We start from the raw sequence: 72,089 nt of genomic DNA on the forward strand, positions 1-72,089 counted from the left end.
ATCATCTAGAAGAGGGAAGTAGTTAAGAGTAACAACATGAATAAGAACAAGCTCCGATTGAGGCCGTTTGGAAAGCATTGAAAATCTCTTTGGGATCTAAGATGAAATTACTTCACTTTCTCACGATCTATATAAATTTTAGTGTACGCACACATCCCCTCACAAGTGTTGAAACTATCGACCCCAAACGACTAACCCAAAGTAACAAACAAGTATGCAAAAAAGACAAGTTTTTTTTTTGTTTTTCTTGTTCGGTTTTGCATGGGCTATTTCATCCCGATGCTATCCAGGTCCTAGACGCCCGATACGGATGTCTACGATAGGGTGTTGGTGTCACATTAGAGAAGATACGGTGACGAAATTGATTATAGGCATCATCTAGAAGAGGGAAGTAGTTAAGAGTAACAACATGAATAAGAACAAGCTCCGATTGAGGCCGTTTAAAAAGTATTGAAAATCTCTTTGGGATCTAAGATGAAATTACTTCACTTTCTCACGATCTATATAAATTTTAGTGTACGCACACATCCCCTCACATGTGTTGAAACTCTCGACCCCCAAAACGACTAACCCAAAGTAACAAACAAGTATGCAAAAAACACAAGTTTTTTTTTTGTTTTTACTGTTCGGTTTTGCATGGGCTATTTCATCCCGATGCTATCCAGGTCCTAGACGCCCCTGATACGGATGTCTACGATAGGGTGTTGGTGTCACATTAGAGAAGATACGGTGACGAAATTGATTATAGGCATCATCTAGAAGAGGGAAGTAGTTAAGAGTAACAACATGAATAAGAACAAGCTCCGATTGAGGCCGTTTAGAAAGCATTGAAAGTCTCTTTGGGATCTAAGATGAAATTACTTCACTTTCTCACGATCTATATAAATTTTAATGTACGCACACATCCCCTCACACGTGTTGAAACTCTCGACCCCCAAAACGACTAACCCAAAGTAACAAACAAGTATGCAAAAAACACAAGTTTTTTTTTTGTTTTTACTGTTCGGTTTTGCATGGGTTATTTCATCCCGATGCTATCCAGGTCCTAGACGCCCCAGATACGGATGTCTATGATAGGGTGTTGGTGTCACATTAGAGAAGATACGGTGACGAAATTGATTATAGGCATCATCTAGAAGAGGGAAGTAGTTAAGAGTAACAACATGAATAAGAACAAGCTCCGATTGAGGCCGTTTAGAAAGCATTGAAAATCTCTTTGGGATCTAAGATGAAATTACTTCACTTTCTCACGATCTATATAAATTTTAGTGTACGCACACATCCCCTCACACGTGTTGAAACTCTCGACCCCCAAAATGACTAACCCAAAGTAACAAACAAGTATGCAAAAAAAACAAGTTTTTTTTTTTACTGTTCGGTTTTGCATGGGCTATTTCATCCCGATGCTATCCAGGTCCTAGACGCCCCAGATACGGATGTCTACAATAGGGTGTTGGTGTCACATTAGAGAAGATACGGTGACGAAATTGATTATAGGCATCATCTAGAAGAGGGAAGTAGTTAAGAGTAACAACATGAATAAGAACAAGCTCCGATTGAGGCCGTTTGGAAAGCATTGAAAATCTCTTTGGGATCTAAGATGAAATTACTTCACTTTCTCACGATCTATATAAATTTTAGTGTACGCACACATCCCCTCACACGTGTTGAAACTCTCGACCCCCAAAACGACTAACCCAAAGTAACAAACAAGTATGCAAAAAACACAAGTTTTTTTTTTGTTTTACTGTTCGGTTTTGCATGGGCTATTTCATCCCGATGCTATCCAGGTCCTAGACGCCCCAGATACGGATGTCTACGATAGGGTGTTGGTGTCACATTAGAGAAGATACGGTGACGAAATTGATTATAGGCATCATCTAGAAGAGGGAAGTAGTTAAGAGTAACAACATGAATAAGAACAAGCTCCGATTGAGGCCGTTTAAAAAGTATTGAAAATCTCTTTGGGATCTAAGATGAAATTACTTCACTTTCTCACGATCTATATAAATTTTAGTGTACGCACACATCCCCTCACATGTGTTGAAACTCTCGACCCCCAAAACGACTAACCCAAAGTAACAAACAAGTATGCAAAAAACACAAGTTTTTTTTTTGTTTTTACTGTTCGGTTTTGCATGGGCTATTTCATCCCGATGCTATCCAGGTCCTAGACGCCCCTGATACGGATGTCTACGATAGGGTGTTGGTGTCACATTAGAGAAGATACGGTGACGAAATTGATTATAGGCATCATCTAGAAGAGGGAAGTAGTTAAGAGTAACAACATGAATAAGAACAAGCTCCGATTGAGGCCGTTTAGAAAGCATTGAAAGTCTCTTTGGGATCTAAGATGAAATTACTTCACTTTCTCACGATCTATATAAATTTTAATGTACGCACACATCCCCTCACACGTGTTGAAACTCTCGACCCCCAAAACGACTAACCCAAAGTAACAAACAAGTATGCAAAAAACACAAGTTTTTTTTTTGTTTTTACCGTTCGGTTTTTCATGGGTTATTTCATCCCGATGCTATCCAGGTCCTAGACGCCCCAGATACGGATGTCTATGATAGGGTGTTGGTGTCACATTAGAGAAGATACGGTGACGAAATTGATTATAGGCATCATCTAGAAGAGGGAAGTAGTTAAGAGTAACAACATGAATAAGAACAAGCTCCGATTGAGGCCGTTTAGAAAGCATTGAAAATCTCTTTGGGATCTAAGATGAAATTACTTCACTTTCTCACGATCTATATAAATTTTAGTGTACGCACACATCCCCTCACACGTGTTGAAACTCTCGACCCCCAAAATGACTAACCCAAAGTAACAAACAAGTATGCAAAAAACAAGTTTTTTTTTGTTTTTCTTGTTCGGTTTTGCATGGGCTATTTCATCCCGATGCTATCCAGGTCCTAGACGCCCCGAGATACGGATGTCTACAATAGGGTGTTGGTGTCACATTAGAGAAGATACGGTGACGAAATTGATTATAGGCATCATCTAGAAGAGGGAAGTAGTTAAGAGTAACAACATGAATAAGAACAAGCTCCGATTGAGGCCGTTTAGAAAGCATTGAAAATCTCTTTGGGATCTAAGATGAAATTACTTCACTTTCTCACGATCTATATAAATTTTAATGTACGCACACATCCCCTCACACGTGTTGAAACTCTCGACCCCCAAAACGACTAACCCAAAGTAACAAACAAGTATGCAAAAAACACAAGTTTTTTTTTTGTTTTTAGTGTTCGGTTTTGCATGGTCTATTTCATCCCGATGCTATCCAGGTCCTAGACGCCCCAGATACGGATGTCTACGATAGGGTGTTGGTGTCACATTAGAGAAGATACGGTGACGAAATTGATTATAGGCATCATCTAGAAGAGGGAAGTAGTTAAGAGTAACAACATGAATAAGAACAAGCTCCGATTGAGGCCGTTTGGAAAGCATTGAAAATCTCTTTGGGATCTAAGATGAAATTACTTCACTTTCTCACGATCTATATAAATTTTAGTGTACGCACACATCCCCTCACACGTGTTGAAACTCTCGACCCCCAAAACGACTAACCCAAAGTAACAAACAAGTATGCAAAAAACACAAGTTTTTTTTTTTTTTTACTGTTCGGTTTTGCATGGGCTATTTCATCCCGATGCTATCCAGGTCCTAGACGCCCCAGATACGGATGTCTACGATAGGGTGTTGGTGTCACATTAGAGAAGATACGGTGATGAAATTGATTATAGGCAGCATCTAGAAGAGGGAAGTAGTTAAGAGTAACAACATGAATAGGAACAAGCTCTGATTGAGGCCGTTTAGAAAGCATTGAAAATCTCTTTGGGATCTAAGATGAAATTACTTCACTTTCTCACGATCTATATAAATTTTATTGTACGCACACATCCCCTCACACGTGTTGAAACTCTCGACCCCCAAAACGACTAACCCAAAGTAACAAACAAGTATGCAAAAAACACAAGTTTTTTTTTGTTTTTACTGTTCGGTTTTGCATGGGTTATTTCATCCCGATGCTATCCAGGTCCTAGACGCCACAGATACGGATGTCTATGATAGGGTGTTGGTGTCACATTAGAGAAGATACGGTGACGAAATTGATTATAGGCATCATCTAGAAGAGGGAAGTAGTTAAGAGTAACAACATGAATAAGAACAAGCTCCGATTGAGGCCGTTTAAAAAGTATTGAAAATCTCTTTGGGATCTAAGATGAAATTACTTCACTTTCTCACGATCTATATAAATTTTAGTGTACGCACACATCCCCTCACATGTGTTGAAACTCTCGACCCCCAAAACGACTAACCCAAAGTAACAAACAAGTATGCAAAAAACACAAGTTTTTTTTTTTACTGTTCGGTTTTGCATGGGCTATTTCATCCCGATGCTATCCAGGTCCTAGACGCCCCTGATACGGATGTCTACGATAGGGTGTTGGTGTCACATTAGAGAAGATACGGTGACGAAATTGATTATAGGCATCATCTAGAAGAGGGAAGTAGTTAAGAGTAACAACATGAATAAGAACAAGCTCCGATTGAGGCCGTTTAGAAAGCATTGAAAGTCTCTTTGGGATCTAAGATGAAATTACTTCACTTTCTCACGATCTATATAAATTTTAATGTACGCACACATCCCCTCACACGTGTTGAAACTCTCGACCCCCAAAACGACTAACCCAAAGTAACAAACAAGTATGCAAAAAACACAAGTTTTTTTTTTGTTTTTACTTTTCGGTTTTGCATGGGTTATTTCATCCCGATGCTATCCAGGTCCTAGACGCCCAAATACGGATGTCTATGATAGGGTGTTGGTGTCACATTAGAGAAGATACGGTGACGAAATTGATTATAGGCATCATCTAGAAGAGGGAAGTAGTTAAGAGTAACAACATGAATAAGAACAAGCTCCGATTGAGGCCGTTTAAAAAGTATTGAAAATCTCTTTGGGATCTAAGATGAAATTACTTCACTTTCTCACGATCTATATAAATTTTAGTGTACGCACACATCCCCTCACATGTGTTGAAACTCTCGACCCCAAAACGACTAACCCAAAGTAACAAACAAGTATGCAAAAAACACAAGTTTTTTTTTGTTTTTCTTGTTCGGTTTTGCATGGGCTATTTCATCCCGATGCTATCCTGGTCCTAGACGCCCATGATACGGATGTCTACGATAGGGTGTTGGTGTCACATTAGAGAAGATACGGTGACGAAATTGATTATAGGCATCATCTAGAAGAGGGAAGTAGTTAAGAGTAACAACATGAATAAGAACAAGCTCCGATTGAGGCCGTTTAGAAAGCATTGAAAGTCTCTTTGGGATCTAAGATGAAATTACTTCACTTTCTCACGATCTATATAAATTTTAATGTACGCACACATCCCCTCACACGTGTTGAAACTCTCGACCCCCAAAACGACTAACCCAAAGTAACAAACAAGTATGCAAAAAACACAAGTTTTTTTTTTGTTTTTACTGTTCGGTTTTGCATGGGTTATTTCATCCCGATGCTATCCAGGTCCTAGACGCCCAGATACGGATGTCTATGATAGGGTGTTGGTGTCACATTAGAGAAGATACGGTGACGAAATTGATTATAGGCATCATCTAGAAGAGGGAAGTAGTTAAGAGTAACAACATGAATAAGAACAAGCTCCGATTGAGGCCGTTTAGAAAGCATTGAAAATCTCTTTGGGATCTAAGATGAAATTACTTCACTTTCTCACGATCTATATAAATTTTAGTGTACGCACACATCCCCTCACACGTGTTGAAACTCTCGACCCCCAAAATGACTAACCCAAAGTAACAAACAAGTATGCAAAAAAACAAGTTTTTTTGTTTTTACTTATTCGGTTTTGCATGGGCTATTTCATCCCGATGCTATCCAGGTCCTAGACGCCCCAGATACGGATGTCTACAATAGGGTGTTGGTGTCACATTAGAGAAGATACGGTGACGAAATTGATTATAGGCATCATCTAGAAGAGGGAAGTAGTTAAGAGTAACAACATGAATAAGAACAAGCTCCGATTGAGGCCGTTTAGAAAGCATTGAAAATCTCTTTGGGATCTAAGATGAAATTACTTCACTTTCTCACGATCTATATAAATTTTAATGTACGCACACATCCCCTCACACGTGTTGAAACTCTCGACCCCCAAAACGACTAACCCAAAGTAACAAACAAGTATGCAAAAAACACAAGTTTTTTTTGTTTTTACTGTTCGGTTTTGCATGGGCTATTTCATCCCGATGCTATCCAGGTCCTAGACGCCCCTGATACGGATGTCTACGATAGGGTGTTGGTGTCACATTAGAGAAGATACGGTGACGAAATTGATTATAGGCATCATCTAGAAGAGGGAAGTAGTTAAGAGTAACAACATGAATAAGAACAAGCTCCGATTGAGGCCGTTTGGAAAGCATTGAAAATCTCTTTGGGATCTAAGATGAAATTACTTCACTTTCTCACGATCTATATAAATTTTAGTGTACGCACACATCCCCTCACACGTGTTGAAACTCTCGACCCCAAAACGACTAACCCAAAGTAACAAACAAGTATGCAAAAAACACAAGTTTTTTTTGTTTTTTTTGTTCGGTTTTGCATGGGCTATTTCATCCCGATGCTATCCAGGTCCTAGACGCCCCAGATACGGATGTCTACGATAGGGTGTTGGTGTCACATTAGAGAAGATACGGTGACGAAATTGATTATAGGCAGCATCTAGAAGAGGGAAGTAGTTAAGAGTAACAACATGAATAGGAACAAGCTCTGATTGAGGCCGTTTAGAAAGCATTGAAAATCTCTTTGGGATCTAAGATGAAATTACTTCACTTTCTCACGATCTATATAAATTTTATTGTACGCACACATCCCCTCACACGTGTTGAAACTCTCGACCCCAAAACGACTAACCCAAAGTAACAAACAAGTATGCAAAAAACACAAGTTTTTTTTTTGTTTTTCTTGTTCGGTTTGCATGGGCTATTTCATCCCGATGCTATCCAGGTCCTAGACGCCCCGAGATACGGATGTCTACGATAGGGTGTTGGTGTCACATTAGAGAAGATACGGTGACGAAATTGATTATAGGCAGCATCTAGAAGAGGGAAGTAGTTAAGAGTAACAACATGAATAGGAACAAGCTCTGATTGAGGCCGTTTAGAAAGCATTGAAAATCTCTTTGGGATCTAAGATGAAATTACTTCACTTTCTCACAATCTATATAAATTTTAATGTACGCACACATCCCCTCACACGTGTTGAAACTCTCGACCCCCAAAACGACTAACCCAAAGTAACAAACAAGTATGCAAAAAACACAAGTTTTTTTTTTGTTTTTACTGTTCGGTTTTGCATGGGCTATTTCATCCCGATGCTATCCAGGTCCTAGACGCCCCTGATACGGATGTCTACGATAGGGTGTTGGTGTCACATTAGAGAAGATACGGTGACGAAATTGATTATAGGCATCATCTAGAAGAGGGAAGTAGTTAAGAGTAACAACATGAATAAGAACAAGCTCCGATTGAGGCCGTTTGGAAAGCATTGAAAATCTCTTTGGGATCTAAGATGAAATTACTTCACTTTCTCACGATCTATATAAATTTTAGTGTACGCACACATCCCCTCACACGTGTTGAAACTCTCGACCCCCAAAACGACTAACCCAAAGTAACAAACAAGTATGCAAAAAACACAAGTTTTTTTTTCTTTTTACGTTACGGTTTTGCATGGGCTATTTCATCCCGATGCTATCCAGGTCCTAGACGCCCCTGATACGGATGTCTACGATAGGGTGTTGGTGTCACATTAGAGAAGATACGGTGACGAAATTGATTATAGGCAGCATCTAGAAGAGGGAAGTAGTTAAGAGTAACAACATGAATAGGAACAAGCTCTGATTGAGGCCGTTTAGAAAGCATTGAAAATCTCTTTGGGATCTAAGATGAAATTACTTCACTTTCTCACGATCTATATAAATTTTATTGTACGCACACATCCCCTCACACGTGTTGAAACTCTCGACCCCCAAAACGACTAACCCAAAGTAACAAACAAGTATGCAAAAAACACAAGTTTTTTTGTTTTTTCTGTTCGGTTTTGCATGGGCTATTTCATCCCGATGCTATCCAGGTCCTAGACGCCCCTGATACGGATGTCTACGATAGGGTGTTGGTGTCACATTAGAGAAGATACGGTGACGAAATTGATTATAGGCATCATCTAGAAGAGGGAAGTAGTTAAGAGTAACAACATGAATAAGAACAAGCTCCGATTGAGGCCGTTTAGAAAGCATTGAAAATCTCTTTGGGATCTAAGATGAAATTACTTCACTTTCTCACGATCTATATAAATTTTAATGTACGCACACATCCCCTCACACGTGTTGAAACTCTCGACCCCAAAACGACTAACCCAAAGTAACAAACAAGTATGCAAAAAACACAAGTTTTTTTTTTTGTTTTTACTGTTCGGTTTTGCATGGGTTATTTCATCCCGATGCTATCCAGGTCCTAGACGCCCCAGATACGGATGTCTACGATAGGGTGTTGGTGTCACATTAGAGAAGATACGGTGACGAAATTGATTATAGGCATCATCTAGAAGAGGGAAGTAGTTAAGAGTAACAACATGAATAAGAACAAGCTCCGATTGAGGCCGTTTAGAAAGCATTGAAAATCTCTTTGGGATCTAAGATGAAATTACTTCACTTTCTCACGATCTATATAAATTTTAGTGTACGCACACATCCCCTCACACGTGTTGAAACTCTCGACCCCCAAAATGACTAACCCAAAGTAACAAACAAGTATGCAAAAAAACAAGTTTTTTTTGTTTTTACTGTTCGGTTTTGAATGGGCTATTTCATCCCGATGCTATCCAGGTCCTAGACGCCCCAGATACGGATGTCTACGATAGGGTGTTGGTGTCACATTAGAGAAGATACGGTGACGAAATTGATTATAGGCATCATCTAGAAGAGGGAAGTAGTTAAGAGTAACAACATGAATAAGAACAAGCTCCGATTGAGGCCGTTTAGAAAGCATTGAAAATCTCTTTGGGATCTAAGATGAAATTACTTCACTTTCTCACAATCTATATAAATTTTAATGTACGCACACATCCCCTCACACGTGTTGAAACTCTCGACCCCCAAAACGACTAACCCAAAGTAACAAACAAGTATGCAAAAAACACAAGTTTTTTTTTTGTTTTCAGGTTCGGTTTTGGATGGGCTGTTACATCCCGTTTCTATACAGGTGCTGGACGCCCAGATACGGATGTCTACGATAGGGTGTTGGTGTCACATTAGAGAAGATACGGTGACGAAATTGATTATAGGCATCATCTAGAAGAGGGAAGTAGTTAAGAGTAACAACATGAATAAGAACAAGCTCCGATTGAGGCCGTTTGGAAAGCATTGAAAATCTCTTTGGGATCTAAGATGAAATTACTTCACTTTCTCACGATCTATATAAATTTTAGTGTACGCACACATCCCCTCACACGTGTTGAAACTCTCGACCCCCAAAACGACTAACCCAAAGTAACAAACAAGTATGCAAAAAACACAAGTTTTTTTTGTTTTTAGTGTTCGGTTTTGCTTGGGCTATTTCATCCCGATGCTATCCAGGTCCTAGACGCCCCTGATACGGATGTCTACGATAGGGTGTTGGTGTCACATTAGAGAAGATACGGTGACGAAATTGATTATAGGCAGCATCTAGAAGAGGGAAGTAGTTAAGAGTAACAACATGAATAAGAACAAGCTCCGATTGAGGCCGTTTAGAAAGCATTGAAAATCTCTTTGGGATCTAAGATGAAATTACTTCACTTTCTCACGATCTATATAAATTTTAATGTACGCACACATCCCCTCACACGTGTTGAAACTCTCGACCCCCAAAACGACTAACCCAAAGTAACAAACAAGTATGCAAAAAACACAAGTTTTTTTTTGTTTTTACTGTTCGGTTTTGCATGGGTTATTTCATCCCGATGCTATCCAGGTCCTAGACGCCCCAGATACGAATGTCTACGATAGGGTGTTGGTGTCAAATTAGAGAAGATACGGTGACGAAATTGATTATAGGCATCATCTAGAAGAGGGAAGTAGTTAAGAGTAACAACATGAATAAGAACAAGCTCCGATTGAGGCCGTTTAGAAAGCATTGAAAATCTCTTTGGGATCTAAGATGAAATTACTTCACTTTCTCACGATCTATATAAATTTTAGTGTACGCACACATCCCCTCACACGTGTTGAAACTCTCGACCCCCAAAATGACTAACCCAAAGTAACAAACAAGTATGCAAAAAAACAAGTTTTTTTTGTTTTTACTGTTCGGTTTTGCATGGGCTATTTCATCCCGATGCTATCCAGGTCCTAGACGCCCCTGATACGGATGTCTACGATAGGGTGTTGGTGTCACATTAGAGAAGATACGGTGACGAAATGGATTATAGGCATCATCTAGAAGAGGGAAGTAGTTAAGAGTAACAACATGAATAAGAACAAGCTCCGATTGAGGCCGTTTAGAAAGCATTGAAAATCTCTTTGGGATCTAAGATGAAATTACTTCACTTTCTCACGATCTATATAAATTTTAATGTACGCACACATCCCCTCACACGTGTTGAAACTCTCGACCCCCAAAACGACTAACCCAAAGTAACAAACAAGTATGCAAAAAACACAAGTTTTTGTTTTTGTTTTTACTGTTCGGTTTTGCATGGGCTATTTCATCCCGATGCTATCCAGGTCCTAGACGCCCCAGATACGGATGTCTACGATAGGGTGTTGGTGTCACATTAGAGAAGATACGGTGACGAAATTGATTATAGGCATCATCTAGAAGAGGGAAGTAGTTAAGAGTAACAACATGAATAAGAACAAGCTCCGATTGAGGCCGTTTGGAAAGCATTGAAAATCTCTTTGGGATCTAAGATGAAATTACTTCACTTTCTCACGATCTATATAAATTTTAGTGTACGCACACATCCCCTCACATGTGTTGAAACTCTGGACCCCCAAAACGACTAACCCAAAGTAACAAACAAGTATGCAAAAAACACAAGTTTTTTTTTTGTTTTTACTGTTCGGTTTTGCATGGGCTATTTCATCCCGATGCTATCCAGGTCCTAGACGCCCCTGATACGGATGTCTACGATAGGGTGTTGGTGTCACATTAGAGAAGATACGGTGACGAAATTGATTATAGGCAGCATCTAGAAGATTGAAGTAGTTAAGAGTAACAACATGAATAAGAACAAGCTCCGATTGAGGCCGTTTAGAAAGCATTGAAAATCTCTTTGGGATCTAAGATGAAATTACTTCACTTTCTCACGATCTATATAAATTTTAATGTACGCACACATCCCCTCACACGTGTTGAAACTCTCGACCCCCAAAACGACTAACCCAAAGTAACAAACAAGTATGCAAAAAACACAAGTTTTTTTTTGTTTTTACTGTTCGGTTTTGCATGGGCTATTTCATCCCGATGCTATCCAGGTCCTAGACGCCCCTGATACGGATGTCTACGATAGGGTGTTGGTGTCGATTAGAGAAGATACGGTGACGAAATTGATTATAGGCATCATCTAGAAGAGGGAAGTAGTTAAGAGTAACAACATGAATAAGAACAAGCTCCGATTGAGGCCGTTTAGAAAGCATTGAAAATCTCTTTGGGATCTAAGATGAAATTACTTCACTTTCTCACGATCTATATAAATTTTAGTGTACGCACACATCCCCTCACACGTGTTGAAACTCTCGACCCCCAAAATGGCTAACCCAAAGTAACAAACAAGTATGCAAAAAACAAGTTTTTTGTTTTTACTGTTCGGTTTTGCATGGGCTATTTCATCCCGATGCTATCCAGGTCCTAGACGCCCCGGATACGGATGTCTACGATAGGGTGTTGGTGTCACATTAGAGAAGATACGGTGTGAAATTGATTATAGGCATCAACTAGAAGAGGGAAGTAGTTAAGAGAAACAACATCAATAACAACACGCTCCGTCAGAGTCCGTTTATAAACCAATGTATATCTATCTGGGATCTAAGATGAAATTACTTCACTTTCTCACGATCTATATAAATTTCAGTGTACGCACACATCCCCTCACACGTGTTGAAACTCTCGACCCCCAAAATGACTAACCCAAAGTAACAAACAAGTATTCAAAAAACACAAGATTTTTTTGTTTTTACTTGTTCGGTTTTGCATGGGATATTTCATCCCGATGCTATCCTGGTCCTAGACGCCCAGGATAGGGATGTCTACGATAGGGTGTTGGTGTCACATTAGAGAAGATACGGTGACGAAATTGATTATAGGCATCATCTAGAAGAGGGAAGTAGTTAAGAGTAACAACATGAATAAGAACAAGCTCCGATTGAGGCCGTTTAGAAAGCATTGAAAATCTCTTTGGGATCTAAGATGAAATTACTTCACTTTCTCACGATCTATATAAATTTTAATGTACGCACACATCCCCTCACACGTGTTGAAACTCTCGACCCCAAAACGACTAACCCAAAGTAACAAACAAGTATGCAAAAAACACAAGTTTTTTTTTTTTGTTTTTACTGTTCGGTTTTGCATGGGCTATTTCATCCCGATGCTATCCAGGTCCTAGACGCCCCTGATACGGATGTCTACGATAGGGTGTTGGTGTCACATTAGAGAAGATACGGTGACGAAATTGATTATAGGCATCATCTAGAAGAGGGAAGTAGTTAAGAGTAACAACATGAATAAGAACAAGCTCCGATTGAGGCCGTTTGGAAAGCATTGAAAATCTCTTTGGGATCTAAGATGAAATTACTTCACTTTCTCACGATCTATATAAATTTTAGTGTACGCACACATCCCCTCACACGTGTTGAAACTCTGGACCCCCAAAACAACTAACCCAAAGTAACAAACAAGTATGCAAAAAACACAAGTTTTTTTTTGTTTTTACTGTTCGGTTTTGCATGAGCTATTTCATCCCGATGCTATCCAGGTCCTAGACGCCCCAGATACGGATGTCTACGATAGGGTGTTGGTGTCACATTAGAGAAGATACGGTGACGAAATTGATTATAGGCAGCATCTAGAAGATTGAAGTAGTTAAGAGTAACAACATGAATAAGAACAAGCTCCGATTGAGGCCGTTTAGAAAGCATTGAAAATCTCTTTGGGATCTAAGATGAAATTACTTCACTTTCTCACGATCTATATAAATTTTAATGTACGCACACATCCCCTCACACGTGTTGAAACTCTCGACCCCCAAAACGACTAACCCAAAGTAACAAACAAGTATGCAAAAAACACAAGTTTTTTTTTGTTTTTACTGTTCGGTTTTGCATGGGCTATTTCATCCTGATGCTATCCAGGTCCTAGACGCCCCTGATACGGATGTCTACGATAGGGTGTTGGTGTCAGATTAGAGAAGATACGGTGACGAAATTGATTATAGGCATCATCTAGAAGAGGGAAGTAGTTAAGAGTAACAACATGAATAAGAACAAGCTCCGATTGAGGCCGTTTAGAAAGCATTGAAAATCTCTTTGGGATCTAAGATGAAATTACTTCACTTTCTCACGATCTATATAAATTTTAGTGTACGCACACATCCCCTCACACGTGTTGAAACTCTCGACCCCCAAAATGGCTAACCCAAAGTAACAAACAAGTATGCAAAAAACAAGTTTTTTTTGTTTTACTGTTCGGTTTTGCATGGGCTATTTCATCCCGATGCTATCCAGGTCCTAGACGCCCGAGATACGGATGTCTACGATAGGGTGTTGGTGTCACATTAGAGAAGATACGGTGACGAAATTGATTATAGGCATCATCTAGAAGAGGGAAGTAGTTAAGAGTAACAACATGAATAAGAACAAGCTCCGATCGAGGCCGTTTAGAAAGCATTGAAAATCTCTTTGGGATCTAAGATGAAATTACTTCACTTTCTCACGATCTATATAAATTTCAGTGTACGCACACATCCCCTCACACGTGTTGAAACTCTCGACCCCCAAAATGACTAACCCAAAGTAACAAACAAGTATGCAAAAAACACAAGTTTTTTTTGTTTTTACTGTTCGGTTTTGCATGGGCTATTTCATCCCGATGCTATCCAGGTCCTAGACGCCCCAGATAGGGATGTCTACGATAGGGTGTTGGTGTCACATTAGAGAAGATACGGTGACGAAATTGATTATAGGCATCATCTAGAAGAGGGAAGTAGTTAAGAGTAACAACATGAATAAGAACAAGCTCCGATTGAGGCCGTTTAGAAAGCATTGAAAATCTCTTTGGGATCTAAGATGAAATTACTTCACTTTCTCACGATCTATATAAATTTTAATGTACGCACACATCCCCTCACACGTGTTGAAACTCTCGACCCCCAAAACGACTAACCCAAAGTAACAAACAAGTATGCAAAAAACACAAGTTTTTTTTTTGTTTTTCTTGTTCGGTTTTGCATGGGCTATTTCAACCCGAAGCGATCCAGCTCCTAGCTACCCCCGATACGGATGTCTACGATAGGGTGTTGGTGTCACATTAGAGAAGATACGGTGACGAAATTGATTATAGGCATCATCTAGAAGAGGGAAGTAGTTAAGAGTAACAACATGAATAAGAACAAGCTCCGATTGAGGCCGTTTGGAAAGCATTGAAAATCTCTTTGGGATCTAAGATGAAATTACTTCACTTTCTCACGATCTATATAAATTTTAGTGTACGCACACATCCCCTCACACGTGTTGAAACTCTGGACCCCCAAAACAACTAACCCAAAGTAACAAACAAGTATGCAAAAAACACAAGTTTTTTTTTTGTTTTTACTGTTCGGTTTTGCATGAGCTATTTCATCCCGATGCTATCCAGGTCCTAGACGCCCCAGATACGGATGTCTACGATAGGGTGTTGGTGTCACATTAGAGAAGATACGGTGACGAAATTGATTATAGGCAGCATCTAGAAGATTGAAGTAGTTAAGAGTAACAACATGAATAAGAACAAGCTCCGATTGAGGCCGTTTAGAAAGCATTGAAAATCTCTTTGGGATCTAAGATGAAATTACTTCACTTTCTCACGATCTATATAAATTTTAATGTACGCACACATCCCCTCACACGTGTTGAAACTCTCGACCCCCAAAACGACTAACCCAAAGTAACAAACAAGTATGCAAAAAACACAAGTTTTTTTTGTTTTTTCCTGTTCGGTTTTGCATGGGCTATTTCATCCTGATGCTATCCAGGTCCTAGACGCCCCTGATACGGATGTCTACGATAGGGTGTTGGTGTCAGATTAGAGAAGATACGGTGACGAAATTGATTATAGGCATCATCTAGAAGAGGGAAGTAGTTAAGAGTAACAACATGAATAAGAACAAGCTCCGATTGAGGCCGTTTAGAAAGCATTGAAAATCTCTTTGGGATCTAAGATGAAATTACTTCACTTTCTCACGATCTATATAAATTTTAGTGTACGCACACATCCCCTCACACGTGTTGAAACTCTCGACCCCCAAAATGACTAACCCAAAGTAACAAACAAGTATGCAAAAAAAAAAGTTTTTTTTTTTTTTAATGTTCGGTTTTGCATGGGTTATTTCATCCCGATGCTAGCCAGGTCCTAGACGCCCCAGATACGGATGTCTACGATAGGGTGTTGGTGTCACATTAGAGAAGATACGGTGACGAAATTGATTATAGGCATCATCTAGAAGAGGGAAGTAGTTAAGAGTAACAACATGAATAAGAACAAGCTCCGACTGAGGCCGTTTAGAAAGCATTGAAAATCTCTTTGGGATCTAAGATGAAATTAATTCACTTTCTCACGATCTATATAAATTTCAGTGTACGCACACATCCCCTCACACGTGTTGAAACTCTCGACCCCCAAAATGACTAACCCAAAGTAACAAACAAGTATGCAAAAAACACAAGTTTTTTTTGTTTTTACTGTTCGGTTTTGCATGGGCTATTTCATCCCGATGCTATCCAGGTCCTAGACGCCCCAGATACGGATGTCTACGATAGGGTGTTGGTGTCACATTAGAGAAGATACGGTGACGAAATTGATTATAGGCATCATCTAGAAGAGGGAAGTAGTTAAGAGTAACAACATGAATAAGAACAAGCTCCGATTGAGGCCGTTTAGAAAGCATTGAAAATCTCTTTGGGATCTAAGATGAAATTACTTCACTTTCTCACGATCTATATAAATTTTAATGTACGCACACATCCCCTCACACGTGTTGAAACTCTCGACCCCCAAAACGACTAACCCAAAGTAACAAACAAGTATGCAAAAAACACAAGTTTTTTTGTTTTTACTGTTCGGTTTTGCATGGGCTATTTCATCCCGATGCTATCCAGGTCCTAGACGCCCGATACGGATGTCTACGATAGGGTGTTGGTGTCACATTAGAGAAGATACGGTGACGAAATTGATTATAGGCATCATCTAGAAGAGGGAAGTAGTTAAGAGTAACAACATGAATAAGAACAAGCTCCGATTGAGGCCGTTAGGAAAGCATTGAAAATCTCTTTGGGATCTAAGATGAAATTACTTCACTTTCTCACGATCTATATAAATTTTAGTGTACGCACACATCCCCTCACATGTGTTGAAACTCTCGACCCCCAAAACGACTAACCCAAAGTAACAAACAAGTATGCAAAAAACACAAGTTTTTTTTTTGTTTTACTGTTCGGTTTTGCATGGGCTATTTCATCCCGATGCTATCCAGGTCCTAGATGCCCAGGATACGGATGTCTACGATAGGGTGTTGGTGTCACATTAGAGAAGATACGGTGACGAAATTGATTATAGGCATCATCTAGAAGAGGGAAGTAGTTAAGAGTAACAACATGAATAAGAACAAGCTCCGATTGAGGCCGTTTAGAAAGCATTGAAAATCTCTTTGGGATCTAAGATGAAATTACTTCACTTTCTCACGATCTATATAAATTTTAATGTACGCACACATCCCCTCACACGTGTTGAAACTCGACCCCCAAAACGCCTAACCCAAATTAAAAAAAAAGTTTGCAAAAAAAAAAACTTTTTTTTTTGTTTTTACCGTTCGGTTTTGCATGGGCTTTTTCATCCCGATGCTTTGCAGTTCCTAGACTGCCCTGATACGTTCGTCTACGATAGGGTGTTGGTGTCACATTAGAGAAGATACGGTGACGAAATTGATTATAGGCATCATCTAGAAGAGGGAAGTAGTTAAGAGTAACAACATGAATAAGAACAAGCTCCGGTTGAGGCCGTTTAGAAAGCATTGAAAATCTCTTTGGGATCTAAGATGAAATTACTTCACTTTCTCACGATCTATATAAATTTTAGTGTACGCACACATCCCCTCACACGTGTTGAAACTCTTGACCCCCAAAATGACTAACCCAAAGTAACAAACAAGTATGCAAAAAAAACAAGTTTTTTTTTGTTTTTACTGTTCGGTTTTGCATGGGCTATTTCATCCCGATGCTATCCAGGTCCTAGACGCCCCAGATACGGATGTCTACAATAGGGTGTTGGTGTCACATTAGAGAAGATACGGTGACGAAATTGATTATAGGCATCATCTAGAAGAGGGAAGTAGTTAAGAGTAACAACATGAACAAGAACAAGCTCCGATTGAGGCCGTTTAGAAAGCATTGAAAATCTCTTTGGGATCTAAGATGATATTACTTCACTTTCTCACGATCTATATAAATTTCAGTGTACGCACACATCCCCTCACACGTGTTGAAACTCTCGACCCCCAAAAAGACTAACCCAATGTAACAAACAAGTATGCAAAAAACACAAGTTTTTTTTTGTTTTTACTGTTCGGTTTTGCATGGGCTATTTCATCCCGATGCTATCCAGGTCCTAGACGCCCCAGATACGGATGTCTACGATAGGGTGTTGGTGTCACATTAGAGAAGATACGGTGACGAAATTGATTATAGGCATCATCTAGAAGAGGGAAGTAGTTAAGGGTAACAACATGAATAAGAACAAGCTCCGATTGAGGCCGTTTAGAAAGCATTGAAAATCTCTTTGGGATCTAAGATGAAATTACTTCACTTTCTCACGATCTATATAAATTTTAATGTACGCACACATCCCCTCACACGTGTTGAAACTCTCGACCCCCAAAACGACTAACCCAAAGTAAGAAACAAGTATGCAAAAAACACAAGTTTTTTTTGTTTTTACTGTTCGGTTTTGCATGGGCTATTTCATCCTGATGCTATCCAGGTCCTAGACGCCCCTGATACGGATGTCTACGATAGGGTGTTGGTGTCAGATTAGAGAAGATACGGTGACGAAATTGATTATAGGCATCATCTAGAAGAGGGAAGTAGTTAAGAGTAACAACATGAATAAGAACAAGCTCCGATTGAGGCCGTTTAGAAAGCATTGAAAATCTCTTTGGGATCTAAGATGAAATTACTTCACTTTCTCACGATCTATATAAATTTTAGTGTACGCACACATCCCCTCACACGTGTTGAAACTCTCCACCCCCAAAATGGCTAACCCAAAGTAACAAACAAGTATGCAAAAAAAACAAGTTTTTTTTTGTTTTTACTGTTCGGTTTTGCATGGGCTATTTCATCCCGATGCTATCCAGGTCCTAGACGCCCGAGATACGGATGTCTACGATAGGGTGTTGGTGTCACATTAGAGAAGATACGGTGACGAAATTGATTATAGGCATCATCTAGAAGAGGGAAGTAGTTAAGAGTAACAACATGAATAAGAACAAGCTCCGATCGAGGCCGTTTAGAAAGCATTGAAAATCTCTTTGGGATCTAAGATGAAATTACTTCACTTTCTCACGATCTATATAAATTTCAGTGTACGCACACATCCCCTCACACGTGTTGAAACTCTCGACCCCCAAAATGACTAACCCAAAGTAACAAACAAGTATGCAAAAAACACAAGTTTTTTTTGTTTTTACTGTTCGGTTTTGCATGGGCTATTTCATCCCGATGCTATCCAGGTCCTAGACGCCCCAGATACGGATGTCTACGATAGGGTGTTGGTGTCACATTAGAGAAGATACGGTGACGAAATTGATTATAGGCATCATCTAGAAGAGGGAAGTAGTTAAGAGTAACAACATGAATAAGAACAAGCTCCGATTGAGGCCGTTTAGAAAGCATTGAAAATCTCTTTGGGATCTAAGATGAAATTACTTCACTTTCTCACGATCTATATAAATTTTAATGTACGCACACATCCCCTCACACGTGTTGAAACTCTCGACCCCCAAAACGACTAACCCAAAGTAACAAACAAGTATGCAAAAAACACAAGTTTTTTTTTTGTTTTTACTGTTCGGTTTTGCATGGGCTATTTCATCCCGATGCTATCCAGGTCCTAGACGCCCCTGATACGGATGTCTACGATAGGGTGTTGGTGTCACATTAGAGAAGATACGGTGACGAAATTGATTATAGGCATCATCTAGAAGAGGGAAGTAGTTAAGAGTAACAACATGAATAAGAACAAGCTCCGATTGAGGCCGTTTGGAAAGCATTGAAAATCTCTTTGGGATCTAAGATGAAATTACTTCACTTTCTCACGATCTATATAAATTTTAGTGTACGCACACATCCCCTCACACGTGTTGAAACTCTGGACCCCCAAAACAACTAACCCAAAGTAACAAACAAGTATGCAAAAAACACAAGTTTTTTTTGTTTTTACTGTTCGGTTTTGCATGGGCTATTTCATCCCGATGCTATCCAGGTCCTAGACGCCCCAGATACGGATGTCTACGATAGGGTGTTGGTGTCACATTAGAGAAGATACGGTGACGAAATTGATTATAGGCAGCATCTAGAAGATTGAAGTAGTTAAGAGTAACAACATGAATAAGAACAAGCTCCGATTGAGGCCGTTTAGAAAGCATTGAAAATCTCTTTGGGATCTAAGATGAAATTACTTCACTTTCTCACGATCTATATAAATTTTAATGTACGCACACATCCCCTCACACGTGTTGAAACTCTCGACCCCCAAAACGACTAACCCAAAGTAACAAACAAGTATGCAAAAAACACAAGTTTTTTTTTTGTTTTTACTGTTCGGTTTTGCATGGGCTATTTCATCCTGATGCTATCCAGGTCCTAGACGCCCCTGATACGGATGTCTACGATAGGGTGTTGGTGTCAGATTAGAGAAGATACGGTGACGAAATTGATTATAGGCATCATCTAGAAGAGGGAAGTAGTTAAGAGTAACAACATGAATAAGAACAAGCTCCGATTGAGGCCGTTTAGAAAGCATTGAAAATCTCTTTGGGATCTAAGATGAAATTACTTCACTTTCTCACGATCTATATAAATTTTAGTGTACGCACACATCCCCTCACACGTGTTGAAACTCTCGACCCCCAAAATGGCTAACCCAAAGTAACAAACAAGTATGCAAAAAAAACAAGTTTTTTTTGTTTTTACTGTTCGGTTTTGCATGGGCTATTTCATCCCGATGCTATCCAGGTCCTAGACGCCCCTGATACGGATGTCTACGATAGGGTGTTGGTGTCACATTAGAGAAGATACGGTGACGAAATTGATTATAGGCATCATCTAGAAGAGGGAAGTAGTTAAGAGTAACAACATGAATAAGAACAAGCTCCGATTGAGGCCGTTTGGAAAGCATTGAAAATCTCTTTGGGATCTAAGATGAAATTACTTCACTTTCTCACGATCTATATAAATTTTAGTGTACGCACACATCCCCTCACACGTGTTGAAACTCTGGACCCCCAAAACAACTAACCCAAAGTAACAAACAAGTATGCAAAAAACACAAGTTTTTTTTTTGTTTTTACTGTTCGGTTTTGCATGGGCTATTTCATCCCGATGCTATCCAGGTCCTAGACGCCCCTGATACGGATGTCTACGATAGGGTGTTGGTGTCACATTAGAGAAGATACGGTGACGAAATTGATTATAGGCAGCATCTAGAAGATTGAAGTAGTTAAGAGTAACAACATGAATAAGAACAAGCTCCGATTGAGGCCGTTTAGAAAGCATTGAAAATCTCTTTGGGATCTAAGATGAAATTACTTCACTTTCTCACGATCTATATAAATTTTAATGTACGCACACATCCCCTCACACGTGTTGAAACTCTCGACCCCCAAAACGACTAACCCAAAGTAACAAACAAGTATGCAAAAAACACAAGTTTTTTTTGTGTTTTGAGTTCGGTTTTTTATGGGCTATTTCATCCCGCTGCTCTCCAGGTCCGAGACGCCCGATACGGATGTCTACGATAGGGTGTTGGTGTCGATTAGAGAAGATACGGTGACGAAATTGATTATAGGCATCATCTAGAAGAGGGAAGTAGTTAAGAGTAACAACATGAATAAGAACAAGCTCCGATTGAGGCCGTTTAGAAAGCATTGAAAATCTCTTTGGGATCTAAGATGAAATTACTTCACTTTCTCACGATCTATATAAATTTTAGTGTACGCACACATCCCCTCACACGTGTTGAAACTCTCGACCCCCAAAATGGCTAACCCAAAGTAACAAACAAGTATGCAAAAAAAACAAGTTTTTTGTTTTTACTGTTCGGTTTTGCATGGGCTATTTCATCCCGATGCTATCCAGGTCCTAGACGCCCCTGATACGGATGTCTACGATAGGGTGTTGGTGTCACATTAGAGAAGATACGGTGACGAAATTGATTATAGGCATCATCTAGAAGAGGGAAGTAGTTAAGAGTAACAACATGAATAAGAACAAGCTCCGACTGAGGCCGTTTAGAAAGCATTGAAAATCTCTTTGGGATCTAAGATGAAATTAATTCACTTTCTCACGATCTATATAAATTTCAGTGTACGCACACATCCCCTCACACGTGTTGAAACTCTCGACCCCCAAAATGACTAACCCAAAGTAACAAACAAGTATGCAAAAAACACAAGTTTTTTTTGTTTTTTCTGTTCGGTTTTGCATGGGCTATTTCATCCCGATGCTATCCAGGTCCTAGACGCCCAGATACGGATGTCTACGATAGGGTGTTGGTGTCACATTAGAGAAGATACGGTGACGAAATTGATTATAGGCATCATCTAGAAGAGGGAAGTAGTTAAGAGTAACAACATGAATAAGAACAAGCTCCGATTGAGGCCGTTTAGAAAGCATTGAAAATCTCTTTGGGATCTAAGATGAAATTACTTCACTTTCTCACGATCTATATAAATTTTAATGTACGCACACATCCCCTCACACGTGTTGAAACTCTCGACCCCCAAAACGACTAACCCAAAGTAACAAACAAGTATGCAAAAAACACAAGTTTTTTTTTGTTTTTAATGTTCGGTTTTGCATGGGCTATTTCATCCCGATGCTATCCAGGTCCTAGACGCCCCTGATACGGATGTCTACGATAGGGTGTTGGTGTCACATTAGAGAAGATACGGTGACGAAATTGATTATAGGCATCATCTAGAAGAGGGAAGTAGTTAAGAGTAACAACATGAATAAGAACAAGCTCCGATTGAGGCCGTTAGGAAAGCATTGAAAATCTCTTTGGGATCTAAGATGAAATTACTTCACTTTCTCACGATCTATATAAATTTTAGTGTACGCACACATCCCCTCACATGTGTTGAAACTCTCGACCCCCAAAACGACTAACCCAAAGTAACAAACAAGTATGCAAAAAACACAAGTTTTTTTTTTGTTTTTACTGTTCGGTTTTGCATGGGCTATTTCATCCCGATGCTATCCAGGTCCTAGATGCCCCAGATACGGATGTCTACGATAGGGTGTTGGTGTCACATTAGAGAAGATACGGTGACGAAATTGATTATAGGCATCATCTAGAAGAGGGAAGTAGTTAAGAGTAACAACATGAATAAGAACAAGCTCCGATTGAGGCCGTTTAGAAAGCATTGAAAATCTCTTTGGGATCTAAGATGAAATTACTTCACTTTCTCACGATCTATATAAATTTTAATGTACGCACACATCCCCTCACACGTGTTGAAACTCTCGACCCCCAAAACGACTAACCCAAAGTAACAAACAAGTATGCAAAAAACACAAGTTTTTTTTTTGTTTTTACTGTTCGGTTTTGCATGGGCTATTTCATCCCGATGCTATCCAGGTCCTAGACGCCCCTGATACGGATGTCTACGATAGGGTGTTGGTGTCACATTAGAGAAGATACGGTGACGAAATTGATTATAGGCATCATCTAGAAGAGGGAAGTAGTTAAGAGTAACAACATGAATAAGAACAAGCTCCGGTTGAGGCCGTTTAGAAAGCATTGAAAATCTCTTTGGGATCTAAGATGAAATTACTTCACTTTCTCACGATCTATATAAATTTTAGTGTACGCACACATCCCCTCACACGTGTTGAAACTCTTGACCCCCAAAATGACTAACCCAAAGTAACAAACAAGTATGCAAAAAAAACAAGTTTTTTTTTGTTTTTACTGTTCGGTTTTGCATGGGCTATTTCATCCCGATGCTATCCAGGTCCTAGACGCCCCAGATACGGATGTCTACAATAGGGTGTTGGTGTCACATTAGAGAAGATACGGTGACGAAATTGATTATAGGCATCATCTAGAAGAGGGAAGTAGTTAAGAGTAACAACATGAACAAGAACAAGCTCCGATTGAGGCCGTTTAGAAAGCATTGAAAATCTCTTTGGGATCTAAGATGATATTACTTCACTTTCTCACGATCTATATAAATTTCAGTGTACGCACACATCCCCTCACACGTGTTGAAACTCTCGACCCCCAAAAAGACTAACCCAATGTAACAAACAAGTATGCAAAAAACACAAGTTTTTTTTGTTTTTACTGTTCGGTTTTGCATGGGCTATTTCATCCCGATGCTATCCAGGTCCTAGACGCCCCTGATACGGATGTCTACGATAGGGTGTTGGTGTCACATTAGAGAAGATACGGTGACGAAATTGATTATAGGCATCATCTAGAAGAGGGAAGTAGTTAAGGGTAACAACATGAATAAGAACAAGCTCCGATTGAGGCCGTTTAGAAAGCATTGAAAATCTCTTTGGGATCTAAGATGAAATTACTTCACTTTCTCACGATCTATATAAATTTTAATGTACGCACACATCCCCTCACACGTGTTGAAACTCTTGACCATAAAAACGACTAACCCAAAGTAACAAACAAGTATGCAAAAAACACAAGTTTTTTTTTTTTTTTACAGTTAGGTTTTGCATGGGTTATTTAATCCCGATGCTATCCAGGTCCTAGACGCCCCCGGATACGGATGTCTACGATAGGGTGTTGGTGTCACATTAGAGAAGATACGGTGACGAAATTGATTATAGGCATCATCTAGAAGAGGGAAGTAGTTAAGAGTAACAACATGAATAAGAACAAGCTCCGATTGAGGCCGTTTAGAAAGCATTGAAAATCTCTTTGGGATCTAAGATGAAATTACTTCACTTTCTCACGATCTATATAAATTTCAGTGTACGCACACATCCCCTCACACGTGTTGAAACTCTCGACCCCCAAAACGACTAACCCAAAGTAACAAACAAGTATGCAAAAAACACAAGTTTTTTTTTTGTTTTTACTGTTCGGTTTTGCATGGGCTATTTCATCCCGATGCTATCCAGGTCCTAGACGCCCTGATACGGATGTCTACGATAGGGTGTTGGTGTCACATTAGAGAAGATACGGTGACGAAATTGATTATAGGCATCATCTAGAAGAGGGAAGTAGTTAAGAGTAACAACATGAATAAGAACAAGCTCCGATTGAGGCCGTTTAGAAAGCATTGAAAATCTCTTTGGGATCTAAGATGAAATTACTTCACTTTCTCACGATCTATATAAATTTTAGTGTACGCACACATCCCCTCACACGTGTTGAAACTCTCGACCCCCAAAACGACTAACCCAAAGTAACAAACAAGTATGCAAAAAACACAAGTTTTTTTTTTGTTTTTACTGTTCGGTTTTGCATGGGTTATTTCATCCCGATGCTATCCAGGTCCTAGACGCCCCAGATACGGATGTCTACGATAGGGTGTTGGTGTCACATTAGAGAAGATACGGTGAAGAAATTGATTATAGGCATCATCTAGAAGAGGGAAGTAGTTAAGAGTAACAACATGAATAAGAACAGGCTCCGATTGAGGCCGTTTAGAAAGCATTGAAAATCTCTTTGGGATCTAAGATGAAATTACTTCACTTTCTCACGATCTATATAAATTTTAATGTACGCACACATCCCCTCACACGTGTTGAAACTCTCGACCCCCAAAACGACTAACCCAAAGTAACAAACAAGTATGCAAAAAACACAAGTTTTTTTTTTGTTTTTACTGTTCGGTTTTGCATGGGCTATTTCATCCCGATGCTATCCAGGTCCTAGACGCCCCAGATACGGATGTCTACGATAGGGTGTTGGTGTCACATTAGAGAAGATACGGTGACGAAATTGATTATAGGCATCATCTAGAAGAGGGAAGTAGTTAAGAGTAACAACATGAATAAGAACAAGCTCCGATTGAGGCCGTTTAGAAAGCATTGAAAATCTCTTTGGGATCTAAGATGAAATTACTTCACTTTCTCACGATCTATATAAATTTTAATGTACGCACACATCCCCTCACACGTGTTGAAACTCTCGACCCCCAAAACGACTAACCCAAAGTAACAAACAAGTATGCAAAAAACACAAGTGTTTTTTGGTGTTAGTGTTCGGTTTTGCATGGGTTATTTCATCCCGATGCTATCCAGGTCCTAGACGCCCCAGATACGGATGTCTACGATAGGGTGTTGGTGTCACATTAGAGAAGATACGGTGACGAAATTGATTATAGGCATCATCTAGAAGAGGGAAGTAGTTAAGAGTAACAACATGAATAAGAACAAGCTCCGATTGAGGCCGTTTAGAAAGCATTGAAAATCTCTTTGGGATCTAAGATGAAATTACTTCACTTTCTCACGATCTATATAAATTTCAGTGTACGCACACATCCCCTCACACGTGTTGAAACTCTCGACCCCCAAAACGACTAACCCAAAGTAACAAACAAGTATGCAAAAAACACAAGTTTTTTTTTTGTTTTTACTGTTCGGTTTTGCATGGGCTATTTCATCCCGATGCTATCCAGGTCCTAGACGCCCCTAATACGGATGTCTACGATAGGGTGTTGGTGTCACATTAGAGAAGATACGGTGACGAAATTGATTATAGGCATCATCTAGAAGAGGGAAGTAGTTAAGAGTAACAACATGAATAAGAACAAGCTCCGATTGAGGCCGTTTAGAAAGCATTGAAAATCTCTTTGGGATCTAAGATGAAATTACTTCACTTTCTCACGATCTATATAACTTTTAGTGTACGCACACATCCCCTCACACGTGTTGAAACTCTCGACCCCCAAAACGACTAACCCAAAGTAACAAACAAGTATGCAAAAAACACAAGTTTTTTTTTTGTTTTACTGTTCGGTTTTGCATGGGCTATTTCATCCCGATGCTATCCAGGTCCTAGACGCCCCTAATACGGATGTCTACGATAGGGTGTTGGTGTCACATTAGAGAAGATACGGTGACGAAATTGATTATAGGCATCATCTAGAAGAGGGAAGTAGTTAAGAGTAACAACATGAATAAGAACAAGCTTCGATTGAGGCCGTTTAGAAAGCATTGAAAATCTCTTTGGGATCTAAGATGAAATTACTTCACTTTCTCACGATCTATATAACTTTTAGTGTACGCACACATCCCCTCACACGTGTTGAAACTCTCGACCCCCAAAATGACTAACCCAAAGTAACAAACAAGTATGCAAAAAAACAAGTTTTTTTTGTTTTTACTGTTCGGTTTTGCATGGGCTATTTCATCCCGATGCTATCCAGGTCCTAGACGCCCCTGATACGGATGTCTACGATAGGGTGTTGGTGTCACATTAGAGAAGATACGGTGACGAAATTGATTATAGGCATCATCTAGAAGAGGGAAGTAGTTAAGAGTAACAACATGAATAAGAACAAGCTCCGATTGAGGCCGTTTAGAAAGCATTGAAAATCTCTTTGGGATCTAAGATGAAATTACTTCACTTTCTCACGATCTATATAAATTTCAGTGTACGCACACATCCCCTCACACGTGTTGAAACTCTCGACCCCCAAAACGACTAACCCAAAGTAACAAACAAGTATGCAAAAAACACAAGTTTTTTTTTGTTTTTACTGTTCGGTTTTGCATGGGCTATTTCATCCCGATGCTATCCAGGTCCTAGATGCCCCAGATACGGATGTCTACGATAGGGTGTTGGTGTCACATTAGAGAAGATACGGTGACGAAATTGATTATAGGCATCATCTAGAAGAGGGAAGTAGTTAAGAGTAACAACATGAATAAGAACAAGCTCCGATTGAGGCCGTTTAGAAAGCATTGAAAATCTCTTTGGGATCTAAGATGAAATTACTTCACTTTCTCACGATCTATATAAATTTTAATGTACGCACACATCCCCTCACACGTGTTGAAACTCTCGACCCCCAAAACGACTAACCCAAAGTAACAAACAAGTATGCAAAAAACACAAGTTTTTTTTTTGTTTTTACTGTTCGGTTTTGCATGGGTTATTTCATCCCGATGCTATCCAGGTCCTAGACGCCCCAGATACAGATGTCTACGATAGGGTGTTGGTGTCACATTAGAGAAGATACGGTGACGAAATTGATTATAGGCATCATCTAGAAGAGGGAAGTAGTTAAGAGTAACAACATGAATAAGAACAAGCTCCGATTGAGGCCGTTTAGAAAGCATTGAAAATCTCTTTGGGATCTAAGATGAAATTACTTCACTTTCTCATGATCTATATAAATTTCACTGTACGCACACATCCCCTCACACGTGTTGAAACTCTCGACCCCCAAAACGACTAACCCAAAGTAACAAACAAGTATGCAAAAAACACAAGTTTTTTTTTGTTTTTACTGTTCGGTTTTGCATGGGCTATTTCATCCCGATTGTGACGCCCCAAAACCGGTACCATGAGGATCCCAGCGAATCCGCCGAAAATCCGCACGATATCGATTCTAGGAGACGCACCACCAAGCGCCTCGTACACGCCGAAGCATGCACGCGATGCGGGTGGAATCAATCACGAGAGGTAACATTACAACAGGATTACAATAGAGCCCACAAGATACATATATATTACAACAACGACTCCAACGAGTCAAGAATACAAATAGATACATACAAAGATCCAAATCATACAGAAGATCAAATACATCCGAGTACGGACAAGATACAAATTTGGACTAAGAGTCCTGAAGATAACCAGTGGCGTCCATAACCCTGCCCAGGCCAAGCCGGAAGGGTAACCTTGCTAGCGTCGTTCTCCATCGTACCGATCTTCATACCTGCCCGGTTATATCCCGTAGAAGCAGCAATAAGTACGGGTTCGTACTTAACAAGACTTCAAGACGTATAAGCATTCGTCAACCAGTCGTCCTTTGTACTTGAGGCACGCAGGGGACTTAGAGGACGCAAGAGGAACGTCATAGGCAATATGGTGGGGTTAACCGGCAGCGCGCAAGCACTAAAAACCTATAGAGACACTCTACAACAGTCGTCTATCAGAGAAGGTGAGAGAGCGCATAAACTAGTAGTTCTATACTCTGCAAACATAACACAGCCGAGGTGTTCCCCCCTCGCAAGGAAGTACTTACAAAGGCACTCACACGGTTGGCAAGTTTTAACCATTTATTATTAGAGTTGTGCTAACTTACTACGCAAGTTATTAGTATTGAAACAACAGGTGTAAGTTGTCTATGGTCGAGTCATACAGCTCCAAGTCGTCCATAACCGCGGACGCGGCTTATCGATAAGATTTTACCCTGCAGGGGTGCCCAAATGTGCCCACACGCACGATCAACCCACTTGCGACAGGTGGATATCACGACTCGCACTCTCCTTCACGACAACAATGTCCAGGAAGCCACCTAACCAAGTTGAACCCGAATCGAAGTCCGGCCGTATCTCCGAAGCGGACCTAGCTGTTTGCGACAGCGTACTAGGTGGTTTAAACACACACTGGGGCGATAAACCACTTCGCAGCGGCTCCGCGACCTATACGTGCATACCAGAAACAAGGGATACAAGGCACCCAGGGGCTTCCCAAAGTAAATAAGTAACAGGCTGGCATGCACGCAAACGACAAATGGTAAAACATTGCAAACTAGTTGTGGCAACTGGACAAAGCTGTAGATTCCGGCAGTGGTCGAGGGGAGACCCAGAAACATACCCACGTGTGGTTAGAGCGCTCAGTCTCGGAACGGATAACAAGAACTCGGGGTCCTAGATTTCGTGGAAACACAAGTGAGCCGTCATAAAACGAGCAACTGACCCACCGATGCCTCCGCTAGCAACTATTAACAAGTAACCATGATATCCTTAACAGATATAACCATGTAGCATGTGTCATGATTCCCAACAGATAACCGATAAGATAGCGGTAACAGTAACGAGATATAACAGCACTAGCATGCACTACGACTCGCAAGGCAGACCCGAAACCAAACAATAGCTGTAGGTGGTTGGTGGAGGCAATATAGGCTGCTTGAGGTAACAAGTGGAAGGGACACGTGACAAGAACGCAACTTAAGGATAGCATGAGGGAGAAGGCAAAATAAAATAGGTGAGCGACTTCTGCAGGGGCAGAAGTATAGGGGAAATGCTTGCCTGTTAAAGCTTGCCGAGAAACGTCCGGAGAACTTGTCGTATCTCACCACACCACTTCGTGATCCTATCCGGGAAGAAGCAAATGCTGGAACACACAACGTATGCAAGTCTTACTACTACGGATAAGAAGATCCAGCATGTTTATGATGATATGCATGACATGGCATAGATGGTGCAATGCATCTTATCCAATTTAATCGGAGTCGGAACCCCGAACAAACAATTAGGTTGGAGTTGCATATCTACCGTCAAAGTTAAGGGTGGATTAGCATGGCAAGAACATGGCAGGGGTGAGCTACTTCAATATTAAACGGAGCGGGGAAAACCACGTCGGTGTTCAAATACTCCGCATATATGTTAGGTGAACATGCACGACTATCAATGCGCGACATGATGCGAGATGCTAACAGATGAATGAATGGCATATCCAGATTCCTCATATTTTTACGATCAATTTTCATATATAACACTTTTAATTTGGAGTTACTAATTAAAAGTTATTAGCAATACGATTTGTAGTATTTAAAATATAGTAAACAGATTTATTTTAAATAGAAAAGGACTAAAAACAATTTTGAATTAGGGGGGAGGACCCCGGGTTAGTTTACAGGAGTTGCAGGGGGTTATGCAGTAAAGGGCATGGAACAGGGGCTGCGGGTTGATAAAACAAAATAGGCAGGGGCCCGGATGCAAAGCTGAAGGGATCTGGATCAGGAGGAGATATCTCACCGGGCGGGTGGCTAGCCAGAGAGGATGACGGGTGGGGCCAGGGGGTCGACGTGGCGGATGACGTGGCGAAGCATGTGCAGCACGCACGGAAGATGTTCGATGCCTTGCGCGTTCCAGAGAACGTGGTCACCGGCGGTGGTGCGGACGCGCGCGGGCGACTGGAGGCGTTCCAGGACGCGCAAGCTGGTGCATAGGAAGCGCCTCGTCGGCGCGAACCATGGGGTGGTGGCGCCGTTGTCGGGGACCACCGGAGAACTCGCCGGCGGTGACCATCTGCAGCGGAACGGCGGCATCAACGTCGGCAACAGCAGCGAGAGGCGGAACGAGGCGTGGAGGAGGTCAAGGAGACGTGGTATGTTACCAGGAGGACGACGGCGAGGTCGGTTTGGCCGGAGGAGGTCGGGGTCGGTCGGAATCGGAGAAGAAACGCGGCGGCCGAGGTTGGGGAAAAACGACCGTGTCGTCGATTCGAGGCGCGCGATGACGATTCGTTGGACTAGGATGATCAGCGAGACGAGGCGGTCCTCCTGGTGCTCTCGGCATGGCGAGGGGTGGCCGAAATCGATGGGGAGAAGGCGACGATGGCGCGGTGGTTCACGGTGGTGTTACAGAGAGAGGAATAGAAAAAAAAGGGAGGAGAAGAGGGTGGCGGCGGCTCAAGGGTGGAGAGGAGATGGAGCTAGGGTTTGGAGAGGGATAAGAAGAGGGGAGGGAGCAGGTGGAGGTGGGCACGACACCGTGGTGGAGGAAAGCGACGGGGGTCTCGTGGAAGATGACAAAGAGAGATCCCCTCTCCATCGAAAAGGTACGGGCCAGAGATGGGCTTGTCTGGAGACTTGGGCCACCGATGAAGGGAACAGAGAGGGAGATGGCTGGGCCGCCATGTTGGAGGGTCCAGGGAGGAGAGAGTGGCCCAGGTTGAGGGGAAGGTGTTTTAGTTTTATTTAGCAAGTCCTTTTCTTTCATTTTTCCCAAACTGATTTGGAAATCAATTTGAAAAACAAACCAAAATAGCACCACTTTATTTTTGAAATATGAAAACATTGAAAATAATTTTATTTGTTTGATACCTTTATAGATTAGGGTTTTATTTTAAAAGAAAGGACAAGGGGGATGGTTTATTATAAAACCCATATGAGAGGGAAAACAAAATAGTTTTTATTTAAAATAACTTTTATTTGATAAAATATTGTGGATGATATGATGCGCATGCCATGATGATGCATAAAAGAAAAGACACAAGCAAATCTAATAGGGGGTTCTACCCTGGGCCGTTACAATCGACACCACTAACAAGGAACCTCGCCCCGAGGTTCCACGTCAAGCCAAGGGGGAGAGAGGTGAACTATCGGATCTTCAGGTGACGTGTCGATCTCCTCGACACCACTAACAAGAGTTCTTGCTCCACGTAGATCGGTGACACCACCAACAAGAAGTCGTTGTTCCGCTATTGATGATGAGCTTCCGTCGGGATCCTCCGAAGATCGGACCTAATAGGATAGGGGCAAAGATCGTCCAACCCACGTCGGAACCTAAGACTCGGAGAAGCAGATGAGAGAAGATTCAAAACTCGCAAAGGTAAGATGAGAAAGAATAGAGGTAAGGAGAAAAATCAGAACTAATCAGATCTATCCAACGAATTTTAGAAAATAGTTTTGACACTCTAAACTCAACGACCATTGGCAAGGTTATCCTACAGGTTGGACTAGTGGGGTACCGTCAACCTGGCTCTGATACCAACTTGTGACGCCCCAAAACCGGTACCATGAGGATCCCAGCGAATCCGCCGAAAATCCGCACGATATCGATTCTAGGAGACGCACCACCAAGCGCCTCGTACACGCCGAAGCATGCACGCGATGCGGGTGGAATCAATCACGAGAGGTAACATTACAACAGGATTACAATAGAGCCCACAAGATACATATATATTACAACAACGACTCCAACGAGTCAAGAATACAAATAGATACATACAAAGATCCAAATCATACAGAAGATCAAATACATCCGAGTACGGACAAGATACAAATTTGGACTAAGAGTCCTGAAGATAACCAGTGGCGTCCATAACCCCCGCCTGTGCCAAGCCGGAAGGGTAACCTTGCTAGCGTCGTTCTCCATCGTACCGATCTTCATACCTGCCCGGTTATATCCCGTAGAAGCAGCAATAAGTACGGGTTCGTACTTAACAAGACTTCAAGACGTATAAGCATTCGTCAACCAGTCGTCCTTTGTACTTGAGGCACGCAGGGGACTTAGAGGACGCAAGAGGAACGTCATAGGCAATATGGTGGGGTTAAGCGGCAGCGCGCAAGCACTAAAAACCTATAGAGACACTCTACAACAGTCGTCTATCAGAGAAGGTGAGAGAGCGCATAAACTAGTAGTTCTATACTCTGCAAACATAACACAGCCGAGGTGTTCCCCCCTCGCAAGGAAGTACTTACAAAGGCACTCACACGGTTGGCAAGTTTTAACCATTTATTATTAGAGTTGTGCTAACTTACTACGCAAGTTATTAGTATTGAAACAACAGGTGTAAGTTGTCTATGGTCGAGTCATACAGCTCCAAGTCGTCCATAACCGCGGACGCGGCTTATCGATAAGATTTTACCCTGCAGGGGTGCCCAAATGTGCCCACACGCACGATCAACCCACTTGCGACAGGTGGATATCACGACTCGCACTCTCCTTCACGACAACAATGTCCAGGAAGCCACCTAACCAAGTTGAACCCGAATCGAAGTCCGGCCGTATCTCCGAAGCGGACCTAGCTGTTTGCGACAGCGTACTAGGTGGTTTAAACACACACTGGGGCGATAAACCACTTCGCAGCGGCTCCGCGACCTATACGTGCATACCAGAAACAAGGGATACAAGGCACCCAGGGGCTTCCCAAAGTAAATAAGTAACAGGCTGGCATGCACGCAAACGACAAATGGTAAAACATTGCAAACTAGTTGTGGCAACTGGACAAAGCTGTAGATTCCGGCAGTGGTCGAGGGGAGACCCAGAAACATACCCACGTGTGGTTAGAGCGCTCAGTCTCGGAACGGATAACAAGAACTCGGGGTCCTAGATTTCGTGGAAACACAAGTGAGCCGTCATAAAACGAGCAACTGACCCACCGATGCCTCCGCTAGCAACTATTAACAAGTAACCATGATATCCTTAACAGATATAACCATGTAGCATGTGTCATGATTCCCAACAGATAACCGATAAGATAGCGGTAACAGTAACGAGATATAACAGCACTAGCATGCACTACGACTCGCAAGGCAGACCCGAAACCAAACAATAGCTGTAGGTGGTTGGTGGAGGCAATATAGGCTGCTTGAGGTAACAAGTGGAAGGGACACGTGACAAGAACGCAACTTAAGGATAGCATGAGGGAGAAGGCAAAATAAAATAGGTGAGCGACTTCTGCAGGGGCAGAAGTATAGGGGAAATGCTTGCCTGTTAAAGCTTGCCGAGAAACGTCCGGAGAACTTGTCGTATCTCACCACACCACTTCGTGATCCTATCCGGGAAGAAGCAAATGCTGGAACACACAACGTATGCAAGTCTTACTACTACGGATAAGAAGATCCAGCATGTTTATGATGATATGCATGACATGGCATAGATGGTGCAATGCATCTTATCCAATTTAATCGGAGTCGGAACCCCGAACAAACAATTAGGTTGGAGTTGCATATCTACCGTCAAAGTTAAGGGTGGATTAGCATGGCAAGAACATGGCAGGGGTGAGCTACTTCAATATTAAACGGAGCGGGGAAAACCACGTCGGTGTTCCGAAATACTCCGCATATATGTTAGGTGAACATGCACGACTATCAATGCGCGACATGATGCGAGATGCTAACAGATGAATGAATGGCATATCCAGATTCCTCATATTTTTCTGATCAATTTTCATATATAACACTTTTAATTTGGAGTTACTAATTAAAAGTTATTAGCAATACAGTTTGTAGTATTTAAAATATAGTAAACAGATTTATTTTAAATAGAAAAGGACTCGAAAACAATTTTGAATTAGGGGGGAGGACCCCGGGTTAGTTTACAGGAGTTGCAGGGGGTTATGCAGTAAAGGGCATGGAACAGGGGCTGCGGGTTGATAAAACAAAATAGGCAGGGGCCCGGATGCAAAGCTGAAGGGATCTGGATCAGGAGGAGATATCTCACCGGGCGGGTGGCTAGCCAGAGAGGATGACGGGTGGGGCCAGGGGGTCGACGTGGCGGATGACGTGGCGAAGCATGTGCAGCACGCACGGAAGATGTTCGATGCCTTGCGCGTTCCAGAGAACGTGGTCACCGGCGGTGGTGCGGACGCGCGCGGGCGACTGGAGGCGTTCCAGGACGCGCAAGCTGGTGCATAGGAAGCGCCTCGTCGGCGCGAACCATGGGGTGGTGGCGCCGTTGTCGGGGACCACCGGAGAACTCGCCGGCGGTGACCATCTGCAGCGGAACGGCGGCATCAACGTCGGCAACAGCAGCGAGAGGCGGAACGAGGCGTGGAGGAGGTCAAGGAGACGTGGTATGTTACCAGGAGGACGACGGCGAGGTCGGTTTGGCCGGAGGAGGTCGGGGTCGGTCGGAATCGGAGAAGAAACGCGGCGGCCGAGGTTGGGGAAAAACGACCGTGTCGTCGATTCGAGGCGCGCGATGACGATTCGTTGGACTAGGATGATCAGCGAGACGAGGCGGTCCTCCTGGTGCTCTCGGCATGGCGAGGGGTGGCCGAAATCGATGGGGAGAAGGCGACGATGGCGCGGTGGTTCACGGTGGTGTTACAGAGAGAGGAATAGAAAAAAAGGGAGGAGAAGAGGGTGGCGGCGGCTCAAGGGTGGAGAGGAGATGGAGCTAGGGTTTGGAGAGGGATAAGAAGAGGGGAGGGAGCAGGTGGAGGTGGGCACGACACCGTGGTGGAGGAAAGCGACGGGGGTCTCGTGGAAGATGACAAAGAGAGATCCCCTCTCCATCGAAAAGGTACGGGCCAGAGATGGGCTTGTCTGGAGACTTGGGCCACCGATGAAGGGAACAGAGAGGGAGATGGCTGGGCCGCCATGTTGGAGGGTCCAGGGAGGAGAGAGTGGCCCAGGTTGAGGGGAAGGTGTTTTAGTTTTATTTAGCAAGTCCTTTTCTTTCATTTTTCCCAAACTGATTTGGAAATCAATTTGAAAAACAAACCAAAATAGCACCACTTTATTTTTGAAATATGAAAACATTGAAAATAATTTTATTTGTTTGATACCTTTATAGATTAGGGTTTTATTTTAAAAGAAAGGACAAGGGGGATGGTTTATTATAAAACCCATATGAGAGGGAAAACAAAATAGTTTTTATTTAAAATAACTTTTATTTGATAAAATATTGTGGATGATATGATGCGCATGCCATGATGATGCATAAAAGAAAAGACACAAGCAAATCTAATAGGGGGTTCTACCCTGGGCCGTTACACCGATGCTATCCAGGTCCTAGACGCCCCTGATACGGATGTCTATGATAGGGTGTTGGTGTCACATTAGAGAAGATACGGTGACGAAATTGATTATAGGCATCATCTAGAAGAGGGAAGTAGTTAAGAGTAACAACATGAATAAGAACAAGCTCCGATTGAGGCCGTTTAGAAAGCATTGAAAATCTCTTTGGGATCTAAGATGAAATTACTTCACTTTCTCACGATCTATATAAATTTTAGTGTACGCACACATCCCCTCACACGTGTTGAAACTCTCGACCCCCAAAACGACTAACCCAAAGTAACAAACAAGTATGCAAAAAACACAAGTTTTTTTTTGTTTTTACTGTTCGGTTTTGCATGGGTTATTTCATCCCGATGCTATCCAGGTCCTAGATGCCCCAGATACGGATGTCTACGATAGGGTGTTGGTGTCACATTAGAGAAGATACGGTGACGAAATTGATTATAGGCATCATCTAGAAGAGGGAAGTAGTTAAGAGTAACAACATGAATAAGAACAGGCTCCGATTGAGGCCGTTTAGAAAGCATTGAAAATCTCTTTGGGATCTAAGATGAAATTACTTCACTTTCTCACGATCTATATAAATTTTAATGTACGCACACATCCCCTCACACGTGTTGAAACTCTCGACCCCCAAAACGACTAACCCAAAGTAACAAACAAGTATGCAAAAAACACAAGTTTTTTTTTGTTTTTACTGTTCGGTTTTGCATGGGCTATTTCATCCCGATGCTATCCAGGTCCTAGACGCCCCTGATACGGATGTCTACGATAGGGTGTTGGTGTCACATTAGAGAAGATACGGTGACGAAATTGATTATAGGCATCATCTAGAAGAGGGAAGTAGTTAAGAGTAACAACATGAATAAGAACAAGCTCCGATTGAGGCCGTTTAGAAAGCATTGAAAATCTCTTTGGGATCTAAGATGAAATTACTTCACTTTCTCACAATCTATATAAATTTTAGTGTACGCACACATCCCCTCACACGTGTTGAAACTCTCGACCCCCAAAATGACTAACCCAAACTAACAAACAAGTATGCAAAAAAAAACAAGTTTTTTTTGTTTTTACTGTTCGGTTTTGCATGGGCTATTTCATCCCGATGCTATCCAGGTCCTAGACGCCCCTGATACGGATGTCTACGATAGGGTGTTGGTGTCACATTAGAGAAGATACGGTGTGAAATTGATTATAGGCATCATCTAGAAGAGGGAAGTAGTTAAGAGTAACAACATGAATAAGAACAGGCTCCGATTGAGGCCGTTTAGAAAGCATTGAAAATCTCTTTGGGATCTAAGATGAAATTACTTCACTTTCTCACGATCTATATAAATTTTAATGTACGCACACATCCCCTCACACGTGTTGAAACTCTCGACCCCAAAACGACTAACCCAAAGTAACAAACAAGTATGCAAAAAACACAAGTTTTTTTTTGTTTTTACTGTTCGGTTTTGCATGGGCTATTTCATCCCGATGCTATCCAGGTCCTAGATGCCCCTGATACGGATGTCTACGATAGGGTGTTGGTGTCACATTAGAGAAGATACGGTGACGAAATTGATTATAGGCATCATCTAGAAGAGGGAAGTAGTTAAGAGTAACAACATGAATAAGAACAGGCTCCGATTGAGGCCGTTTAGAAAGCATTGAAAATCTCTTTGGGATCTAAGATGAAATTACTTCACTTTCTCATGATCTATATAAATTTCACTGTACGCACACATCCCCTCACACGTGTTGAAACTCTCGACCCCCAAAACGACTAACCCAAAGTAACAAACAAGTATGCAAAAAACACAAGTTTTTTTTTGTTTTTACTGTTCGGTTTTGCATGGGCTATTTCATCCCGATGCTATCCAGGTCCTAGACGCCCCTGATACGGATGTCTATGATAGGGTGTTGGTGTCACATTAGAGAAGATACGGTGACGAAATTGATTATAGGCATCATCTAGAAGAGGGAAGTAGTTAAGAGTAACAACATGAATAAGAACAAGCTCCGATTGAGGCCGTTTAGAAAGCATTGAAAATCTCTTTGGGATCTAAGATGAAATTACTTCACTTTCTCACGATCTATATAAATTTTAGTGTACGCACACATCCCCTCACACGTGTTGAAACTCTCGACCCCCAAAACGACTAACCCAAAGTAACAAACAAGTATGCAAAAAACACAAGTTTTTTTTTTTGTTTTTAATGTTCGGTTTTGCATGGGTTATTTCATCCCGATGCTATCCAGGTCCTAGATGCCCCAGATACGGATGTCTACGATAGGGTGTTGGTGTCACATTAGAGAAGATACGGTGACGAAATTGATTATAGGCATCATCTAGAAGAGGGAAGTAGTTAAGAGTAACAACATGAATAAGAACAGGCTCCGATTGAGGCCGTTTAGAAAGCATTGAAAATCTCTTTGGGATCTAAGATGAAATTACTTCACTTTCTCACGATCTATATAAATTTTAGTGTACGCACACATCCCCTCACACGTGTTGAAACTCTCGACCCCCAAAACGACTAACCCAAAGTAACAAACAAGTATGCAAAAAACACAAGTTTTGTTTTTGTTTTTACTGTTTGGTTTTGCATGGGTTATTTCATCCCGATGCTATCCAGGTCCTAGACGCCCCAGATACGGATGTCTACGATAGGGTGTTGGTGTCACATTAGAGAAGATACGGTGACGAAATTGATTATAGGCATCATCTAGAAGAGGGAAGTAGTTAAGAGTAACAACATGAATAAGAACAAGCTCCGATTGAGGCCGTTTAGAAAGCATTGAAAATCTCTTTGGGATCTAAGATGAAATTACTTCACTTTCTCACTATCTATATAAATTTTAATGTACGCACACATCCCCTCACACGTGTTGAAACTCTCGACCCCCAAAACGACTAACCCAAAGTAACAAACAAGTATGCAAAAAACACAAGTTTTTTTGTTTTTACTGTTCGGTTTTGCATGGGCTATTTCATCCCGATGCTATCCAGGTCCTAGACGCCCCTGATACGGATGTCTACGATAGGGTGTTAGTGTCACATTAGAGAAGATACGGTGACGAAATTGATTATAGGCATCATCTAGAAGAGGGAAGTAGTTAAGAGTAACAACATGAATAAGAACAAGCTCCGATTGAGGCCGTTTAGAAAGCATTGAAAATCTCTTTGGGATCTAAGATGAAATTACTTCACTTTCTCACGATCTATATAAATTTTAGTGTACGCACACATCCCCTCACACGTGTTGAAACTCTCGACCCCCAAAACGACTAACCCAAAGTAACAAACAAGTATGCAAAAAACACAAGTTTTTTTTTGTTTTTACTGTTCGGTTTTGCATGGGTTATTTCATCCCGATGCTATCCAGGTCCTAGACGCCCCAGATACGGATTTCTACGATAGGGTGTTGGTGTCACATTAGAGAAGATACGGTGACGAAATTGATTATAGGCATCATCTAGAAGAGGGAAGTAGTTAAGAGTAACAACATGAATAAGAACAAGCTCCGATTGAGGCCGTTTAGAAAGCATTGAAAATCTCTTTGGGATCTAAGATGAAATTACTTCACTTTCTCACGATCTATATAAATTTCAGTGTACGCACACATCCCCTCACACGTGTTGAAACTCTCGACCCCCAAAACGACTAACCCAAAGTAACAAACAAGTATGCAAAAAACACAAGTTTTTTTTTGTTTTTACCTTGTTCGGTGTTGCATGGGCTTGTTCATCCCGGTGCTATCCTGGTCCTAGACGCCCCGATACGGATGTCTACGATAGGGTGTTGGTGTCACATTAGAGAAGATACGGTGACGAAATTGATTATAGGCATCATCTAGAAGAGGGAAGTAGTTAAGAGTAACAACATGAATAAGAACAAGCTCCGATTGAGGCCGTTTAGAAAGCATTGAAAATCTCTTTGGGATCTAAGATGAAATTACTTCACTTTCTCACGATCTATATAAATTTTAGTGTACGCACACATCCCTTCACACGTGTTGAAACTCTCGAACCCCAAAAAGACTAACCCAAAGTAACAAACAAGTATGCAAAAAACACAAGTTTTTTTTTTGTTTTTCGTGTTCGGTTTTGCATGGGTTATTTCATCCCGATGCTATCCAGGTCCTAGATGCCCCAGATACGGATGTCTACGATAGGGTGTTGGTGTCACATTAGAGAAGATACGGTGACGAAATTGATTATAGGCATCATCTAGAAGAGGGAAGTAGTTAAGAGTAACAACATGAATAAGAACAGGCTCCGATTGAGGCCGTTTAGAAAGCATTGAAAATCTCTTTGGGATCTAAGATGAAATTACTTCACTTTCTCACGATCTATATAAATTTTAATGTACGCACACATCCCCTCACACGTGTTGAAACTCTCGACCCCCAAAACGACTAACCCAAAGTAACAAACAAGTATGCAAAAAACACAAGTTTTTTTTGTTTTTTCTGTTCGGTTTTGCTTGGGCTATTTCATCCCGATGCTATCCAGGTCCTAGACGCCCCTGATACGGATGTCTACGATAGGGTGTTGGTGTCACATTAGAGAAGATACGGTGACGAAATTGATTATAGGCATCATCTAGAAGAGGGAAGTAGTTAAGAGTAACAACATGAATAAGAACAAGCTCCGATTGAGGCCGTTTAGAAAGCATTGAAAATCTCTTTGGGATCTAAGATGAAATTACTTCACTTTCTCACGATCTATATAAATTTTAGTGTACGCACACATCCCTTCACACGTGTTGAAACTCTCGACCCCCAAAATGACTAACCCAAAGTAACAAACAAGTATGCAAAAAACACAAGTTTTTTTTTGTTTTTACTGTTCGGTTTTGCATGGGTTATTTCATCCCGATGCTATCCAGGTCCTAGACGCCCCAGATACGGATGTCTACGATAGGGTGTTGGTGTCACATTAGAGAAGATACGGTGACGAAATTGATTATAGGCATCATCTAGAAGAGGGAAGTAGTTAAGAGTAACAACATGAATAAGAACAAGCTCCGATTGAGGCCGTTTAGAAAGCATTGAAAATCTCTTTGGGATCTAAGATGAAATTACTTCACTTTCTCACTATCTATATAAATTTTAATGTACGCACACATCCCCTCACACGTGTTGAAACTCTCGACCCCCAAAACGACTAACCCAAAGTAACAAACAAGTATGCAAAAAACACAAGTTTTTTTTTGTTTTTACTGTTCGGTTTTGCATGGGCTATTTCATCCCGATGCTATCCAGGTCCTAGACGCCCCTGATACGGATGTCTACGATAGGGTGTTGGTGTCACATTAGAGAAGATACGGTGACAAAATTGATTATAGGCATCATCTAGAAGAGGGAAGTAGTTAAGAGTAACAACATGAATAAGAACAAGCTCCGATTGAGGCCGTTTAGAAAGCATTGAAAATCTCTTTGGGATCTAAGATGAAATTACTTCACTTTCTCACGATCTATATAAATTTTAGTGTACGCACACATCTCCTCACACGTGTTGAAACTCTCGACCCCCAAAACGACTAACCCAAAGTAACAAACAAGTATGCAAAAAACACAAGTTTTTTGTTTTGTTTTTACTGTTCGGTTTTGCATGGGTTATTTCATCCCGATGCTATCCAGGTCCTAGACGCCCCAGATACGGATGTCTACGATAGGGTGTTGGTGTCACATTAGAGAAGATACGGTGACGAAATTGATTATAGGCATCATCTAGAAGAGGAAGTAGTTAAGAGTAACAACATGAATAAGAACAGGCTCCGATTGAGGCCGTTTAGAAAGCATTGAAAATCTCTTTGGGATCTAAGATGAAATTACTTCACTTTCTCACGATCTATATAAATTTTAATGTACGCACACATCCCCTCACACGTGTTGAAACTCTCGACCCCCAAAACGACTAACCCAAAGTAACAAACAAGTATGCAAAAAACACAAGTTTTTTTTTTGTTTTTACTGTTCGGTTTTGCATGGGTTATTTCATCCCGATGCTATCCAGGTCCTAGACGCCCCTGATACGGATGTCTACGATAGGGTGTTGGTGTCACATTAGAGAAGATACGGTGACGAAATTGATTATAGGCATCATCTAGAAGAGGGAAGTAGTTAAGAGTAACAACATGAATAAGAACAAGCTCCGATTGAGGCCGTTTAGAAAGCATTGAAAATCTCTTTGGGATCTAAGATGAAATTACTTCACTTTCTCACGATCTATATAAATTTTAATGTACGCACACATCCCCTCACACGTGTTGAAACTCTCGACCCCCAAAACGACTAACCCAAAGTAACAAACAAGTATGCAAAAAACACAAGTTTTTTTTTTGTTTTTACTGTTCGGTTTGCATGGGCTATTTCATCCCGATGCTATCCAGGTCCTAGACGCCCCTGATACGGATGTCTACGATAGGGTGTTGGTGTCACATTAGAGAAGATACGGTGACGAAATTGATTATAGGCATCATATAGAAGAGGGAAGTAGTTAAGAGTAACAACATGAATAAGAACAAGCTCCGATTGAGGCCGTTTAGAAAGCATTGAAAATCTCTTTGGGATCTAAGATGAAATTACTTCACTTTCTCACGATCTATATAAATTTTAGTGTACGCACACATCCCCTCACACGTGTTGAAACTCTCGACCCCCAAAATGACTAACCCAAAGTAACAAACAAGTATGCAAAAAAACAAGTTTTTTTGTTTTTCTTGTTCGGTTTTGCATGGGCTATTTCATCCCGATGCTATCCAGGTCCTAGACGCCCCAGATACGGATGTCTACGATAGGGTGTTGGTGTCACATTCGAGAAGATACGGTGACGAAATTGATTATAGGCATCATCTAGAAGAGGGAAGTTGTTAAGAGTAACAACATGAATAAGAACAAGCTCCGATTGAGGCCGTTTAGAAAGCATTGAAAATATCTTTGGGATCTAAGATGAAATTACTTCACTTTCTCACGATCTATATAAATTTCAGTGTACGCACACATCCCCTCACACGTGTTGAAACTCTCGACCCCCAAAACGACTAACCCAAAGTAACAAACAAGTATGCAAAAAACACAAGTTTTTTTGTTTTTACTGTTCGGTTTTGCATGGGCTATTTCATCCCGATGCTATCCAGGTCCTAGCCGCCCCAGATACGGATGTCTACGATAGGGTGTTGGTGTCACATTAGAGAAGATACGGTGACGAAATTGATTATAGGCATCATCTAGAAGAGGGAAGTAGTTAAGAGTAACAACATGAATAAGAACAAGCTCCGATTGAGGCCGTTTAGAAAGCATTGAAAATCTCTTTGGGATCTAAGATGAAATTACTTCACTTTCTCACGATCTATATAAATTTTAATGTACGCACACATCCCCTCACACGTGTTGAAACTCTCGACCCCCAAAATGACTAACCCAAAGTAACAAACAAGTATGCAAAAAACAAGTTTTTTGTTTTTCTTGTTCGGTTTTGCATGGGCTATTTCATCCCGATGCTATCCAGGTCCTAGACGCCCCAGATACGGATGTCTACAATAGGGTGTTGGTGTCACATTAGAGAAGATACGGTGACGAAATTGATTATAGGCATCATCTAGAAGAGGGAAGTAGTTAAGAGTAACAACATGAATAAGAACAAGCTCCGATTGAGGCCGTTTAGAAAGCATTGAAAATCTCTTTGGGATCTAAGATGAAATTACTTCACTTTCTCACGATCTATATAAATTTCAGTGTACGCACACATCCCCTCACACGTGTTGAAACTCTCGACCCCCAAAACGACTAACCCAAAGTAACAAACAAGTATGCAAAAAACACAAGTTTCGTTTGTTTGTTCTTTTCGGTTTTGCATGGGCTATTTCATCCCGATGCTATCCAGGTCCTAGATGCCCCTGATACGGATGTCTACGATAGGGTGTTGGTGTCACATTAGAGAAGATACGGTGACGAAATTGATTATAGGCATCATCTAGAAGAGGGAAGTAGTTAAGAGTAACAACATGAATAAGAACAAGCTCCGATTGAGGCCGTTTAGAAAGCATTGAAAATCTCTTTGGGATCTAAGATGAAATTACTTCACTTTCTCACGATCTATATAAATTTTAGTGTACGCACACATCCCCTCACACGTGTTGAAACTCTCGACCCCCAAAACGACTAACCCAAAGTAACAAACAAGTATGCAAAAAACACAAGTTTTTTTTTTTTTTTACTGTTCGGTTTTGCATGGGTTATTTCATCCCGATGCTATCCAGGTCCTAGACGCCCCAGATACGGATGTCTACGATAGGGTGTCGGTGTCACATTAGAGAAGATACGGTGACGAAATTGATTATAGGCATCATCTAGAAGAGGGAAGTAGTTAAGAGTAACAACATGAATAAGAACAAGCTCCGATTGAGGCCGTTTAGAAAGCATTGAAAATCTCTTTGGGATCTAAGATGAAATTACTTCACTTTCTCACGATCTATATAAATTTTAATGTACGCACACATCCCCTCACACGTGTTGAAACTCTCGACCCCCAAAACGACTAACCCAAAGTAACAAACAAGTATGCAAAAAACACAAGTTTTTTTTGTTTTTACTGTTCGGTTTTGCATGGGCTATTTCATCCCGATGCTATCCAGGTCCTAGACGCCCCAGATACGGATGTCTACGATAGGGTGTTGGTGTCACATTAGAGAAGATACGGTGACTAAATTGATTATAGGCATCATCTAGAAGAGGGAAGTAGTTAAGAGTAACAACATGAATAAGAACAAGCTCCGATTGAGGCCGTTTAGAAAGCATTGAAAATCTCTTTGGGATCTAAGATGAAATTACTTCACTTTCTCACGATCTATATAAATTTTAGTGTACGCACACATCCCCTCACACGTGTTGAAACTCTCGACCCCCAAAACGACTAACCCAATGTAACAAACAAGTATGCAAAAAACACAAGTTTTTTTTTGTTTTTACTGTTCGGTTTTTCATGGGTTATTTCATCCCGATGCTATCCAGGTCCTAGACGCCCCAGAGATACGGATGTCTACGATAGGGTGTTGGTGTCACATTAGAGAAGATACGGTGACGAAATTGATTATAGGCATCATCTAGAAGAGGGAAGTAGTTAAGAGTAACAACATGAATAAGAACAAGCTCCGATTGAGGCCGTTTAGAAAGCATTGAAAATCTCTTTGGATCTAAGATGAAATTACTTCACTTTCTCACGATCTATATAAATTTTAGTGTACGCACACATCCCCTCACACGTGTTGAAACTCTCGACCCCCAAAACGACTAACCCAAAGTAACAAACAAGTATGCAAAAAACACAAGTTTTTTTTGTTTTTACTGTTCGGTTTTGCATGGGTTATTTCATCCCGATGCTATCCAGGTCCTAGACGCCCCTGATACGGATGTCTAAGATAGGGTGTTGGTGTCACATTAGAGAAGATACGGTGACGAAATTGATTATAGGCATCATCTAGAAGAGGGAAGTAGTTAAGAGTAACAACATGAATAAGAACAAGCTCCGATTGAGGCCGTTTAGAAAGCATTGAAAATCTCTTTGGGATCTAAGATGAAATTACTTCACTTTCTCACGATCTATATAAATTTTAATGTACGCACACATCCCCTCACACGTGTTGAAACTCTCGACCCCCAAAACGACTAACCCAAAGTAACAAACAAGTATGCAAAAAACACAAGTTTTTTTTTGTTTTTACTGTTCGGTTTTGCATGGGCTATTTCATCCCGATGCTATCCAGGTCCTAGATGCCCCTGATACGGATGTCTACGATAGGGTGTTGGTGTCACATTAGAGAAGATACGGTGACTAAATTGATTATAGGCATCATCTAGAAGAGGGAAGTAGTTAAGAGTAACAACATGAATAAGAACAAGCTCCGATTGAGGCCGTTTAGAAAGCATTGAAAATATCTTTGGGATCTAAGATGAAATTACTTCACTTTCTCACGATCTATATAAATTTTGGTGTACGCACACATCCCCTCACACGTGTTGAAACTCTCGACCCCCAAAACGACTAACCCAAAGTAACAAACAAGTATGCAAAAAACACAAGTTTTTTTTTTGTTTTTACTGTTCGGTTTTGCATGGGTTATTTCATCCCGATGCTATCCAGGTCCTAGACGACCCAGATACGGATGTCTACGATAGGGTGTTGGTGTCACATTAGAGAAGATACGGTGACGAAATTGATTATAGGCATCATCTAGAAGAGGGAAGTAGTTAAGAGTAACAACATGAATAAGAACAAGCTCCTGATTGAGGCCGTTTAGAAAGCATTGAAAATCTCTTTGGGATCTAAGATGAAATTACTTCACTTTCTCACGATCTATATAAATTTTAGTGTACGCACACATCCCCTCACACGTGTTGAAACTCTCGACCCCCAAAATGACTAACCCAAAGTAACAAACAAGTATGCAAAAAACACAAGATTATTTTTTGTTTTTTCTTGTTCGGTTTTGCATGGGCTATTTCATCCCGATGCTATCCAGGTCCTAGACGCCCCAGATACGGATGTCTACGATAGGGTGTTGGTGTCACATTAGAGAAGATATGGTGACGAAATTGATTATAGGCATCATCTAGAAGAGGGAAGTAGTTAAGAGTAACAACATGAATAAGAACAAGCTCCGATTGAGGCCGTTTAGAAAGCATTGAAAATCTCTTTGGGATCTAAGATGAAATTACTTCACTTTCTCACGATCTATATAAATTTTAATGTACGCGCTCAGGTCCTCTCACGTGTTGAAACTCTCGACCCCCAAAATGACTAACCCAAAGTAACAAACAAGTATGCAAAAAACACAAGTTTTTTTTTGTTTTTACTGTTCGGATTTGCATGGGTTATTTCATCCCGATGCTATCCAGGTCCTAGACGCCCCTGATATGGATGTCTACGATAGGGTGTTGGTGTCACATTAGAGAAGATACGGTGACGAAATTGATTATAGGCATCATCTAGAAGAGGGAAGTAGTTAAGAGTAACAACATGAATAAGAACAAGCTCCGATTGAGGCCGTTTAGAAAGCATTGAAAATCTCTTTGGATCTAAGATGAAATTACTTCACTTTCTCACGATCTATATAAATTTTAGTGTACGCACACATCCCCTCACACGTGTTGAAACTCTACGACTTCAAAACGACTTTCACTAACCCAAAGTAACAAACAAGTATGCAAAAAACACAAGTTTTTTTTTGTTTTTACTGTTCGGTTTTGCATGGGTTATTTCATCCCGATGCTATCCAGGTCCTAGACGCCCCAGATACGGATGTCTACGATAGGGTGTTGGTGTCACATTAGAGAAGATACGGTGACAAAATTGATTATAGGCATCATCTAGAAGAGGGAAGTAGTTAAGAGTAACAACATGAATAAGAACAAGCTCCGATTGAGGCCGTTTAGAAAGCATTGAAAATCTCTTTGGGATCTAAGATGAAATTACTTCACTTTCTCACGATCTATATAAATTTTAATGTACGCACACATCCCCTCACACGTGTTGAAACTCTCGACCCCCAAAACGACTAACCCAAAGTAACAAACAAGTATGCAAAAAACACAAGTTTTTTTTTGTTTTTTCTGTTCGGTTTTGCATGGGCTATTTAATACCGATGCAATCCAGGTCCTAGACGCCCCATTTTACGGATGTCTACGATAGGGTGTTGGTGTCACATTAGAGAAGATACGGTGACTAAATTGATTATAGGCATCATCTAGAAGAGGGAAGTAGTTAAGAGTAACAACATGAATAAGAACAAGCTCCGATTGAGGCCGTTTAGAAAGCATTGAAAATCTCTTTGGGATCTAAGATGAAATTACTTCACTTTCTCACGATCTATATAAATTTTAGTGTACGCACACATCCCCTCACACGTGTTGAAACTCTCGACCCCCAAAACGACTAACCCAAAGTAACAAACAAGTATGCAAAAAACACAAGTTTTTTTTTTGTTTTTACTGTTCGGTTTTGCATGGGTTATTTCATCCCGATGCTATCCAGGTCCTAGACGCCCCAGATACGGATGTCTACGATAGGGTGTTGGTGTCACATTAGAGAAGATACGGTGACGAAATTGATTATAGGCATCATCTAGAAGAGGGAAGTAGTTAAGAGTAACAACATGAATAAGAACAAGCTCCGATTGAGGCCGTTTAGAAAGCATTGAAAATCTCTTTGGGATCTAAGATGAAATTACTTCACTTTCTCACGATCTATATAAATTTTAATGTACGCACACATCCCCTCACACGTGTTGAAACTCTCGACCCCCAAAACGACTAACCCAAAGTAACAAACAAGTATGCAAAAAACACAAGTTTTTTTTTGTTTTTCTTGTTCGGTTTTGCATGGGCTATTTCATCCCGATGCTATCCAGGTCCTAGATGCCCCTGATACGGATGTCTACGATAGGGTGTTGGTGTCACATTAGAGAAGATACGGTGACGAAATTGATTATAGGCATCATCTAGAAGAGGGAAGTAGTTAAGAGTAACAACATGAATAAGAACAAGCTCCGATTGAGGCCGTTTAGAAAGCATTGAAAATCTCTTTGGGATCTAAGATGAAATTACTTCACTTTCTCACGATCTATATAAATTTTAGTGTACGCACACATCCCCTCACACGTGTTGAAACTCTCGACCCCCAAAATGACTAACCCAAAGTAACAAACAAGTATGCAAAAAACACAAGTCTTGTTTCTGTGGCGTGGTCGGTTTTGCTTGGGCTATTTCAACCAGATGCTATCCAGGTCGTAGACGCCCCGAGATACGGATGTCTACGATAGGGTGTTGGTGTCACATTAGAGAAGATACGGTGACGAAATTGATTATAGGCATCATCTAGAAGAGGGAAGTAGTTAAGAGTAACAACATGAATAAGAACAAGCTCCGATTGAGGCCGTTTAGAAAGCATTGAAAATCTCTTTGGGATCTAAGATGAAATTACTTCACTTTCTCACGATCTATATAAATTTTAATGTACGCACACATCCCCTCACACGTGTTGAAACTCTCGACCCCCAAAATGACTAACCCAAAGTAACAAACAAGTATGCAAAAAACACAAGTTTTTTTTGTTTTTACTGTTCGGATTTGCATGGGTTATTTCATCCCGATGCTATCCAGGTCCTAGACGCCCCTGATATGGATGTCTACGATAGGGTGTTGGTGTCACATTAGAGAAGATACGGTGACGAAATTTATTATAGGCATCATCTAGAAGAGGGAAGTAGTTAAGAGTAACAACATGAATAAGAACAAGCTCCGATTGAGGCCGTTTAGAAAGCATTGAAAATCTCTTTGGGATCTAAGATGAAATTACTTCACTTTCTCACGATCTATATAAATTTTAATGTACGCACACATCCCCTCACACGTGTTGAAACTCTCGACCCCCAAAATGACTAACCCAAAGTAACAAACAAGTATGCAAAAAACACAAGTTTTTTTTGTTTTTACTGGGGGGGTTTGCATGGGCTATTTCATCCCGATGCTATCCAGGTCCTAGACGCCCCAGATATGGATGTCTACGATAGGGTGTTGGTGTCACATTATAGAAGATACGGTGACGAAATTGATTATAGGCATCATCTAGAAGAGGGAAGTAGTTAAGAGTAACAACATGAATAAGAACAAGCTCCGATTGAGGCCGTTTAGAAAGCACTGAAAATCTCTTTGGGATCTAAGATGAAATTACTTCACTTTCTCACGATCTATATAAATTTCAATGTACGCACACATCCCCTCACACGTGTTGAAACTCTCGACCCCCAAAACGACTAACCCAAAGTAACAAACAAGTATGCAAAAAACACAAGTTTTTTTTGTTTTTCTTGTTCGGTTTTGCATGGGCTATTTCATCCCGATGCTATCCAGGTCCTAGACGCCACGATACGGATGTCTACGATAGGGTGTTGGTGTCACATTAGAGAAGATACGGTGACGAAATTGATTATAGGCATCATCTAGAAGAGGGAAGTAGTTAAGAGTAACAACATGAATAAGAACAAGCTCCGATTGAGGCCGTTTAGAAAGCATTGAAAATCTCTTTGGGATCTAAGATGAAATTACTTCACTTTCTCACGATCTATATAAATTTTAATGTACGCACACATCCCCTCACACGTGTTGAAACTCTCGACCCCAAAAAGAAAAACCCAAACTAACAAAAAAGTATGCAAAAAACACAAGATTTTTTTGTTTTTCTTGTTCGGTTTTGCATGGGCTATTTCATCCCGATGCTATCCAGGTCCTAGATGCCCCTGATACGGATGTCTACGATAGGGTGTTGGTGTCACATTAGAGAAGATACGGTGACGAAATTGATTATAGGCATCATCTAGAAGAGGGAAGTAGTTAAGAGTAACAACATGAATAAGAACAAGCTCCGATTGAGGCCGTTTAGAAAGCATTGAAAATCTCTTTGGGATCTAAGATGAAATTACTTCACTTTCTCACGATCTATATAAATTTTAGTGTACGCACACATCCCCTCACACGTGTTGAAACTCTCGACCCCCAAAATGACTAACCCAAAGTAACAAACAAGTATGCAAAAAACACAAGTTTTTTGTTTTTCTTGTTCGGTTTTTGCATGGGCTATTTCATCCTGATGCTATCCAGGTCCTAGACGCCCCTGATACGGATGTCTACGATAGGGTGTTGGTGTCACATTAGAGAAGATACGGTGACGAAATTGATTATAGGCATCATCTAGAAGAGGGAAGTAGTTAAGAGTAACAACATGAATAAGAACAAGCTCCGATTGAGGCCGTTTAGAAAGCATTGAAAATCTCTTTGGGATCTAAGATGAAATTACTTCACTTTCTCACGATCTATATAAATTTTAATGTACACACACATCCCCTCACACGTGTTGAAACTCTCGACCCCCAAAATGACTAACCCAAAGTAACAAACAAGTATGCAAAAAACACAAGTTTTTTTTTGTTTTTACTGTTCGGATTTGCATGGGTTATTTCATCCCGATGCTATCCAGGTCCTAGACGCCCCTGATATGGATGTCTACGATAGGGTGTTGGTGTCACATTAGAGAAGATACGGTGACGAAATTTATTATAGGCATCATCTAGAAGAGGGAAGTAGTTAAGAGTAACAACATGAATAAGAACAAGCTCCGATTGAGGCCGTTTAGAAAGCATTGAAAATCTCTTTGGGATCTAAGATGAAATTACTTCACTTTCTCACGATCTATATAAATTTTAATGTACGCACACATCCCCTCACACGTGTTGAAACTCTCGACCCCCAAAATGACTAACCCAAAGTAACAAACAAGTATGCAAAAAACACAAGTTTTTTTGTTTTTACTGTTCGGTTTTGCATGGGCTATTTCATCCCGATGCTATCCAGGTCCTAGACGCCCCAGATACGGATGTCTACGATAGGGTGTTGGTGTCACATTATAGAAGATACGGTGACGAAATTGATTATAGGCATCATCTAGAAGAGGGAAGTAGTTAAGAGTAACAACATGAATAAGAACAAGCTCCGATTGAGGCCGTTTAGAAAGCACTGAAAATCTCTTTGGGATCTAAGATGAAATTACTTCACTTTCTCACGATCTATATAAATTTCACTGTACGCACACATCCCCTCACACGTGTTGAAACTCTCGACCCCCAAAACGACTAACCCAAAGTAACAAACAAGTATGCAAAAAACACAAGTTTTTTTTTGTTTTTACTGTTCGGTTTTGCATGGGCTATTTCATCCCGATGCTATCCAGGTCCTAGACGCCCCTGATACGGATGCCTACGATAGGGTGTTGGTGTCACATTAGAGAAGATACGGTGACGAAATTGATTATAGGCATCATCTAGAAGAGGGAAGTAGTTAAGAGTAACAACATGAATAAGAACAAGCTCCGATTGAGGCCGTTTAGAAAGCATTGAAAATCTCTTTGGGATCTAAGATGAAATTACTTCACTTTCTCACGATCTATATAAATTTTAATGTACGCACACATCCCCTCACACGTGTTGAAACTCTCGACCCCCAAAACGACTAACCCAAAGTAACAAACAAGTATGCAAAAAACACAAGTTTTTTTTTTGTTTTTACTGTTCGGTTTTGCATGGGCTATTTCATCCCGATGCTATCCAGGTCCTAGATGCCCCTAATACGGATGTCTACGATAGGGTGTTGGTGTCACATTAGAGAAGATACGGTGACGAAATTGATTATAGGCATCATCTAGAAGAGGGAAGTAGTTAAGAGTAACAACATGAATAAGAACAAGCTCCGATTGAGGCCGTTTAGAAAGCATTGAAAATCTCTTTGGGATCTAAGATGAAATTACTTCACTTTCTCACGATCTATATAAATTTTAGTGTACGCACACATCCCCTCACACGTGTTGAAACTCTCGACCCCCAAAATGACTAACCCAAAGTAACAAACAAGTATGCAAAAAACACAAGTTTTTTTTGTTTTTACTGTTCGGTTTTGCATGGGCTATTTCATCCCGATGCTATCCAGGTCCTAGACGCCCCAGATACGAATGTCTACGATAGGGTGTTGGTGTCACATTAGAGAAGATACGGTGACGAAATTGATTATAGGCATCATCTAGAAGAGGGAAGTAGTTAAGAGTAACAACATGAATAAGAACAAGCTCCGATTGAGGCCGTTTAGAAAGCATTGAAAATCTCTTTGGGATCTAAGATGAAATTACTTCACTTTCTCACGATCTATATAAATTTTAATGTACACACACATCCCCTCACACGTGTTGAAACTCTCGACCCCCAAAATGACTAACCCAAAGTAACAAACAAGTATGCAAAAAACACAAGTTTTTTTTTGTTTTTACTGTTCGGATTTGCATGGGTTATTTCATCCCGATGCTATCCAGGTCCTAGACGCCCCTGATATGGATGTCTACGATAGGGTGTTGGTGTCACATTAGAGAAGATACGGTGACGAAATTTATTATAGGCATCATCTAGAAGAGGGAAGTAGTTAAGAGTAACAACATGAATAAGAACAAGCTCCGATTGAGGCCGTTTAGAAAGCATTGAAAATCTCTTTGGGATCTAAGATGAAATTACTTCACTTTCTCACGATCTATATAAATTTTAATGTACGCACACATCCCCTCACACGTGTTGAAACTCTCGACCCCCAAAATGACTAACCCAAAGTAACAAACAAGTATGCAAAAAAACAAGTTTTTTTTGTTTTTACTGTTCGGTTTTGCATGGGCTATTTCATCCCGATGCTATCCAGGTCCTAGACGCCCCAGATACGGATGTCTACGATAGGGTGTTGGTGTCACATTATAGAAGATACGGTGACGAAATTGATTATAGGCATCATCTAGAAGAGGGAAGTAGTTAAGAGTAACAACATGAATAAGAACAAGCTCCGATTGAGGCCGTTTAGAAAGCATTGAAAATCTCTTTGGGATCTAAGATGAAATTACTTCACTTTCTCACGATCTATATAAATTTCAGTGTACGCACACATCCCCTCACACGTGTTGAAACTCTCGACCCCCAAAACGACTAACCCAAAGTAACAAACAAGTATGCAAAAAACACAAGTTTTTTTTGTTTTTACTGTTCGGTTTTGCATGGGCTATTTCATCCCGATGCTATCCAGGTCCTAGACGCCCCTGATACGGATGCCTACGATAGGGTGTTGGTGTCACATTAGAGAAGATACGGTGACGAAATTGATTATAGGCATCATCTAGAAGAGGGAAGTAGTTAAGAGTAACAACATGAATAAGAACAAGCTCCGATTGAGGCCGTTTAGAAAGCATTGAAAATCTCTTTGGGATCTAAGATGAAATTACTTCACTTTCTCACGATCTATATAAATTTTAATGTACGCACACATCCCCTCTCACGTGTTGAAACTCTCGACCCCCAAAACGACTAACCCAAAGTAACAAACAAGTATGCAAAAAACACAAGTTTTTTTTTTGTTTTTACTGTTCGGTTTTGCATGGGCTATTTCATCCCGATGCTATCCAGGTCCTAGACGCCCCAGATACGGATGTCTATGATAGGGTCTTGGTGTCACATTAGAGAAGATACGGTGACGAAATTGATTATAGGCATCATCTAGAAGAGGGAAGTAGTTAAGAGTAACAACATGAATAAGAACAAGCTCCGATTGAGGCCGTTTAGAAAGCACTGAAAATCTCTTTGGGATCTAAGATGAAATTACTTCACTTTCTCACGATCTATATAAATTTTAGTGTATGCACACATCCCCTCACACGTGTTGAAACTCTCGACCCCCAAAATGACTAACCCAAAGTAACAAACAAGTATGCAAAAAAACAAGTTTTTTTTGTTTTTACTGTTCGGTTTTGCATGGGCTATTTCATCCCGATGCTATACAGGTCCTAGACGCCCCAGATACGGATGTCTACGATAGGGTGTTGGTGTCAGATTAGAGAAGATACGGTGACGAAATTGATTATAGGCATCATCTAGAAGAGGGAAGTAGTTAAGAGTAACAACATGAATAAGAACAAGCTCCGATTGAGGCCGTTTAGAAAGCATTGAAAATCTCTTTGGGATCTAAGATGAAATTACTTCACTTTCTCACGATCTATATAAATTTTAGTGTACGCACACATCCCCTCACACGTGTTGAAACTCTCGACCCCAAAACGACTAACCCAAAGTAACAAACAAGTATGCAAAAAACACAAGTTTTTTTGTTTTTACTGTTCGGTTTTGCATGGGCTATTTCATCCCGATGCTATCCAGGTCCTAGACGCCCCTGATACGGATGTCTACGATAGGGTGTTGGTGTCACATTAGAGAAGATACGGTGACGAAATTGATTATAGGCATCATCTAGAAGAGGGAAGTAGTTAAGAGTAACAACATGAATAAGAACAAGCTCCGATTGAGGCCGTTTAGAAAGCATTGAAAATCTCTTTGGGATCTAAGATGAAATTACTTCACTTTCTCACGATCTATATAAATTTTAATGTACGCACACATCCCCTCACATGTGTTGAAACTCTCGACCCCCGAAACGACTAACCCAAAGTAACAAACAAGTATGCAAAAAACACAAGTTTTTTTTTGTTTTTACTGTTCGGTTTTGCATGGGTTATTTCATCCCGATGCTATCCAGGTCCTAGACGCCCCAGATACGGATGTCTACGATAGGGTGTTGGTGTCACATTAGAGAAGATACGGTGACGAAATTGATTATAGGCATCATCTAGAAGAGGGAAGTAGTTAAGAGTAACAACATGAATAAGAACAAGCTCGGATTGAGGCCGTTTAGAAAGCATTGAAAATCTCTTTGGGATCTAAGATGAAATTACTTCACTTTCTCACGATCTATATAAATTTTAGTGTACGCACACATCCCCTCACACGTGTTGAAACTCTCGACCCCCAAAATGACTAACCCAAAGTAACAAACAAATATGCAAAAAAAAACAAGTTTTTTTTGTTTTTACTGTTCGGTTTTGCATGGGCTATTTCATCCCGATGCTATCCAGGTCCTAGACGCCCCTGATACGGATGTCTACGATAGGGTGTTGGTGTCACATTAGAGAAGATACGGTGACAAAATTGATTATAGGCATCATCTAGAAGAGGGAAGTAGTTAAGAGTAACAACATGAATAAGAACAAGCTCCGATTGAGGCCGTTTAGAAAGCATTGAAAATCTCTTTGGGATCTAAGATGAAATTACTTCACTTTCTCACGATCTATATAAATTTTAATGTACGCACACATCCCCTCACACGTGTTGAAACTCTCGAACCCAAAACGACTAACCCAAAGTAACAAACAAGTATGCAAAAAACACAAGTTTTTTTTTTGTTTTTACTGTTCGGTTTTGCATGGGTTATTTCATCCCGATGCTATCCAGGTCCTAGACGTCCCTGATACGGATGTCTACGATAGGGTGTTGGTGTCACATTAGAGAAGATACGGTGACGAAATTGATTATAGGCATCATCTAGAAGAGGGAAGTAGTTAAGAGTAACAACATGAATAAGAACAAGCTCCAATTGAGGCCGTTTGGAAAGCATTGAAAATCTCTTTGGGATCTAAGATGAAATTACTTCACTTTCTCACGATCTATATAAATTTTAATGTACGCACACATCCCCTCACACGTGTTGAAACTCTCGACCCCCCAAAACGACTAACCCAAAGTAACAAACAAGTATGCAAAAAACACAAGTTTTTTTTTGTTTTTACTGTTCGGTTTTGCATGGGTTATTTCATCCCGATGCTATCCAGGTCCTAGACGCCCCAGATACGGATGTCTACGATAGGGTGTTGGTGTCACATTAGAGAAGATACGGTGACAAAATTGATTATAGGCATCATCTAGAAGAGGGAAGTAGTTAAGAGTAACAACATGAATAAGAACAAGCTCCGATTGAGGCCGTTTAGAAAGCATTGAAAATCTCTTTGGGATCTAAGATGAAATTACTTCACTTTCTCACGATCTATATAAATTTTAGTGTACGCACACATCCCCTCACACGTGTTGAAACTCTCGACCCCAAAAATGACTAACCCAAAGTAACAAACAAGTATGCAAAAAAAAACAAGTTTTTTTTGTTTTTACTGTTCGGTTTTGCATGGGCTATTTCATCCCGATGCTATCCAGGTCCTAGATGCCCCTGATACGGATGTCTACGATAGGGTGTTGGTGTCACATTAGAGAAGATACGGTGACGAAATTGATTGTAGGCATCATCTAGAAGAGGGAAGTAGTTAAGAGTAACAACATGAATAAGAACAAGCTCCGATTGAGGCCGTTTAGAAAGCATTGAAAATCTCTTTGGGATCTAAGATGAAATTACTTCACTTTCTCACGATCTATATAAATTTTAATGTACACACACATCCCCTCACACGTGTTGAAACTCTCGACCCCCAAAACGACTAACCCAAAGTAACAAACAAGTATGCAAAAAACACAAGTTTTTTGTTTTTACTTGTTCGGTTTTGCATGGGTTATTTCATCCCGATGCTATCCAGGTCCTAGACGCCCTGATACGGATGTCTACGATAGGGTGTTGGTGTCACATTAGAGAAGATACGGTGACGAAATTGATTATAGGCATCATCTAGAAGAGGGAAGTAGTTAAGAGTAACAACATGAATAAGAACAAGCTCCGATTGAGGCCGTTTGGAAAGCATTGAAAATCTCTTTGGGATCTAAGATGAAATTACTTCACTTTCTCACGATCTATATAAATTTTAATGTACGCACACATCCCCTCACACGTGTTGAAACTCTCGACCCCCAAAACAACTAACCCAAAGTAACAAACAAGTATGCAAAAAACACAAGTTTTTTTTGTTTTTCTTGTTCGGTTTTGCATGGGTTATTTCATCCCGATGCTATCCAGGTCCTAGACGCCTAGGATACGGATGTCTACGATAGGGTGTTGGTGTCACATTAGAGAAGATACGGTGACGAAATTGATTATAGGCATCATCTAGAAGAGGGAAGTAGTTAAGAGTAACAACATGAATAAGAACAAGCTCCAATTGAGGCCGTTTGGAAAGCATTGAAAATCTCTTTGGGATCTAAGATGAAATTACTTCACTTTCTCACGATCTATATAAATTTTAATGTACGCACACATCCCCTCACACGTGTTGAAACTCTCGACCCCAAAAATGACTAACCCAAAGTAACAAACAAGTATGCAAAAAACACAAGTTTTTTTTTGTTTTTTCTTGTTCGGTTTTTGCATGGGTTATTTCATCCCGATGCTATCCAGGTCCTAGATGCCCCAGATACGGATGTCTACGATAGGGTGTTGGTGTCACATTAGAGAAGATACGGTGACGAAATTGATTATAGGCATCATCTAGAAGAGGGAAGTAGTTAAGAGTAACAACATGAATAAGAACAAGCTCCGATTGAGGCCGTTTAGAAAGCATTGAAAATCTCTTTGGGATCTAATATGAAATTACTTCACTTTCTCACGATCTATATAAATTTTAGTGTACGCACACATCCCCTCACACGTGTTGAAACTCTCGACCCCAAAAATGACTAACCCAAAGTAACAAACAAGTATGCAAAAAACACCAGTTTTTTTTTGTTTTTCGTGTACGGTTTTGCTTGGGGTATTTCATCCCGATGCTATCCAGGTCCTAGATGCCCCTGATACGGATGTCTCACGATAGGGTGTTGGTGTCACATTAGAGAAGATACGGTGGCAGAGAAATTGATTATAGGCATCATCTAGAAGAGGGAAGTAGTTAAGAGTAACAACATGAATAAGAACAAGCTCCGATTGAGGCCGTTTAGAAAGCATTGAAAATCTCTTTGGGATCTAAGATGAAATTACTTCACTTTCTCACGATCTATATAAATTTTAATGTACGCACACATCCCCTCACACGTGTTGAAACTCTCGACCCCCAAAACGACTAACCCAAAGTAACAAACAAGTATGCAAAAACCACAAGTTTTTTTTTTGTTTTTACTGTTCGGTTTTGCATGGGTTATTTCATCCCGATGCTATCCAGGTCCTAGACGCCCCTGATACGGATGTCTACGATAGGGTGTTGGTGTCACATTAGAGAAGATACGGTGACGAAATTGATTATAGGCATCATCTAGAAGAGGGAAGTAGTTAAGAGTAACAACATGAATAAGAACAAGCTCCGATTGAGGCCGTTTGGAAAGCATTGAAAATCTCTTTGGGATCTAAGATGAAATTACTTCACTTTCTCACGATCTATATAAATTTTAATGTACGCACACATCCCCTTACACGTGTTGAAACTCTCGACCCCCAAAACGACTAACCCAAAGTAACAAACAAGTATGCAAAAAACACAAAGTTTTTTGTTTTTCTTGTTCGGTTTTGCATTGGCTAGTTCATCCCGATGCTATCCAGGTCCTAGACGCCCGTGATACGGATGTCTACGATAGGGTGTTGGTGTCACATTAGAGAAGATACGGTGACGAAATTGATTATAGGCATCATCTAGAAGAGGGAAGTAGTTAAGAGTAACAACATGAATAAGAACAAGCTCCGATTGAGGCCGTTTAGAAAGCATTGAAAATCTCTTTGGGATCTAAGATGAAATTACTTCACTTTCTCACGATCTATATAAATTTTAGTGTACGCACACATCCCCTCACACGTGTTGAAACTCTCGACCCCAAAAATGACTAACCCAAAGTAACAAACAAGTATGCAAAAAACTCAAGTGTGTTTTTTTTTTCTATTCGGTTTTGCATGGGCTATTTCATCCCGATGCTATCCAGGTCCTAGATGCCCCTGATACGGATGTCTACGATAGGGTGTTGGTGTCACATTAGAGAAGATACGGTGACGAAATTGATTATAGGCATCATCTAGAAGAGGGAAGTAGTTAAGAGTAACAACATGAATAAGAACAAGCTCCGATTGAGGCCGTTTAGAAAGCATTGAAAATCTCTTTGGGATCTAAGATGAAATTACTTCACTTTCTCACGATCTATATAAATTTTAATGTACGCACACATCCCCTCACACGTGTTGAAACTCTCGACCCCCAAAGCGACTAACCCAAAGTAACAAACAAGTATGCAAAAACCACAAGTTTTTTTGTTTTTACTTGTTCGGTTTTGCATGGGTTATTTCATCCCGATGCTATCCAGGTCCTAGACGCCCTGATACGGATGTCTACGATAGGGTGTTGGTGTCACATTAGAGAAGATACGGTGACGAAATTGATTATAGGCATCATCTAGAAGAAGGAAGTAGTTAAGAGTAACAACATTAATAACAACAAGCTCGATTGAGGCCGTTTAGAAAGCATTGAAAATCTCTTTGGGATCTAAGATGAAATTACTTCACTTTCTCACGATCTATATAAATTTTAGTGTACGCACACATCCCCTCACACGTGTTGAAACTCTCGACCCCAAAACGACTAACCCAAAGTAACAAACAAGTATGCAAAAAACACAAGTTTTTTTTTGTTTTTACTGTTCGGTTTTGCATGGGCTATTTCATCCCGATGCTATCCAGGCCCTAGACGCCCCGGATACGGATGTCTACGATAGGGTGTTGGTGTCACATTAGAGAAGATAGTGCGAAGTAATTGATTATAGGCATCATCTAGAAGAGGGAAGTAGTTAAGAGTAACAACATGAATAAGAACAAGCTCCGATTGAGGCCGTTTAGAAAGCATTGAAAATCTCTTTGGGATCTAAGATGAAATTACTTCACTTTCTCACGATCTATATAAATTTTAATGTACGCACACATCCCCTCACACGTGTAGAAACTCTCGACCCCCAAAAAGACTAACCCAAAGTAACAAACAAGTATGCAAAAAACACAAGTTTTTTTTTGTTTTTCTTTGTTCGGTTTTGCATGGGTTATTTCATCCCGATGCTATCCAGGTCCTAGACGCCCCTCGGATACCGATGTCTACGATAGGGTGTTGGTGTAACATTAGAGAAGATACTGTGACTAAATTGATTATAGGCATCATCTAGAAGAGGGAAGTAGTTAAGAGTAACAACATGAATAAGAACAAGCTCCGATTGAGGCCGTTTAGAAAGCATTGAAAATCTCTTTGGGATCTAAGATGAAATTACTTCACTTTCTCACGATCTATATAAATTTTAATGTACGCACACATCCCCTCACACGTGTTGAAACTCTCGACCCCAAAATGAGTAACCCAAAGTAACAAACAAGTATGCAAAAAACACAAGTTTTTTTTTTGTTTTTACTTTGTTCGGTTTTTGCATGGGTTATTTCATCCCGATGCTATCCAGGTCCTAGACGCCCCGAGATACGGATGTCTACGATAGGGTGTTGGTGTCACATTAGAGAAGATACGGTGACGAAATTGATTATAGGCATCATCTAGAAGAGGAAGTAGTTAAGAGTAACAACATGAATAAGAACAAGCTCACGATTGTTGTAGAAAGCAGCATTGAAAATCTCTTTGGGATCTAAGATGAAATTACTTCACTTTCTCACGATCTATATAAATTTTAGTGTGCGCACACATCCTCTCACACGTGTTGAGAAGTCTCGACCCCCAAAGCATTGACTAACCCAAAGTAACAAACAAGTATGCAAAAAACACATGTTTTTTTTTTTGTTTTTCTTGTTCGGTTTTGCATGGGTTATTTCATCCCGATGCTATCCAGGTCCTAAACGCCCAGGATACGGATGTCTACGATAGGGTGTTGGTGTCACATTAGAAGATACGGTGTGAAATTGATTATAGGCATCATCTAGAAGAGGAAGTAGTTAAGAGTAACAACATGAATAAGAACAAGCTCGATTGAGGTAGTTTAGAAAGCATTGAAAATCTCTTTGGGATCTATGATGAAATTACTTCACTTTCTCACGATCTATATAAATTTTAATGTACGCACACATCCCCTCACACGTGTTGAAACTCTCGACCCCCAAAGCTGACTAACCCAACGTAACAAACAAGTATGCAAAAAACACAAGTTTTTTTTTTTTTTGTTTTTTCTTGTTCGGTTTTGCATGGGTTATTTCATCCGAGTGCTATCGAGTCCTAAACGCCCTGATATGGATGTCTACGATAGGGTGTTGGTGTCACATTAGAGAAGATACGGTGACGACATTGATTATAGGCATCATCTAGAAGAGGAAGTAGTTAAGAGTAACAACATGTATAAGAACAAGCTCCGATTGAGGCCGTTTAGAAAGCATTGAAAATCTCTTTGGGATCTAAGATGAAATTACTTCACTTTCTCACGATCTATATAAATTTTAATGTACGCACACATCCCCTCACACGTGTTGAAACTCTCGACCCCCAAAGCGACTAACCCAAAGTAACAAACAAGTATGCAAAAAACACAAGTTTTTTTGTTTTTCTTATTCGGTTTTGCATGGGTTATTTCATCCCGATGCTATCCAGGTCCTAGACGCCCCAGATACGGATGTCTACGATAGGGTGTTGGTGTCACATTAGAGAAGATACGGTGACGAAATTGATTATAGGCATCATCTAGAAGAGGGAAGTAGTTAAGAGTAACAACATGAATAAGAACAAGCTCCGATTGAGGCCGTTTAGAAAGCATTGAAAATCTCTTTGGGATCTAAGATGAAATTACTTCACTTTCTCACGATCTATATAAATTTTAATGTACGCACACATCCCCTCACACGTGTTGAAACTCTCGACCCCCAAAACGACTAACCCAAAGTAACAAACAAGTATGCAAAAAACACAACTTTTTTATTTGTTTTTACTGTTCGGTTTTGCATGGTCTATTTATTGACGATGCTTTGAATGTCCTAGACTCGCCTGATACGGATGTCTACGATAGGGTGTTGGTGTCACATTAGAGAAGATACGGTGACGAAATTGATTATAGGCATCATCTAGAAGAGGGAAGTAGTTAAGAGTAACAACATGAATAAGAACAAGCTCCGATTGAGGCCATTTAGAAAGCATTGAAAATCTCTTTGGGATCTAAGATGAAATTACTTCACTTTCTCACGATCTATATAAATTTTAGTCTACGCACACATCCCCTCACACGTGTTGAAACTCTCGACCCCAAAGCAGCTAACCCAAAGTAACAAACAAGTATGCAAAAAACACAAGTTTTTTTTTGTTTTTACTGTTCGGTTTTGCATGGGCTATTTCATCCCGATGCTATCCAGGTCCTAGACGCCCCTGATACGGATGTCTACGATAGGGTGTTGGTGTCACATTAGAGAAGATACGGTGACGAAATTGATTATAGGCATCATCTAGAAGAGGGAAGTAGTTAAGAGTAACAACATGAATAAGAACAAGCTCCGATTGAGGCCGTTTAGAAAGCATTGAAAATCTCTTTGGGATCTAAGATGAAATTACTTCACTTTCTCACGATCTATATAAATTTTAGTGTACGCACACATCCCCTCACACGTGTTGAAACTCTGTTGACTACCAAAACCCACCGGCGGGCAGCGGCCTGTCAACACGGTAGAGCCGGGAAGAGCCTAGAGCTGCGGTTGGCTGAGACCCCTCCGAGCGACGGCCCGCAATGCTCTTCTGGTCACACGCGGCGATGCGAAGTGCAAGGGCGTGCCACCTGACCTATACCTGGTCAGGAAGGTGATGGGGATGCCTCGCTTAGTTTCCTGCATGGCATACACGTAAACATTAAATACGAGCCTCGATCGGCTCTCAGGTTATCCTGTGAATCGGCTCAAAGAGCCGATCCACCCATGATTCGTACGGGGTGCACGAATATATGGTGATCCTGCTTGATCAAGATAAAGCTAATGAGATCTACGACGATTTAGGGTTTTCACCGCATAATCGGATCATCCTACTCCAGGTTGGGCCTCGCGGCCACGCACGGTGATCGTAAGCCGATCCTAAACAAGGCCTAAAAACCAACATGAAGTTGATCCTCGGAACATCCTGTTTAGGACTTGCGAACGCCACCCTACATGCCGCTGGATCCTCCCCCCCCTTTGTAAGGCCTAACTATTGCAGATATTAAACTAATCCTTGCAGAACAAGGAGCAATCGTAACGGATCAGATCTACTAAATAATGATCAAGCGGGGTGCCGCCCCCACACCTGAGATAGATGTGAGGGCGGCTAGATATGCAAGGGTTGCACTACGTAAGCATGTTATACGAAGAACAATGCTAACCCTAACACATCTATGATAACTACGTTGCTCGCCATCAAAGACGCCGATGCGAGCAACGCATGAACAACGTGGGGCTTGTGCTGCCTAGATCGTAAGATGCGATCTAGGCAGCATGTCGCTTACCTGATAGAAACCCTCGAGACGAAGGAGTTGGCGATGCGCCGAGATTGGTTTGTTTGGGTTGAACGTGAGTTGTTGTTTATTCTATAAACCCTAGATACATATTTATAGTCCAAGGGACTTTCTAATTCGGACGTGCACCTAACCGTGCACGAGTAAAACTCTAACTTTTAATCTAAGATGCGATCTACTATATTACAGATACATGGGCAATTCAGCCCAACTTCGTGTATAAGGCCAATTCTTGTTTTTCCTTCCATGTATATCTTCAGGTCTATCTCAATCGTGGCCCACCTCTGACTCGGTCAAATTCTGGTGATAACACATGCCCCCCGGGTTTTGGAAATGACATTTCCAAAATCATTATGCTTTTCCTTCGAAGGGTCATGTCGTGGCAGAGCAGAGCCATTTGCAGCCTCCGTCATCATTACGCCCGGTCCTCTCAGCTTCTCACTTAAAATTTGACGGCTACGACATCACCCCTTCGAGCTTAATGGCGGTGAATTCCCACCAGGTTTCTCATTATTTAACCGTGCCGACTGATTAGTTATCTTTATCCCCTTCCTCTGTTCCAGTCATCGGCACCCCAAAAAACCCTTCTGCGCACCATGTCCTCCTCTTCAGTACTCATCATTGTGAAGAAGGTTGCAATGAAGGAGCAGCCGATGGTATCCCCATCGGCTCTTTAAACAGAGTAAAACAGAGCATCCACCAGGCCTGCTGCCCCCCGAGCCTTACTCGAGCCTGCTGCCCCCCGAGCCTTACTCGAGGCGATAATGTCAGAGAGAATGCGCCAAAGCCGATCCTCTTTTTTCCTCAGACAGCCGATAATCTTCCGTTTCAGCTGAACTAGTCCCAAAGATTGGAAATCCTTGACAAAAAGGTTCAGGAACCCGGATCGGCTCGAAGCAGCTGAAGAAATTTCCATCGTTTATTCCCTCGAAGCAACAGAAGGCACCACCGCTGGCCTGGATTTGGTGGAGGCTCGATAGACATCGCATAATTCCACTAGAGTCGATGGCTGCGCATCGGCTGTTTCTCAATTCTAAAGTCGATGCCCTTGCATCGGCTGTAAAAAATTTTTTACTGGCCGATTTTCTCCTATCGGCCCCCAGTATTTCATTGCACACATGTACCCCTGCATCTGCTCCCATATTTAGGTGCCCCCCGAGCCGAAAGGTTTGTCAAAGAATGGCAGATATCGGCTACATGGTCACTGCGTCGGCTCCTGATAGGGTCAAGGGCGAACACAAGCGAGAACATGTGGTGAGGATAAATTTGGCCGATTGCTGGGACCGGCCTCCATAATGATTGGAGCGCCTTTAAAGTTGAAGGTTACAATAATATCCTTCATAGACTTTTGGGGCCGATCACAAGGATCAGCCTCACCAAAATGCACATCGTTTTGCTTCAACTACATGGTCGGGCCGGTCGATAAAACCAGCTTAACCCTTCCCTTTGTCACATCGATGCGCTCGCAGTCATCCAAGTTGATGCACGATAGGGGTTCTTGGCCTGCTTGCTTCCCATGCGTTTATGCCATTTGTTGAAACTTCGGGTGAGTCATCGGCACAGACGACCTCTACCTCATCTCCATCCCCTTTGTATTATGCATTGGTGCATCGTGGAGGGAATACAACAGTTGGCGTGGATCCAATCTCTTCCTAGCAGCACAGCATAACTGCTCATGCTATCGACGATGGAAGTACGTTGTAGGGATAGTTTTCTCCCTACGGTCAAATCCACGTTCAGAACTCCTTGTGCTTGAACGCTTGGCCGTTGAAATCGCTCAATGTCACGTTGGTCTTGATTAGATCTGAGCTAGAGCGTCCCGGCCCGACGTAGCATAGAGTACGGCATGATGTTAACTGCCGCTCCGGTGTCCACCGGCATCTTGTTTACAGGCCTCCCATCGATATATCCTCATAAGTACGGGGCCTTCGGATGCTGTAGCTCTTTTCTCGTGGCTTCTCAAAGATAACCGGCCGTGGGCCGCGATCAAGTTGTGCTACGGATGTCTCATCTAAACCTGGAGCACGAACTCCGAAGGAGAGGATGAACACCATGTTCGTGCCAGCCGATGTTTCATCATCGGCTCTCCTTTGTTTGGGACGCCACTCCATTCTCCGCGGACGACCCTCTTCATCCAGGGCTCGGCCTGAACCTTTGCAGCAGATCAGGCCGTGCCTTCCTTAGCGTATGCAGGTATAACCTTCGGCTTCCTCCGGGCGCGCAGCCGCTGAACCCTGCGTTTTTGTGAACGGCTGAGTCCGTCGAGGGCACCACCTTGGACGGTGGTACCTGTCTTCTTCTTCTGGTCCCTCGTCTTCGGAATCCTCAAGATCTGCCCACCGAGGGGACTCAGCACGTTTGCTTTGTGGCGGGAGAGGCCCTAAGCGCTCGAACACAGACACATTGGCTGCCTCCTTCTTCTTCTTGTTGCATTACAGGCAATTGCCGATTGTGGGCAATCGGCTCATTCCTGAATCCCGGCAGTGTACGAAGAAAGGGCGGTCCCGGTGTGCAGCGTTGTCATCTTGCTCCCTTGACGTGTCCGTGGCACGGCGCTCGTGCTCCTCCTCATCGCGATCTGCCGACGATGTCTTACGCTTCTCTAGCCGGACGATCTCCTTCATCATCATAGTTGGACCGTCGGCGTTGGTCGTCTTGCGACTCACATATTTGTCGAGGAGGTGATCGAGAGAGAGGTCGTTGATATCTTATATTCTTCACCTCTCCCTGCGTGACGTAGCGCTTGCCATCATGATGGAGCCGATCGCGTGGAGCGGCTTCCTCTGTGTCCTTGCTATGAGAGCACTGCCCTCATCTCCATCTTTGCCAGAGTGGTTCCCCGAGGCCCTACCATGTTGATGCTGAGCAGGGACCTGGCTGGCAGCCCTCGGGGTAGGTGACTTCCACCATGTTAACGGCGGGGAAGGGTTGGGTGTCGACCTTCATGGCGTCTTGGTTGAAAATTAGGCGCCCCTTCTCTATCGCCGCTTGGATGTCTTGACGCCACACCCTGCCGGCCGTTGGTGGCATGGGAGAGCGAGTTGTGGAATTTGCGGTATGGCTTTCCGTTCAGCTCTTGCGCCGTGGGGAACTTGAGACCTTCGGGAATCGTCAAGCTGTTTCTCCTTGAGCAGGAGGTCGAAGATTTGTTCGGTCTTGGTCACGTCAAAATCAAATCCCCTCGGCGGCCCTGGTGGCTTTACCCATTTGCGGGATACGGGGTTCCTCCCCGAGTCCACTCGACCACTTGCTACTTCTTGGTCTCCCGCGGGAACTTCGTCTTCCTGCATCGACTCAGGGACTATCGCACGCTTGAACTTGTCTTGAGTACAGGTCCGGGTGGCGCTGTTCATATGCTCATAGTTTCGAACCATGTGCGCCGGCGAGGATAATCTGCTTGGGAGGCCATGTCCTTGAGCTGTGTTGCAAGGCCAGCTACTGCCAACTCGATTGCTTCCTTTTTCGATTATACGAACCGAATAACATCGGTTCCTAAGATTCTGAAGCGTGGATGTACTCTATCACCGTTTCTCCGCGCTTCGACGTAGTTGTGCTAGATCGGCAATGCTAGACTCGGAAGCTTACGAATGGTATTGCATATGGAACTGTTCTTCCAATTGCTTCCAAGACCGGATGGAGTTTCTTTGGCAAAGAGGTGTACCATCCAAAAGCCGATCCCGTGAGGGCATTTGTGAAAAGAGCCTCACGCGTAGCTGATCCGACACTGAAGCCGGTCCTAGTTGCGCCAAATATCGGCGATGTGCTCGATGGAGCTGGAGCCATCCGATCCACCTTGAATTTGGAGAAGTCGGGGAGCCGATATTTAGGTGGCAGCGGGATCATCTCGTACTCGTCGGGGTACGGCTTGGAATAGCCGATTGCCCTTCTCTTCGGCACCATGCCGAACTGGTCTCTCAGTATGGTACTGATCTGATCCGCTGTGCTGGCTGCGGGAGTTGCACTCTGAAGATTCGCCGGGGTGGCGTACTTAGCCAGCCATGTTTGCTTTTCCAGCTACGAGCCAAGCTGCAGGAGCTGGGCTCGGGAGTTTCGTCGGGGTGGCGTACTTAGTTAGCCACGTGCGCTTCTCAAGCTCTGTTGGCGACGTTCCTCCTGTTTGCGCCGGAGTCCACGACGTTGTGGCCTGGTTTGAGAGTGGCCGGTTGCCACAATCTGGCACATACGATACACGCGTATCCTTGAGGGATCTCCTTAGGCGCCTCAGCCAAAGCTGGTAGTCACTAGGGTCACCACCGATCTTGTAGACGACGAATGCCGGTGTAGCCGGCACTTGACTGGTGCTGCCAACGCATATGGCAGTGGTGGACGGGACTGGGTGGCAACTCTCCTGATGCGTCCCGAGAGCTGGTCTGACGGCGAGTGCGGTGGCTCATGATCTCCTGGATCACGCGCGGAGCGAGACGCTCCAACACGTTGACCAAGTTTTCGAGTGGCGGTGTAGCGAGTGAGCCACCAAGTAGTTGATCTCCTGCCGCAGGGCCCCTGGGTGCGTTCCTCCGACCGGGCGGAGAGATCTATCCCATCGCGAGTGCACCTTGCGGTGAGAATCCCTTCCATCTGATGCCATGGGAACGGGTTCTGCGAAAAGAGCCGATGAGGTCGGCTTCGAGGGGTGGCCTTGATCTCGTCATATTTCTTCTTGAGCTCGTTCAAAGCAAGCTCCTCGTAGGTGACCGGCATGCCGTCCGCCATCTCGGATGTAGATGGCGATGTGGTTGATGTAGATGATGGTCCCACCGGGCGTGCCGAGAATGTGTTGTTCGCCAAAACCCACCGGCGGGCAGCGGCCTGTCCAACACGGTAGAGCCGGGAAGAGCCTAGAGCTGCGGCTGGTGAGACCCCTCCGAGCGACGACCCGCAATGCTCTTACGGTCACACGCGGCGATGCGAAGTGCAAGGGCGTGCCACACGACCTATACTGAGTCGGGAAGGTGATGGGGATGCCTCGCTTAGTTTCTGCATGGCATACACGTAAACATTAAATACGAGCCTCGATCGGCTCTCAGGTTATCTTGTGAATCGGCTCAAAGAGCCGATCCACCCATGATTCGTACGGGGTGCACGAATATATGGTGATCCTGCTTGATCAAGATAAAGCTAATGAGATCTACGACGATTTAGGGTTTTCACCGCATAATCGGATCATCCTACTCCAGGTTGGGCCTCGCGGCCACGCACGGTGATCGTAAGCCGATCCTAAACAAGGCCTAAAAACCAACATGAAGTTGATCCTCGGAACATCCTGTTTAGGACTTGCGAACGCCACCCTACATGCCGCTGGATCCTCCCCCCCCTTTGTAAGGCCTAACTATTGCAGATATTAAACTAATCTTTGCAGAACAAGGAGCAACCGTAACGGATCAGATCTACTAAATAATGATCAAGCGGGGTGCCGCCCCCACACCTGAGATAGATGTGAGGGCGGCTAGATATGCAAGGGTTGCACTACGTAAGCATGTTATACGAAGAACAATTCTAACCCTAACACATCTATGATCACTACGTTGCTGCGCCATCAAAGACGCTTCGGTACGAGCAACGCATGAACAGCGTGGGGCTTGTCTTTGCCTAGATCGCAAGATGCGATCTAGGCGACATGTCGCTACTCCGATAGAAACCCTCGAGACGAAGGAGTTGGCGATGCGCGAGATTGGTTTGTTTGGGTTGAACGTTGAGTTGTTGTTTATTCCATAAACCCTAGATACATATTTATAGTCAAGGGACTTTCTAATTGGGACGTGCACCTAGCAGGTGCACGAGTAAAAAACTCTAACTTTTAATCTAAGATGCGATCTACTATATTACAGATACATGGGCAATTCAGCCCAACTTCGTGTATAAGGCCAATTCTTGTTTTTCCTTCCATGTATATCTTCAGGTCTATCTCAATCGTGGCCCACCTCTGACTCGGTCAAATTCTGGTGATAACAAACTCTCGACCCCCAAAATGACTAACCCAAAGTAACAAACAAATATGCAAAAAAAAACAAGTTTTTTTTGTTTTTACTGTTCGGTTTTGCATGGGCTATTTCATCCCGATGCTATCCAGGTCCTAGACGCCCCTGATACGGATGTCTACGATAGGGTGTTGGTGTCACATTAGAGAAGATACGGTGACGAAATTGATTATAGGCATCATCTAGAAGAGGGAAGTAGTTAAGAGTAACAACATGAATAAGAACAAGCTCCGATTGAGGCCGTTTAGAAAGCATTGAAAATCTCTTTGGGATCTAAGATGAAATTACTTCACTTTCTCACGATCTATATAAATTTTAATGTACGCACACATCCCCTCACACGTGTTGAAACTCTCGACCCCCAAAACGACTAACCCAAAGTAACAAACAAGTATGCAAAAAACACAAGTTTTTTGTTTTTGTTTTTACTGTTCGGTTTTGCATGGGTTATTTCATCCCGATGCTATCCAGGTCCTAGACGCCCCAGATACGGATGTCTACGATAGGGTGTTGGTGTCACATTAGAGAAGATACGGTGACGAAATTGATTATAGGCATCATCTAGAAGAGGGAAGTAGTTAAGAGTAACAACATGAATAAGAACAAGCTCCGATTGAGGCCGTTTAGAAAGCATTGAAAATCTCTTTGGGATCTAAGATGAAATTACTTCACTTTCTCACGAGCTATATAAATTTTAGTGTACGCACACATCCCCTCACACGTGTTTGAACTCTCGACCACAAAAACGACTAACCCAAAGTAACAAACAAGTATGCAAAAACACAAGTTTTTTGTTTTCTACTGTTCGGTTTTGCATGGGGTATTTCATCTCGATGCTATCCAGGTCCTAGACACCCCAGATACGGATGTCTACGATAGGGTGTTGGTGTCACATTAGAGAAGATACGGTGTGAAATTGATTATGAGGCTTCATCTAGAAGAGGGAAGTAGTTAAGAGTAACAACATGAATAAGAACAAGCTCCGATTGAGGCCGTTTAGAAAGCATTGAAAATCTCTTTGGGATCTAAGATGAAATTACTTCACTTTCTCACGATCTATATAAATTTTAGTGTATGCACACATCCCCTCACACGTGTTGTAACTCTCGACCCCCAAAGCGACTAACCCAAAGTAACAAACAAGTATGCAAAAAACACAAGTTTTTTTTTGTTTTTCTTGTTCGGTTTTGCATGGGTTATTTCATCCCGATGCTATCCAGGTCCTAGACGCCCAGATACGGATGTCTACGATAGGGTGTTGGTGTCACATTAGAGAAGATACGGTGACGAAATTGATTATAGGCATCATCTAGAAGAGGGAAGTAGTTAAGAGTAACTTAATGAATAAGAACAATCTCCGATTGAGGCCGTTTAGAAAGCATTGAAAATCTCTTTGGGATCTAAGATGAAATTACTTCACTTTCTCACGATCTATATAAATTTTAGTGTACGCACACATCCCCTCACACGTGTTGAAACTCTCGACCCCCAAAAAGACTAACCCAAAGTAACAAACAAGTATGCAAAAAACACAAGTTTTTTTTTGTTTTTACTGTTCGGTTTTGCATGGGCTATTTCATCCCGATGCTATCCAGGTCCTAGAACGCCCCAGATACGGATGTCTACGATAGGGTGTTGGTGTCACATTAGAGAAGATACGGTGGCTGAAATTGATTATAGGCATCATCTAGAAGAGGGAAGTAGTTAAGAGTAACAACATGAATAAGAACAAGCTCCGATTGAGGCCGTTTAGAAAGCATTGAAAATCTCTTTGGGATCTAAGATGAAATTACTTCACTTTCTCACGATCTATATAAATTTTAATGTACGCACATATCCCCTCACACGTGTTGAAACTCTCGACCCCCAAAACGACTAACCCAAAGTAACAAACAAGTATGCAAAAAAACACAAGTTTTTTTTTTGTTTTTCTTGTTCGGTTTTACATGGGTTATTTCATCCCGATGCTATCAGGTCCTAGACGCCCAGGATACGGATGTCTACGATAGGGTGTTGGTGTCACATTAGAGAAGATACGGTGGCGAAATTGATTATAGGCATCATCTAGAAGAGGGGAAGTAGTTAAGAGTAACAACATGAATAAGAACAAGCTCCGATTGAGGCCGTTTAGAAAGCATTGAAAATCTCTTTGGGATCTAAGATGAAATTACTTCACTTTCTCATGATCTATATAAATTTTAGTGTACGCACACATCCCCTCACACGTGTTGAAACTCTCGACCCCCAAAACGACTAACCCAAAGTAACAAACAAGTATGCAAAAAACACAAGTTTTTTTTGTTTT

The 72,089-nt window shown here is 41.7% G+C and overlaps 2 long non-coding RNA genes across 2 annotated transcripts; both read right to left on the minus strand.

The window, feature by feature from the left end:
* Positions 1–28,232: 28,232 nt before the first annotated feature.
* On the minus strand, positions 28,233–31,234 carry LOC139831150 (uncharacterized). Its single transcript, XR_011745834.1, has 3 exons — positions 30,877–31,234; positions 30,516–30,788; positions 28,233–29,871 (listed from the first exon to the last, which is right to left on the minus strand). It is a non-coding gene; the product is annotated as an uncharacterized lncRNA (long non-coding RNA).
* Positions 31,235–33,699: 2,465 nt separating this feature from the next.
* Positions 33,700–35,421, minus strand: LOC139831149 (uncharacterized). Its single transcript, XR_011745833.1, has 3 exons — positions 35,071–35,421; positions 34,710–34,982; positions 33,700–34,062 (listed from the first exon to the last, which is right to left on the minus strand). It is a non-coding gene; the product is annotated as an uncharacterized lncRNA (long non-coding RNA).
* Between the last annotated feature and the right edge of the window lie 36,668 nt (positions 35,422–72,089).

The sequence above is a fragment of the Lolium perenne genome, chromosome 5 (assembly GCF_019359855.2).
Source record: "Lolium perenne isolate Kyuss_39 chromosome 5, Kyuss_2.0, whole genome shotgun sequence".
Lineage (NCBI taxonomy): Eukaryota > Viridiplantae > Streptophyta > Magnoliopsida > Poales > Poaceae > Lolium > Lolium perenne.